Consider the following 66,398-nt stretch of genomic DNA (forward strand, 5'->3'; position numbering starts at 1 on the left):
CTACAATACGGACAGATTATTTTATTACCTCTTCTAGCATGAAATATAGTGGGTTAAATAAGTATTTCGTAGATAACAGATGTTTTCTGTAAACGAAAAGCAGAAACCGAAACAGAAACTGTTTGTCTCATTAAGGGAGTGTTTCTTCGTTAACTAACACTGACATTGTCTGGACCTGTATAGCTTATCAGAAATACCTGTTTGTTTAAATGAATCAACACTGATACTACATCTAAACGCCTCTTTATCTTTATGCAGTTGAAATGAAGCATCGGTTTTTATATTTGTAATTGATACATATTCTGACATTATAACTTGATATCTTAAACATTTTTTTTTTTTAAATAACGGACTGACTACTGATCTTAGATTCATATGATCTGATATCTTGACGTTTTGGTATTGTAAGCAGACTAGGTTTAAGACGAGGTCATATGACAACATTAAATGGCGAAGACCGAAAAATAGCCAAGGATATATGGTTTAATCCTGTTTGTCCAAAACTGAAAATTTATACATCCTGTTTGTCCCGAAATCCTGTGTGTTGTTATAACAGTAAGGTACTGCAGTGTTGTTTTAACAGGTAAGGGAAGTTGTCCCAAAATTCATACAGGTAAATTAGTATGTGGTATTTTGTAAAAATGTGTACATATATGTGTGTGTATTTCAGTTTGAAAAAAAAAATAAACAAATAGATATATAATATTATTTTAAGCATTTTGTTTTCTCTTAAACATTTCATCTGAAATTATCGTACTATTAAATGGGTTTGTGATCATTATTTTATACAAACTTATTCTGAACTCAAACTCATAATTAATTTTAATGATTAATTAAGAAAATACATATCATGGATCTCATAAAAACCAATTAGACAATTAAGGTTTTTAAATGAGTAATTAAGAGAACAACTGTGATAGATTTGAATGTGAACAGTTAATACCAAACTGAGTTTGAGATGAATACCCAAGCTACATGTCATCATGCTGAGTGGAAATAGTGAATACCCAAGCTTAACGGAAGTACATATATATCACAAGAGTTGGAAATGGACATTATCGTTGCAACTATGGCAAACTACCAAGTTCAAGTTGAATTCACAACCAACAAGCGTGGTGGTCGGACTCTACATCAAGCCGGATTTAGCTATATGGTGAAGAACAACAACCGAGATACAACCTATTGGAGATGCTGCATTAGAGACTGTCCAGCAACCATCAACACCAGAGATGACATTCCAGTGAAGATGGGCCACCAGCACAACCACCAACCGATTTCAAGTAGAAGTAAAGAATGTCATGAATAGTATAAAGAAGAGATGCAGAGAAGAACTTAAAGCCGTACCCGCCATCTACGACGAAGAAATCGCCCACTTACAGACATTAGATTGGACAGATGACAAACGACGAATGGTGGAACAGATACCAACTTATCCCTCCTGCAAGACATCCCTCTACCACAGCAGAGCGAAGCTATTACCCAAACTACCGACTTCAGTGGCAAATATCACACTAGAGAACGAATGGACGCTCACCAACACAGGGGACCAGTTTGTACTATTCGATGACAACAGAGACAACTCGAGGATTTTAGCCTTTGCCACTACCAGTAACCTAGAGATCCTGTCAACAGCTACCACTCTGTATTGCGAAGGAACATTCTACACTTGTCCGAGGTTCTCCAGTCAACTATACACCATCCATGCCATGATAGACAACCAGATGTACCCACTTGTATTTACACTCTTACCAGGGAAGTCACAGCTCATCTACACCAGGTTCTTGGAGAAAGGGTGCTTCTTCCACTTCACGCAGTGCATTTGGAGAAAGACGCAACAACTCGGACTCCAGACCTACTATAGAGACAACGAGGATATCCACAGACTTGTTAGACGTGCAGCTGTTCTCCCACTTATACCTCCACAACGCATTGAGAACTACTGGTTCAACGCAATGGATGACCTTGAAGATGTCGACCTACCAGTGGATACAACACCATTCACCGACTATGTCACAACCCAATGGATAGAAAGAGACCGACATGTTTGGAACCACTTCGACAACGACGGGCCGAGGACTACCAACAATCTTGAAGGATGGCACAGCAAACTCAAGAAGAGGATTCCACATGCGCACCCAAACATCTATCTGTTCATCCGTGTACTGAAAGACATCCAAGCTGCCAATGACATCAACCGGATTCAACGTGCAGCTGGAGGTTTACCTGTGCCAAAGAGACGACGCTATCGGAACCTGGCTGACCGCCTGATCCAATTGAAGACTCTCCTACAGAACGACGAGATCAACTTCATCAATTATGGAGACAGAGCCACATATCTATTGCATATGGAGTGATAAAACTGAATATATCCAACAGTGTTATTCTTAGAACTATCTTAAAGTGTTTAATGGACCATCTTACAGTTTTTAATGTGTCTTCGTGCTAAATGGAATTATCTTCTAGTGTTCAAGTGTGAGACAAAATGGAATCACCTTATAGTGTACAAAGAGAACAGTGCTTATTGGAACCATTTTACAGTAACAAAAAATAGTGTATTAGTGTTTATAAAAGCTGCCTCTTCTTAAAGTGACATTAGTGCTAAGATATTTTATTAATTGGAAACAATATGGAACAGAAATACTATTTGTATATATCTTGTTATTGTCAATATTATATAACTTATATAAGCTATTATATAACTTATATAGGCTAAAAATGTACATGCTATTTGATTTAGAACAAATATCTTTCAGTGCTTATTTTGACCATTTTAAAGTAACAAATAGTGCAATGGATGTGTAAGTGTTGAGTAATGGAGACTATCTAATTTGTGCTATACTTGTAATGACTTATTCACCTGGATTTACCTGTATTTCACCTGGATTTACCTGTATTTCACCTGGTACCTGTATTTCACCTGGTACCTGTATTTCAAATAAAATGTCTAATGATCATAATTACCTGTTGTTTTCTTTGCCATTACTGGCTTATATACACAATTCCTGTTTGTCCCAACTTATTTTTTACCTGTTTTACCACTTTTGGGACAAACAGGACTACACAGGATATATAAATGCTCAGTGTGGCGGATGTCGTCGATGAAGCAGGGTCTCCATATCAGTTTTTCTTTTTTTTCATATTTTGTCCTAGTTTTATTGAATTTAAGTTTGGATTATGATAACGTTGCCACCTTATTACCTTCTAACTAAAGTGATATTACTGTTTTGGCGCTTCAGTTTTTTTCAATATATTTGATTTGATGCCAAAGTAGTTCAGAATAAAAGGTATGTTGTTTGTAACGGTACGTGCAACCTTGAACGTTTCATAGAACAATTGGACCTTTGTTCGCCTATATCTATTTTGTATAGATGTTTAAGCTATATTGTTAAGTACCTGTCATGTATCGAACCTTATCATTGAAGTGATATGTTTACATATTAGAACATAGCACCAGAAATATGTTTGTAAATAATTTAGCGTAAACTTTTACTAAAACGAAGTGAATTGTGTGGAGAAATGGGAACGACATTATGAAATTTCACAGCGCCAAGGACAAAGTTTATACATCAATTAAAACTCAAATAAATTTATTATAGCTGTGACTTATAAGATTAAAGTATTCGAGAGCGGCTCTAGAGCAGAACAAAATGAACCTCTGTGATGCTTGATTTCCTTGTTCAATATTATGTCAAATTTACTACAGTGCACAACACACTGAAAATCCATCACAGTAAAAACTTCTGCGGATTACAAGGACAAATTCAAAACAGAAATTGTTAATTGTTCATATTGTTCAAAATAACGTCAAACTACAGCGACACATTACGTCAGATAAACAACACCAGCACATTACGTCAGATAAACAACACCAGCACTTTACGTCAGATAAACAACACCAGCACTTTACGTCAGATAAACAACACCAGCACTTTACGTCAGATAAACAACACCAGCACATTACGTCAGATAAACAACACCAGCACTTTACGTCAGATAAACAACACCAGCACTTTACGTCAGATAAACCACACCAGCACATTACGTCAGATAAACAACACCAGCACATTACGTCAGATAAACAACACCAGCACATTACGCGAATACATTTGAGAACAGTAACAACCAACTCACTCAAATTACGTACACTGAACTGCAGCGGCACATTACACGGGAATAAATTTACCACAGTGATAATATCCTAATTCAGAGTTATAACAGATAAACAGAACCGGCACTTTTCAATGATAACGTTTACTACAGTGAAAATATCCTAGTTCAGAATTATGTCAAACAACACCGGCACATTACAAGAAAAAATGTACCACGTGATATTATCCTAGTTCAGAATTATGTCAAACAACACCGGCACATTACAAGGACAAAATGTACCACGTGATAATATCCTAGTTCAGAATTATGTCAAACAACACCGGCACATTACCAGGACAAAATGTACAAATCAAAGGTAATAAAATGCTACGATATAGATCGGGTGTTGTACAAGCACAACATTTCAATAAATGCCATTACTTGCAACTCTCAATGGGTTCAAAAGGGCGTCAAGTACATGGATATATTCTGTGCCGTGCCAAAAAAAACATGGAGATAATGGGGAACGTCAGGGACTAAAAGCCTACTTGTAGTGTCTACCCCCTACAAACCAGAAGGATCATACAAAAGCATTTATAAAAGTGTACAGCACCTTCCGATACAAATTTAACATGAGGTACAGTAGAGCTGTGCAATATTTAAACTACATTATACCACTGTTGCCTTTTTATATATAAAGGGTCATATTTTGCCATAAAACAGAGCTTGAGATGTCTACTCTCACTCTACTGTTGCTCGGAATTCAATGAGTAAAATTTGAAATTTTGAGAGACATCTTGTTTATAACGATTGTCCTGGTTTATCGTTTCACTAATATAAATGTCCATGTTAGTTGTTACTGTACATTCCTGGATCAGAAAGGCCTTTTCACGTTATATAATGCTTTACAGATTTAGTTTGCGTAAAATTTTCGGACATCATAAATTGCTCAGTTTAAGATATATGAATACTGACGGATTAGGGTAATGAAAATATCGGTTCAGTGTAGATCTAGTACCACTCACGTCATGAATGTCAGAATTCGATCGTGGAAAGTTCCGCCCATTAAATACTTCCCTTTACACCTCCGTACGTTTTCAAATTACATTTTGTCGATTTGAAATAGAAAGTGGACATGCATGTTTACTGTATTCAGAATTAATTTTTTGTAAAATTATCCATTAAAAGCGTCAAGGTTATGAAAAACTAGATCATTTTATTCATTTACGTTATACACATCAACGAAAAGCATTAATTCGTATGTATTTATCATTTCAGTTAGCACTTCGTAAGTTCTGTTTCATACCTGAAATCCGCTATAAAAAAGGAAGAAAATAAGGTTTTAAATATACTCTGAATCCAAGCTCAAAATCTAAGAAAATCTGTCAAATTATGATCAAATGAAATATTTAAACACAGACTTGTGAAAAAATGTAAAACCTAATAATATGAGGTGTTACGGAAGGATAAGCGTCTTCTGTCCGCACTCGCCATGTAAAAGTTGATTAATTCAATTGATTAAAGTCGTGTTTAATATGAGTGCAAGGTGAACATCAACGAAACCACAAAGCATACAATTTTTTTTATATGCTTCTGCTGATGTTACACGGAGAATCCCGAAAAGTAGGCGACAAAGGAATGTAAACATTTGACGTAATAGTCATCGACTTATAGATAGGAGGTGCACGTGCACCATTAATACTGATTATTCTAACGTTCTATCGATTTTTATGTATCGATCTTCAGTCAACTACAGACCGATATAAAAAATCTGTCGATACAACGTCCAAACAATCCGAACTAAAACACCATATGTCAATAAACTTCATCGTATTCAACTATGAAAGCGTTGTAAACGATGCCAAATATATGGAGATCGCCATCATTAAAATGAATTAGAATGCGGTACAGCACTGTTGCCTCATATCGATGTAAAGAGTCCTACTTTTACCACAACACTCAGGCTAACGTTGCTGGGTTCCCAATAGACAAGATATTTTATTGACTCACTGTAGTGTACGTTCCTATGTTTTCTAGTTGATCTTTTAATTATCATTAATGTCCATAGTGCTTGCTGTTTTACACACCTGGATCAGCGAAACCTTTCTCTCGCTCTAATCAAGGTTTTCCAGATTTTGCTATAATATAACGCCGTTTCGAGATAAAGGAGCTTGGCGTGGCTCAAGTAACGTTCGCATTAAGAATGTCAGATTACTATCGTGGAAAGTTAAACTCACTAAATACTGTTAAAAATATGTTTGAAATAATGTTTCAGTCAATTCACGTGCAACAAGGATGTGTATGTAAGCTACATTGTATAAATAAAACGAACGACGCTTAAAATGTAAGAAAGAAGATAGAATCGATATATAAAGATCCAACTCTCTGTCTATCGATTGTTTACGTAAATATGTCGTGTTGAGGAAGTTCAAATACACATAATTCAATACAGAACGTCTTTGGAATAACTACATCCCCAAAATTGAAATCACATCCCCTGTTAAAAGCATCTGTTTCTTAGCCAGTTCACAAGTTTCAGTGCAACCTTTAAACGTTGGCATGTCAAAATCAATAGACTAGTTAAGTGGTTATAACATCACTAGGTCGAGGCAGTTTTACTCCAGATAAAGCGTTGATGGGAGTTGGAAATTCGCATAGTTTAACAGGTCAGATTAGGGTCAGTTATCGAGCTGAAGTGACCTAACGTGACATCTTAAGGGTGCAGTTATATTTGATATAGTGGCCTCCGGATTAAACTTAACAGCGAGGACAATTTTTTAAACTTGTGTGTGCACTAATCGACCAACACTGCTGAAATTTAAGTAAAGTAAATTTTAGTTTGGATTATGAATACGTTGACATATTTATTGTGCTCTTGTGTATGATATACATCTCTGCCCCACATTACAAGCTTGTTATGTTGATTCAAATGAATCTTTAATTTTGTCTACGACAATTGCACAATGTAGTACAATATTTTCATATTCATATTAATTTAATCTGAAATGGAGAATATCGCAGAATATAAATTAAGATCAGAAAGCGAACGTAAAAATATTTATCCAAGTATTTCAGTTTTTGTACAGTCGAGAACGATGTCATATCATGATCTTTATGTAGAACACAAAAATGACACAACTAAGTCACATTAGAAAGTCTTAAATTTACACATAATCAACTATACCGTTTTTTAACGTTTAGGAAACTTCCAAGTAATCCAGACAAAACACATCACGTATAAGCCAAGAGTTTGGAAAAATCTTAATAATTAGGTATTTTATCATTTCCTCTAAATAATGTACATCTTAATATTCGTAATCCTGTTAAATACAAACCGGTAAGCCAGTGGTCCCGGGTTAGAGTTCTACTGGAGAAATAACTGGTGACCTGTGTAACATATATCATAGGTTTCACTAGTTAGGAAAAATAATAAATTTTATTTATTTTACAACAATTTCGAAACAAGTTATGTCAACTTATACTAATCACTCTTGTTGGCCCGGATGTAAGCGCGCGAGGGGTCTTATTGTGGGAGGAAACCGGAGTACCCGGAGAAAACCCACGTGGTCGGGCAGGTGACCACCTTTTCACGTCCGTTGCGGTAATCGAACCCTAGGTGAAAGGCGAGTGCGTTACCACTGCGCCACCCGACCACCCAGTTCGGAAATACTGCATCTGGTACACTAAATATTGTCATACTTTCAATTTAGGAAATAAAAATGATTTCTTTGAAATTGTTATCCGACATAATACAACTAGGACACAAAACGAAAGATTGGAAGAAGTACAGAGAGGTGTTCGTCTTTTACCCTTTTCCTAAGTTTTAATAGATAACATCTATCAGTTCATCATACTCCAGTGAAAAGATACGACAATAGTAGGCTGAGAGTAACCTACCTTTCTCGAAAGTATAGCCAGATACAAGTGTCCTCAACCTTTAACCTTTAAACACCGATATATTATCTATTCTCACAAGTCTCTTTATTTTGTTATCTTTACAAACTTAGATAAATATTGTGTAATGTTTCATATGTACCTGGCACTGCGACTACGATAATCGGTTTGACGTCTGGTTCTAAAGTACCTGTCTAACATTCAGTGTTTCTGACGCTAGTGATGGGTATTTGTCACGGTGGTATTTTGCTGGTTGATTGTGATGTCCATGTATCTATTTCCATTCGTGATAGTGGTAATATAACAGTTAGCTCCCCTTAACGTAAAATGCACATTAACAATACATGTACATCAAGTTTGAAGCTATCTCTAAGATTGTGTTAATGACGTGTTAATACATAGTTTTTAATGCAAATCAATGCAATATGCCAAAAAATAGTATTACGTCTGAATTTTTGTATGGTAAAATTTTCAGTGTGTTTGAATTCAACGTAGTCACACGAATTTTTTAAATGCTAAATGTCAGTCTGGTGCTCAGTACAGGAAAACATTCAAAAACAAAACTTCTCGAACTTCTATATTCTTCAAACTTCTTTATGACAAAAAAATACATAATATAAGAAACCAAATATCCGGAAAAAGTCAATTATGATTAAATGAAAAAGGATACGGAATGAAATATCCGGAATTAACATGGTAAGGGAAATAACTCTTAAGGTACAATTAAACAATTAAAGTATTTCAATATATATTCAGCAAATTCATCATCTCATGTAGTTTGTATATAACACTGGAATTCAAACCGACTATTCAACAATTAATCAAATATTGAATTTAACTAATTATTTGAGAAGGGCAGTTAACCCGGGGAGGTAAATACTATTGTGTTTTGTGATATAAGTAAGGCGTTTGATCGCGTTTGGCATAAAGTCATTAAACACAAACTTATTAACATTGGTTTAGATGGTGACATGATTAAATGGTTTAAAACACTCAGATATAAAACTATAAGTTATTACTAATGGGATAGAATACTATTTGGCGGAAATTAACAGAAGCATCCTTCAATCCGACGACCTCTACTGTTTATATATATATATAAATGGCCTTGGTTAAATACGATTTACATGCAAGCTCTTTGCCGATGATGTTTTTTTTTTATGGAAATACCCTCTTTAGCAACAGAATGTCTGAATGATGAAAAGAATATATTATGGTGTTAAACAAGTTTAGTCGATTTATATAAATAAAAAAGAAGATTGTATCTAGAAAAAGAAATCCTAGTAACCATCTCGACGTCCTTTATTGTTAAAGCCGCACAGAAAATGTGAACTCTCATAAATTTCTACGTGCTATCTCATATCACCATCGGATTTGAATCAGTCTGTTGATATCATCATTATACAGGTAACAACAAAACTCAGCATGCTATGGAAAATACGATTTATTGCCGACAGAAATAATTTCAGGTGTTATGCTGACTTTAACCAGATCTACATTGGTGCACGCTGATGTCGTGTGGACCAATTTTAGAACGAACATGCTAATAACATGTAGAAAATTAACGAGGGAGCCGTCAGAATTGTTAGTGGTGCGTCAAAATTCATATAGATAAACTGCATAAAGAAACTGGTAAGCAAAAACAGAAACTACAAATTAATACATTTTTTAATTGCTTCATCATCGTACTCCTAATTAGTTGTCCAAACTAGTACCTCAGAGTACATTTGATCTTCACAATTACAATATTAGACAGGGTAATGACTTCGGAGGCATCAGATATACGAGAGTTCTATCGTTAGTCTTTTCTACCTTCAGCTGTAACAATCAGGAATAATATTCCTAAAGAAATTAGAAACAATCTTTCCCTATATACATTCAAATTGTCAACCCCCCTCCTATCCCCTCAACCCAACCCAACCCCCAACCCACCCCCATCCTCCACTTTCCCCTCGCAAATTATTATGTAGGTCAAATATATCACGTAACAATTCGTCTTTAATGCGAATCCCTCCAAATGTCACCTTTTCAAGAGAAACCTTGTTCATAGCTCTTCAAGTTCTCTCTTCTTGTTACACTTTGCAAAGCGTATTGACTTACAACGAAGGTACATAACTTCCTTGATGTATTAACTTAGTGTAGATTTGTTGTTGTTAAATGACACATCTTTCATTCATTTATGATCAAAATGTTGAAATATTTATAGCTATTCAAATGTTAATTAAATCCAGTGGAAAATTCCTGAGTAATTAGTGTCAAAATACAGGACAGCATCAAGGCTCAAGCAGAATAAGACCATATGTTCCGGAAGTGTAAGCGTCTTGTGATTCATTGACGACACCCGTAAAATCGATAAGACTATGATTATAAAACTACCCGTCCAAACGGGCTGACTCAATCACAAATATTAATTTTCCCTCTATTTCTCTATGTTCCTTTATTCTCGATTCCTATTTTACTCTCCAAATATATATACACCATTTTGATTTTTCAATGTTCATTTATTTTATTCCAAAAGTCGCCAATTTAAAGGTTACACATGCATATAGGTCAGATTATCATTTTTTATGAGAAGGATTAAGTACATAAATGTTTAAGCATGATTTAAATTGTACAGTTCCTATTTACCTGAATGAAATACAGTTTACACTAATCCTCCACAATAGAGTGTAAGAAACAACCTGCCATACGAATTAGTAACAAAAATGTTGCTGCTGTCTACAAACAAATGGATTTGATCTTTTTTATCATCTTTTCATGTTGGTAATATTAATAGAATAGAATTTCTTATAACACAACCTGTAGAAGATTAGTGTGTGACGTTTCGATGACTACAAACTGTTACTTCATCAGACAAATGACCAGTGTGGAGCGTACTAGCACTGATGTACGAGGTGGTATGGAATCGACCAACTTTTTCGGTTGTATTATGATCCTATACGCACTAAGATCGAAAATAGTGAAACGAGCCGGTAAACAGTTTAGAGACAAAAACACGCAATATGGTAAAAATGTACTGTAGTCAATTCGGCTACGCTCTGTTTAGACTTGGTCATAGGTGTGCGGGAGTCTGTGGTCTCCCTCGTCCCTGTTTAGTACTGGCCCGCTGGGACGTATCCAGATGACTTCCTAAACCAATTGCCTGATAAGGTTGTTTTCCTTTTCGACTATTTTGTAATTTTCCCAGTCAATGATATGAATTTGCCGTATGGAATGACCTGTAAGTGCAGATTTAGTGATTAGGGACTGAGAATGGTTTCCATCTGGTCTGGTGATTCTTTGCCTTCTTGGGATTCCGCGTCTCTCTGACGTTCATCGAGTCAGACCCCGAATCTCCTACCTGTTTCTCCGAAATGTGATGAATCGTAGTTCTTGAATCTTTAAAAAAACTTTCAAAAAAGGTATGTTCAGGATACAGAATTTTTTCTGGTCGCTGATTGCTTTTTTTTTTTTTTTTTTGATTCTTATAAAAAGATTTCAAAATTTTCTGCCAATTTCATTAACCATTTACTGGAATAAAATGAGTGATTACTAGTAATTAAGCTGATCCCCCAACCTCGACCCCCAAATATTCTTAAAGACAATACAAGATCAGATGCCTTATAGAACTACATTGAAGTATATGCAGCTGTCTCTCATAATTTAATTCCGCAAAACCACATTGAATTTTTGGCTAAAAAGTTTTATTTGCCAATTTGTGTTCTGATTTGCTTTATTTTGAATTTGCCAGTATTGATTGTGTTCGGATTTGCTTTATTTTAATTTTTTCCAGTATTGATTGTGCTCGGATTTGCTTTATTTTGAATTTGCCAGTATTGATTGTGTTTGGATTTGCTTTATTTTCAATTTGCCAGTATTGATTGTGTTTGGATTTGCTTTATTTTAAATTTGCCAGTATTGATTGTGTTTGGATTTGCTTTATTTTAAATTTGCCAGTATTGATTGTGTTTGGATTTGCTTTATTTTAAATTTGCCAGTATTGATTGTGCTCGGATTTGCTTTATTTTGAATTTGCCAGTATTGATTGTGCTCGGATTTGCTTTATTTTGAATTTGCCAGTATTAATTGTGTTCGGATTTGCTTTATTTTGAATTTGCCAGTATTAATTGTGTTCGGATTTGCTTTATTTTAAATTTGCCAGTATTGATTGTGTTTGGATTTGCTTTATTTTAAATTTGCCAGTATTGATTGTGTTCGGATTTGCTTTATTTTAATTTTTTCCAGTATTGATTGTGCTCGGATTTGCTTTATTTTAAATTTGCCAGCATTGATTGTGCTCGGATTTGCTTTATTTTGAATTTGCCAGTATTGATTGTGTTTGGATTTGCTTTATTTTAAATTTGCCAGTATTAATTGTGTTCGGATTTGCTTTATTTTGAATTTGCCAGTATTGATTGTGTTCGGATTTGCTTTATTTTAATTTTTTCCAGTATTGATTGTGCTCGGATTTGCTTTATTTTGAATTTGCCAGTATTGATTGTGTTTGGACTTGCTTTATTTTAAATTTGCCAGTATTGATTGTGTTCGGATTTGCTTTATTTTAATTTTTTCCAGTATTAATTGTGTTCGGATTTGCTTTATTTTAAATTTGCCAGTATTGATTGTGCTCGGATTTGCTTTATTTTGAATTTGCCAGTATTGATTGTGTTCGGATTTGCTTTATTTTAATTTTTTCCAGTATTGATTGTGCTCGGATTTGCTTTATTTTGAATTTGCCAGTATTGATTGTGTTTGGATTTGCTTTATTTTAAATTTGCCAGTATTGATTGTGTTCGGATTTGCTTTATTTTAAATTTGCCAGTATTGATTGTGCTCGGATTTGCTTTATTTTGAATTTGCCAGTATTAATTGTGTTCGGATTTGCTTTATTTTGAATTTGCCAGTATTAATTGTGTTCGGATTTGCTTTATTTTAAATTTGCCAGTATTGATTGTGTTTGGATTTGCTTTATTTTAAATTTGCCAGTATTGATTGTGTTCGGATTTGCTTTATTTTAATTTTTTCCAGTATTGATTGTGCTCGGATTTGCTTTATTTTAAATTTGCCAGTATTGATTGTGCTCGGATTTGCTTTATTTTGAATTTGCCAGTATTGATTGTGTTTGGATTTGCTTTATTTTAAATTTGCCAGTATTGATTGTGTTCGGATTTGCTTTATTTTGAATTTGCCAGTATTGATTGTGTTCGGATTTGCTTTATTTTAATTTTTTCCAGTATTGATTGTGCTCGGATTTGCTTTATTTTGAATTTGCCAGTATTGATTGTGTTTGGATTTGCTTTATTTTAAATTTGCCAGTATTGATTGTGTTCGGATTTGCTTTATTTTAAATTTGCCAGTATTGATTGTGTTCGGATTTGCTTTATTTTAATTTTTTCCAGTATTAATTGTGTTCGGATTTGCTTTATTTTAAATTTGCCAGTATTGATTGTGCTCGGATTTGCTTTATTTTGAATTTGCCAGTATTGATTGTGTTCGGATTTGCTTTATTTTAATTTTTTCCAGTATTGATTGTGCTCGGATTTGCTTTATTTTGAATTTGCCAGTATTGATTGTGTTTGGATTTGCTTTATTTTAAATTTGCCAGTATTGATTGTGTTCGGATTTGCTTTATTTTAAATTTGCCAGTATTGATTGTGCTCGGATTTGCTTTATTTTGAATTTGCCAGTATTAATTGTGTTCGGATTTGCTTTATTTTGAATTTGCCAGTATTAATTGTGTTCGGATTTGCTTTATTTTAAATTTGCCAGTATTGATTGTGTTTGGATTTGCTTTATTTTAAATTTGCCAGTATTGATTGTGTTCGGATTTGCTTTATTTTAATTTTTTCCAGTATTGATTGTGCTCGGATTTGCTTTATTTTAAATTTGCCAGTATTGATTGTGCTCGGATTTGCTTTATTTTGAATTTGCCAGTATTGATTGTGTTTGGATTTGCTTTATTTTAAATTTGCCAGTATTGATTGTGTTCGGATTTGCTTTATTTTGAATTTGCCAGTATTGATTGTGTTCGGATTTGCTTTATTTTAATTTTTTCCAGTATTGATTGTGCTCGGATTTGCTTTATTTTGAATTTGCCAGTATTGATTGTGTTTGGATTTGCTTTATTTTAAATTTGCCAGTATTGATTGTGTTCGGATTTGCTTTATTTTAAATTTGCCAGTATTGATTGTGCTCGGATTTGCTTTATTTTGAATTTGCCAGTATTAATTGTGTTCGGATTTGCTTTATTTTAAATTTGCCAGTATTGATTGTATACGGATTTGCTTTATCTAAAGCCTAACTATAAAATGTAGGGGTTCAGCAATGTCTTGTCAGTTTTCCCTGCCCTACTTTGTATAACACATTTTGATTGTTCAGCTGTACTTATCATTATCACTCGTTTAAGTATTGTTCACTTATGCAGTCAATTGTACATACTGTCGGATTTCTGGTAAATTTGTTTGTTTTATCATCATTTTCTTGAACATGTGGTGATATTTTTACCGAGAAAATCCATTTAATGTAAGTAAATAAATATTGACACAAATTTCCTCAAACTATTTTTTTTATTTCTGAAAAAGAAAACAGCACACATATAAATTAAGAAACACATTACATATAAAATGAGAGAGGACTGTGATTAAGTACCCATATTTAAACACCAGGAAGTATACATAGCACATGTACAGTGTAAATTCCTGATGAACTGTACAACAATTTAATTTCATGTAAATTCCAGACAGCACAACGTGTCGGTACAAACTACAGACAGACCCTATTCCCAGGTATAGTCCACATACAGGTAAAATCCCGTAACAGGTAAACTCATGGTTAGTCTTCAATCAACAATATGACCACTAATAGTTATCATTGCTACTATATCCTATATCTGATCATAAGATTGAGTATTTCATTTTTAAAAATTCTAAAATGTTCACATGGTAAGACAAACATTGTAAAATAGAATAAAGATCCAGTCATAGGTCAGCCATAAAGTGTGTCCATTTTTTTTCATGTCACCAGAACACCGACATTCCTGGGTGAGATGACATGGAACACAGGAGGAGTCACGGAGACAGAAAACCTGTCCCTCAATCAATGTATCCTTTTAACTTTCTCGTCTTGTTGTTTGACCAAATATATTACAGTTGGATGGGCATCTTAACACAGAACCTCAAGGAGTAGTTCTCCCATAGAAAAACCACATTAAAAAAAGTTCAACCATTTAGTGTTGAACGGTCTATATGTAAAGTCTTCAGCATTTGATGATTTTTATTGCACCATATCTGCTTGACAATACATTTTTTCTCATCGGTTTTGTAACATAACACCACAAATGTTAACTTGTCAAATTTCAGAATTATATCATTATTTCTTTGTTATGTTTGCTAAAGTTTTATATATAACAAAACACTATGATTTATCCAAGTAAAACATACTGTATCATCATGCTTTTTTTTTTTAATATCTGATTGACTGCAAGTATGCATCTACACACATTGTACCTTATACAACAATAATGAAATTGTTATCAAAATCTGAAAGGTGTTATTTATTTAAAGGCACAGATTTTGCTGAATAACTTGGAATATTCAAACCGAACATGAAACATTATCATTATCAACATACCTATGATATATATTAATGAAGTTTTGTTACAAGAGATTAAAAACTGTATCTATTCATTATATATGGATATTTAGTATCAATCATTAATATCTATCTAAGCACACGATTAAAATGTGTTTAAAACAGTAGAATATTGCTAATAAAATTTGTATCACAATTTATGGTTTATTTCACTAAGGCCTCAGAAGCATACAGAAGATGCTATACCTGTAAATATTGAAATGTTAAAGGGGAGACAATCCAATTGTAACATCACACAAGATACATAATTCTAAATCTTAAGATTTTTCTCAAAATTAGCTCTGGACTGCAATTATTTCACAGAATAGATTGTAAAATTATCCAAACTTGGACATTTTAATATTTACAGGATGAAAGTAGATGAAAGACTTCTTAAGTTATATATAAATGTAAATGACCTATAAATATTTCAAAAGCAGTTGACATATATAAATAATAGTATATTATTATTACATTAGTAGGTTTTATAATTTTTGAATCAATACCATAATAAATATGTAAATTAAATACTCCATGGCATATTGTTTTCCATGTTTAGTTATCACTACTTTTTATACAACATTACTCAATTAAAAACGAAAATGTCCATGTTTCTATTATAGTTAAATTTGAATATTTAAATAACACATCATCTATAATTATAAAATTATGGAAGATACAATATGGCTGAAGTTTTGTACCTATACAAAGGTTATCGAGAACAACATCATGAATTTCCTCAATTCGATAATTTACAGCAAATCCACATTCAACAGAATACAGTAAAACTCAACATATTAACTTAAAGCTCATCAAAAAAGCAAATAAATAATTGTTACACTTCCGTTGTAGAAAAAAACGGAATTCCCCGCGAAAAAATTGGAACACCAAGTTTCTGTTTTCAGCACCCTCAGATTGGCGATGACATGATAAACAGCTTCTCATTGTTATTTCTACTAACTTAAGCTTGACATCACACCAATATTGCTCAATCACTAAGAAAGATATCTTAAAATTGAGCGATGATATTTCCATCAGTAGGATATACACAGGTATGACGTAAATGTTTTACTGCTAAGCCAATGCTGAATCACATCTCCATTAAAAACACAGGTTATATGTTCAAGCATCACTAGTTGCGTCACCAGAATTTGATTCAGGAGTTTGTAGAGCTGCATCCATGGCAGAAGCAACAATATCATCAGCTAATTGTTTAATTCCTTCTGTTGTCTTTTCTTCCTGCGAGTCTTCTGGTACTGATAATGTTACTTCAGTTTCCACAGACTCCTCAGATTCAGGAATAACATCATTTTCTATAGGTTCATCCAAATCATCAGTTGTTACCTCATTGGTGATTGGTTGCTCCACAGAGTCACTTGTTTCTTTTATCTGTTGTTCCTCTGCAGTTTCCTTATAAAAAAAGAGAGACAAATAAGCATAATTTCCTTATAAATGTGCCAATAAGCCAATGCTAGGAATAAGCTTTAGATCATCATGTATACTGTATTTATTCAGTAAAATTACAGATACAAAAAGGCGACAGAGCCACAATTGGTCAGGTTGCAGGCTGAGTGCAATGTTATATGGTATTTGTAAGACAGTTTGACATTTGTTGGGTATGTAGAATATTTGTTATAAGAGAGAAAGTTTGGTTATATTTAACGAATTGGTGCAGAAGAAGGGCATTTGAACAAAAAAATTGCAGCCATTTTTGATTCAGAGATGTTTCGAAAAATAGACAATGGACATCTAGGGCCCCAAGGTGATTTATATGTGGAATTTCGGAAAGATTCTTGTAGTAATTTCTGTGAAACTGTGATAAGTTTCAGAAATTGACTAAGTTCCAAAGCCCAGAAAATCTAGAAAAATGTCCAGAATGAATCCATAATACGAAGTGCATCATCTACAACATGTATATAAACATCCTGCTAAGTTTCAAGCACTATGCACTATGTGCAACCCGGCCAAAAAAACGATAAAAATGATTGATATTGAACACTTCTTTCATAAAACCACTACTGACATTGACCAGAAGTCTTTGTTGTCACCATGCAGACTAATATACCTATCATTTACAATTATCAAGATGAAGACCACTTTTTGTAATTTTCCAGGGCCATTTATACTGGAACAGAAGTGACATAATGTAGTGTATAACGCTCTGCTGATTACACTCATATTGTGTAATAGAGTAAAAGAAATAGAACCCATTCTTTGACATCTTTAATATGTATCTAAAAAAAGTGAAGTTTGAAGTAAAAGATTGTATGTTCACATAATGGAGACAAAGGTTGATGTTCTTGTAAAAAAAATAACCAGAATTCAAATCTAAACAAGGGCTGTAATCAGAGACGAGTTATATTTTTGGACAATATTTATGTATGAAAAATAACAAAGGGCAATAACTCCGAAATTATGGAAAAGAAAGTGATGGTATTTGTGCATTGCACTTCTCCTTGTTGAGATCTACCTACCTATGAAGTCTAATGCTGATACCTCTTATCGTTTTTGTGTTATGCTGCAGACAAAATTATGATGGATGGACAGATGGACAAAAAATGATAACTGTATGCTCTCCCTTCGGGGAACTTAATTTAAACTATGGCAAAATATGAACAAAAGGAATATTTAGATGAAGACTTCTGAAAATGTACAAGAGTTGTACCAGTAGAACAAGTTTGGTAAGAAAACATTGGACTGGAGACTCATTAAGACCTCCTGTCCCTAGTATAACTATATAAAGAGGTCCATTCATTCTGTGTAAAACTTACATCTAAGACAACATGGCTGGTTGTTTCCTCTTCTTCTTCATCTTCATCAAATTCTGGATCCTCTGCTGTGTCTGATGGTGTTTCCTCATGAATCATGGGATACATATCCAAGACCCGGTTTGCAAGGTATCGTCGGGAGAACGTGCGTAATTTGGAGGTCGAGAAGACAACTTCCTTACGACACTTTGTCATGACATCGGTCACTTGAAGCCATTTATCCTCCAAACATCCGGTAGCAGTCAGACGATTTCTACAGGAAAGATTATCAAAATTCTGAGAAGTCACACAACAAATCTGACGAAGATTTCTATATTTAAATCAATTCAGCGGGGGGACTTACTGATCTTGCTAGTCATTTACACATAACAAAAGGAGAATGCTTTAAACAATGTTAAGTTTAGGAATTTTTTTCATCTGAAAGCAATCAATTTTAAGATATTTGCTGAATATGAATTTTGCATGACATTCTAAACACAATGTCAAAAATTTAAATCTTATTTAGATTACTTTTTGTTGTTTTCTTTCTTAATTTCATTTTCTATCATGTACACATTGAGAAAAACCATACATAGAACCATTCTTAATAAAAAAGAAGACAGTTATCAAATAGATACACTACAAGATCAATAGCCCCATTGTGGACAGACGTATCCACCATTCTATCAGAGAGAGATTCTATTGGGTTGAGTCATAAAATTCCACTTTCATGTCATCATTTTGAAATATTTGGTAAATAACAATGTATGCCTGACAAGGTCAGCAGGGTAAGAGAAACCTAATTACTTGCCCCTTTGATGGTAAAATAAGGGGATCTCAATCATGGGTCTTAATCCTCGGAGAATGACGCTGCAAAGACCTGACAACTGAACAATCTTCCGTCTCAAGCTGAGATCCTCCTATCTCACTCCTATGAGGGTAAAACATGATCTTCTATATATCTCCCAATTTTTTTTCAGTATTGATTTCTTCACATAATTTAATAAACATACCTTGGTGTTCGCTTGAGGATTTGGAACACAAACTTGAGAGCCTCCCTTGTAGCATTCTCGTACAACCCGTGGGCATCGTAGCGATTATACACAATATTGGAGTATACATCCTTCTTTGTGGGTGCCACAAATGGGGATTCACCACTCAGTCTGAAAATAAAAGCGTAAATCTACTTATATCTTGTAATATTTTTGGGAATGAAAATCATGGAGATTTATATGAAAATGTCTTCCTCAGGCATGTACCACCAATAATTAACTTAGTTGTAAGGATATGCTTAAGTATCTGGCATTTGGCCCTCATCTATTTGTTTTGCCCACTAATATTCCTTCAGTTATGCAATAAGTCAACAAATCTGTTGTCCTGTAATTCGTCCACTTTGTCATTTTAAGGGCAAGTTCACATAAGATAACTTCGAAGTTAACGATTACAATCTACCAGGAAGTAAACATTATTGTGAGTATCTTGTACTTTGTGTCAAGTTACAATTATTTAACAGGACTAAAGTATAAATTGCCTCCATTTTTTTCCGTCAATATATCTATATGATTTGTAAGACTTATTCATCTTGTAATAGTTACTGATGTTGTCTCAAAAGATCAAATCATTTGCTAGTTACAGAATGAGAGTAGGCTGGGGTAGTGCCTTACTGATGATCTTGTTTGTATAAATACCATTAATAGTTAATACATTTTAGTGTTTTACTCAGTAACAATCATAAATGCTAGGGGAGGTAATCCAAAGTTTGAAAATACACAAGAAAGACTGTCTATTAGTTAACACAGAGTGAGAGTAGGCTGGGGTAGAGTCTTACTGATGATCTTGTTTGTATAAATACCATTAATACTTAATACATTTTAGTGTTTTACTCAATAACAATCATAAATGCTAGGGGAGGTAATCCAAAGTTTACTTACAGAAGAAAGGCCAAAGTTCCAACTGTCCAGATATCTGCTGGGAATGAGGTTAGTTCCTTGGCAAGAACTTCTGGGGCTGTGAATATATAGTGTCAAAATAGTATTTCTAAACTGTTGCAACAAATAGACTGTCTGGTCCTCAAAGTGACATGTTGTATACTGTAAAACCAGATGTTTTGGGGAGCCTCAATTTTGGTGTTTTTTCAAAAAAGTGATATTTCATGGACACCTGATTTTGTGGATGAATATAGCTCAATATATGATTTTTTATTCAAAAAGAGTACTCATTAAGTGAACAAAAATAAAACTACCATGAAATTTAATGATTTCACAGTATATTGTAGTGAGCTTTAAGGTCTTAAGATCACACTGATAATAATAATCAGACGCCAATAAATTTCTAACATTTTCAAATCATTAAACTTTGTTTTCAAATTGAAATAAACAAAAACTGAAATCTTTATAACATATTGTACTTTCAATTTCTTCCAAATGATTTTACCAGCTTAAATACTTAGGTATATGAATTTCGGAAGTTGATAAGTATATCAGTCATCAGTATCAGCACCTACCAATGAATTCTGGGAAGCCTTCTATAGTCATCAACTCTCCCTCTTGGCCGACCTTTCTGGCCAAAGCAAAATCGACAAGTTTGATGTCCAAGTGTCTGCGACTGACCATGACAATGCTGCTGGGTTGGAGGTTAAGATGGACAATGCCCTGATGTTGTAAATACTCAACACCATCCAGGACTTGTCGCATCACCTTTGCAACCATATCCTCAGTGTATTTTGTTTTGAAGGACAGATGCTGAATGACATTTAGTCCGTAAAGGAACTCAAGCATCATATAAAGACTGTCCTTGTAAAGATGGCATCCATAAAGGGAGACTACTCTTTCATGACAGAGAGTCTTTAAAATTTCATATTCATGTTTGGCTGTCTCCATATCGTCAGACTGAACATGGACAATCTTTCCAAGGTACAGAACATTGGTATCGGACTTTCTACAGCATACGAGGTCAGAGAAACCACCACTGAAATAGTAATTACATGAATTAAGACTTAATTTTGTGATAAATTAAAACAGGCACATAAAATGCATCTTGAAGTAAAAAGGAAAAAAGTGTGAAATTTCTTTTCAAATAAGTGTCAACATTAGGACATGGAAAAACACAGAAATCAAACTCGAGTTTTTAGCATGATAATCAATGGTTCAACCACCAGAGCCAACAAACCATATCCTCAACCAGCAGAGTAATTGTAAATGTCAAATCCAAACTGATAAATACCACAACACCTGGATTTTAATGTGTGCCAACAGAACGGGGAAAAACACATTCCCGACAGGAAGTTATCAACTCTTGTCTAAGTGACAATTCATATTATGTATACTTTTTCATCTTTTTTAATAAAAGACAAAAATTCATAGCAAACAATTGAATTCCAACCAGCTTTTCATTATTGTTTTGTGCATTATACATTTAGCCATTATGATACTTATGCCAATAAACTGATGGTGTTATCTTGTCACAGATGATGTGACCGATTCCATCCAGAATATTTTCAAGGAATTACATTGTAAATATCTAAATGGAGAGAGTTCAGGTTGCCTGACTAGCCTCAACTAGCATGAATTTCCCTTCAGTCAAGGAGTAGAGTGATCAGTTTGAAACTACACAGTCACTTATATGAATCCCAGCGGTGGTAGGTTTTTTTAATTACTCCTTCCTATTACAAATTTGGTGCCATTGACTTCTCCACAGGAAGAAGTATTGGAGATTGAGAGGTTTTCCTGGAACAAAAGAACCTGGGTTCTGGGTGTTTCAGAGGCAGATTTTAAAGGAAAAAGTAAGTAAATGGAGAGAGTACAGGTCACCTTACTAACATCAGCTAGTGGAAATTTCCCTTTATTAATGAGGAAGAGTGTCCAGCTAGAGACCAAACGATCACTAGTTCCAACCCAAGCAGGCTGTTTTTTTTCCTATTGAAAATGTCATATAGTAATAACAAATACTAGTCCATCAACACCATATGACTATCATATCATACCTATACAGAGTGTTTAAGAAGCTATAGGTATCTTCAGGGGAGCCCTCCATCAGTGAAAGTTCCGTGGAGTTGACCTCTGACCCCTTCCTGCTTGAGGTTGGGGAGGGGCGTGTCTCCACTTCCTTTTGTCTAGCAAGGATGGCAGCCATATATTTGTCAACTGTGATCTTGGCATCTGTAGTAAAAAGATATACATGTAATTTCAATTTCTAAAGCACACCTTTATTGGGATAGGGTGTCTGCCAGAAAAGCAAAAGGTTGCTATGAAGTCGAAGCTTTTGCAGAAAAATTTTCATTACTCATTCTTATTACTTGTGTCATAGGAGAGTGAGAAACTTTGTTAAAACAAAAGTACCTGCATAGACAGTATTAATTTGAAATACGTTGTGCACAAGGCAGTAGTATAAATGAAAGTAGTTCATTGTCAAAATCGTTGTAAAATTGAGCTTCCTGTATATGTTAACTTTAACAAAATAAAATTTTCTAATTACCTGGGTCAGATCTTGTCTTGACCTCTGTTGAAGCTACACTGTAGGGACTAATGCCAAATTTGTTTACACATGCCACACGGAACCTGTAGCTCCGACCCTGAAGTAGACCGGCTACTAGGCAACACTCATCAATGACGTTGGCTCCAACAGTCCATGTTTCGTCTCCTGTTTCACAAAATGAGGAAATTGGCATACTTTCAGCAGAAGTTTTCCCACATAATGAAAAAATTTAAACATTAAATGAAACAAGTTTCTGTCAGTGAGATCTCTTCTTGTATTGATGTTTATTGAAATTGAGATATTTTTTTATCAAATACACTCTTCTTTTAAAATGTTGTATTCAACACTTTGACAAAATCATCATCTACAATGTTCCAAGTTTAAAAGAAATCTGACATGTTCTGTAATGTCCGTAATGTCAAGTATAAAATGTTTTTACCAGATTTCCTATAGTCTATCCTGTAGCCAGTGACGTGAGTATTAGAATCAGCCATGGGGGGCTCCCAAACCAGTAAGGCCTCCGAGCTAGAAACCTGGGCCACAACTGGTCGTCCAGGCGCCTCTGTCACACCTGTAACAGAACAAAATTTCTTAACACTGAAACATTTCAACAAGAAAATATCTATCTGAACTTGGAAAAAAAAGTTGTGCTTCAATTTTTTACCTACTGTAAGTTACTCACCTCCAACTAAGACTCTTGCCCAGCTAGTAGACTTTCCTGTCTGGTTCCTCGCCACACACTTGTACACACCCTCATCAAACGGCTTGGACAGTTCAATTGTTAAGGTTGCTGTGCCGTCTTCTGAGAGGGAAGTCCGAAGGCGATTACCTTCAGATACCTGTTCTTCATTACGGAACCAGTTGACAGAAGGTGTAGCCTCACTCTGGATTTGACAGGTCAAGGTCACAGTCTCACCTGGCATGAAGGCATGGTCTCGGAGCTTTGTCACAAACAATGGCAACTTTGCTGAAAATTCAGAAAAAGAAATCAGATTGTTACAAAATGTATTTCAGGATGATGTTCCGTTATGAAAAAAACGAGAAATAATGACATGTTCATTAAATCTTACTTTCAACTCAATATTGATAGAATAAGGCCTAAATATGAAGGGAAGAAAGATTTACATGGAAGCCTTTGAATATCGTGTATATGTCCGTGTATCCTGCAAAGGCAAGCATCTTTTGCTTTTACCATAGAAACCAGCCATGTAATCTGGGTCTATCCAAACCAGTACATGTAAATGCACCATTCTCAAATAGAAGCAAACTTTACAACAAGGCAACCACCAGGAATACTTATAAGCATTTAACATATCTAACTTAATATCATATAATATTATATTAATATAATCACAATCAAAGATAGTCCTATTTTAAAGATTTCTATAGTGCCCTGGGCACTTAATGGGTTAAATATAGTAATTTATTTACCAGGATCAATCTGTTCCTTGTCGAAGAGTTCCTCGGGTGTTTGTTGTTGCTGTTTGAATTCCTCTGCTACAAGAGCCCACTCTAGTTCTTTTTGTAGACAAGGGTTGCTGCTAGAAACATATTCTTGCTCAACATCCTTCACTGACCTCCGTTCCTTCATCGTTCCATCTGACGATCCCTCCTCAGAATAGTCACTCTCTCCAGCAGCCTCCTTGTACTCACGTACGCGAGCCGTGTAGTCAGGCTCAGCTAGAGGCACAAGTAAGGTGTTGCCCCCTTGATGGTAGCGGACTTGCCAATCCGCCCAAGACTCTTGGTCGAGGAATTTACCATAGGGTTGCGAGTCTGGGTAGATCATTTCGCCAGAGTTCTTGTCCTTCATAGGGTATAAACCTGTATCCTCTTCCTCAAGGTCATCATTGATGATGGCCTTTAGGCTCTGGACACGAGCACATGTCTGAAGGGCGCTCAAAAGCCTCTGTAACAATGGAGATCTACAGGTTATATGGCTGTATATCACCAACAGAAAATCCCACGGCAATCTTTATGCACATTAACAGTGTAGACTATTGCATCTACTGTGCACAAAGACATTTTTGCTGTAGTTTTAACTGTTGCCCATTTCACCCTCTTGCCAAACAGGACAAAAATGATACACTGATAGAAGTTAAAGGTTGAATTTGCAATAGGTTCTCCATATTGTACCAAGGGCAGATTTACAACTGGGCAAAACAGAAAAGTTTCACGAGGATAAGAAAATTCTTGGGCAAATATTGTCATATTGTCATACAAAGAACTTCAAATATATTCTTTAGAGATATCAATATCAATGATCTATATGTTTTTTAACAATTATGTAACTTTGAAAAAAACTTTAAGCAAGTAACTTTGTTCCTATAAAAGGAAAGTGATTAATGAATATGTAAAATCTGGCACATTAGTTCAAAATATAGCTACTCTGATGGGACAGAAATCATTGAAAGAACTTATCAATTGGCTGTCTGTTCACTAAAATGAGTCTTGCAGTAAAATGGTTGCAATTTTCATGGGGATTTGTTTAAACTATTATAAGGTGGAGGATAAATTAGCCATTTCAAGACTATTATGTAAAATATTTTCCAATTTCGATTTGCTTAAATCTTTTGGTAAACCCGTAAATATTTGAAACATCAAAAAAAAACTTGAGTTATGGGTGCATGACCATGTGGCATCTGACCTCTTTCTTGTTCTGTTTGTGGAATGTAGTTAGGTGCTCGATGTTCAGTCTCGGTCCTTGACCACGGTTTGTTGCATTCTTGATCCAGGCGTGGTCCATACACTCTTCCAGTGATAGACGCTCACTGATGAAATAGGGAATTTTTCAAAATTGTAAAAAAAAAATCCCCAGAAATTAACAAAATCATCACTCCTTTTTAATTGTGAAACAAATGTGATTGCGTCAGTGACAACTACTCTTTCACATTGTAACCATCATTTTTCCTCTTTATCATAAACAATTATGAACCATATGTCTTCTGTTAACTTCTATATCCATAAAACTTTAGAAGAAAACTTTTTTGTAATGCTCAGTTTCCATAAACCCAAAAAAAACACTTGCTTTTACATAAAGACTCCACAAATTTATTCATTCAATGATTAATCAAATATTCTGAAAGTCTCCAAGAATAAAACTGATTGATATCTTCTAATCACCTCGGTTCAAGAACCAACAGTTTGTTGATGAAATCTTTGGCCTCTTTGGATACCAGTTCAAATCCCTCATCGTCAAACTCCCAGTCGCAGGTCTCTACCCATGATAGAATATCTTTGTCTGTACGGTCCTGGAAGGCTGATATCCCAGACACACTAAAAACAAAGATGTAAAGTGTGAGGGCTACAAATGATAGTAAAATATCCATCTTATAAGAAAACAACATTGTTTACAGACAGGCGGGCAGGCGGACCACGGATGCAGAGCGTTTTGAATAGCCCACAATCTGATAATCGTGGGCTGAAAAAACAGAAAGATGACTTAGCATTTGATGGTAGTTCTATCGATGGAACTAGAACAACTGTGTGCAGCCTTATAACAAAGCAATGGACATTTTAATGTTTTGTTAAAAAGAAATTCCGTGGATGTTGATTCTGGAAAAAATGCAGATTTGAATTACACATGTTACTGTTTGAATTTTGTGATTATTTTGCTCTTAGTTTAATCCCAGTGAAATGAAACAGGGTGGACATTTACTGAAGTAGATCCACAGATAACTTTCATGCATATACGTGCCCATTTGTACAGCTACATGTAAAGTAGATAAATTTATAGGGTATAACATTGTTGTCAACCTTTCTGAACAAATATCTTATCATGACTAGGTAAAACAAGAGTGAAGAGGTCTGACCATTTGTATAATTTTGTATAAAGTTTAAGTGATAATGTTTCTAAAAGAAGTATGCATCTTTTCAAATAAATGCGAATATTAGAACACTAGCTAATGAATGATGTGCAATTTAATTGACATGATTCAGAAATTAAATTTTACTTTTACACTATAAATAAGTAATATGAATATGATAGCTGCAATATCACTGTATATTTGCTTGATTTAAGCCGATATTTCACAGCTTTCTTGGTTTGAGCTAGATCACAGGAATTCATCATTTTCATGCACGTCTATGAACTGAGGTCTAAGAATACCGGCATAACAGATATTTCATGAGATTTTCATTTACTGTAAAAATCTGCAGAGTATTTAATTCATTGACTGCTGATGTATGAAAATTAAATCCTGAAATATTACCAACAATACAGTATACACACACACATCACATCAATATCACAATGCACTAGCTACACTTAATAAACTTACAGGAGGTATGCAAGTGCACCCACACTCCAGAGGTCTGAGGCAGATGACAGAACTTCATTACAGACTTGTTCAGGGGAAGTGAACTCTGGGGTACCGTAGTTACAACGAACAGACTGATTAGGCAGAATGCGGCGAGACAGACCAAAGTCGATCAGTTTGATCTCATCTGAGTCAGCAGCACCCAGCAATATATTGGCAGGCTGAAACCGACAAAGATACAAATGTAAAGGTGTTGAAGTGAGGTAACTTTCAGAATAAACTGAAACTGGTATATCTGGACTAAATTAAAGGGACTTAAAACATCTGAAATAGAATTTTTTTTCTGATGATTTAAGTCTATACATAATACTCAAAATATTCTAATATTCTGAACTTACACAAGTATATATAATACCTACCTCTTCCATACAGTTATTTCTGGTGTATCTTTACTCATTTTCCCCGCAAGTACCTGTAGATTTTAGTTTTTTTATACGAATCTTATTTACTCAAATTAATTGATGAGTGTAACAATTATACCAACAATGGTTTACCTGTAAACACATACATAACTTTTTACCTGTAAACAAATAAATTACTGTTTACCTTTAAACACATAAACCATTGTTTACCTGTAAACACAAACATCACTGTTTACCTGTAAACATATAAACCACTGTTTACCTGTAAACAAATAAATCACTATTTACCTGTAAACATTAACACCACTGTTTACCTGTAAACACATAAACCACTGTTTACCTGTAAACACAAACATCACTGTTTACCTGTAAACATTAACACCACTGTTTACATGTAAACACGTAAACCATTGTTTACCTGTAAACATATAAACCACTGTTTACATGTAAACACAAACATCACTGTTTACCTGTAAACATTAACATCACTGTTTACCTGTAAACACATAAACCACTGTTTACCTGTAAACACATAAACCACTGTTTACGTGTAAACATTAAAACCATTGTTTACCTGTAAACATATAAACCACTGTTTATCTGTTAACATTTAAACCACTGTTTACGTGTAAACATTAAAACCATTGTTTACCTGTAAACATATAAACCACTGTTTACTTGTTAACATTTACACCACTGTTTACCTGTAAACATATAAACCACTGTTTACCTGTAAACATTTACACCACTGTAAACACATAAACCACTGTTTACCTGTAAACATTTACACCACTGTAAACACATAAACCACTGTTTACCTGTAAACATTTACACCACTGTAAACACATAAACCACTGTTTACCTGTAAACATTAACAGCACTGTTTACCTTGATATCCAAATGGTAGACCTGTTGATGGTGAAGATGCTTGATGACCTCTAGAAGCTGTCGGATGTAGAAGGCTGCATCACTCTCTGTCCAGTTTTCTAGTGACAGGACACGGTCAAGAAGTTCACCTCCGCTAGCACTAATATACAGTCAAGGTCAACTTTTACTTATTTTTGATCAGATTTAAAAATAAAAAACACCGAGTGCCCACAACTACAAACTCTTAACTCTCCAGACTATTCCTACACCATGAAGAGCATGACTCTATCGGATTCTAAGGTTCCTTACTATCAAATCAATGAGATACTATGTAGGATTAAAAACTGGAAATTTGATTACTAGGTAATCATACTTTTTATGCATAGTTAAAGTTATAGTATAATTGACCTTCTTATAGAATTGTACTTAAAATTTTTTAAAATCTTATAGGTACTTTTGTTTGCAAGATATTGTTTCCCTGTTTTAATTGATTCCTTAATTATCTTAAGCTAGATTTTGATTGGATACAGTTCTGTGATGATCACTAAGCTTCTGTTTGATTGGAAGGCATCAACCACATCAACCACATTTTTGTGAGAGGCAGTTCGGAGGTTGTAAAGTTCCTGTCTGAAGAAATGTTTCATCTCTGGATCAGCCACAGGGATAAACTTGGCTGCATACTGTTTCCCTGTTGACTTGTCAAGCACTCTTCTTACTACACCATGGCGTCCCCTAAATCAAACAATAAAAATACACTGGTCTTACAGATGATATTTTGAAAGGTATGTCATGCGTACATGCTGTGCATTACTGAAAATGTGGACGATATTAAAAAAGAAATTCAAAGATTAAGAAAATGGAGAAAGTTCTTTTATTGCAGAGGCAACAAATACTTCACATGACATAAAATAGTTACTTATTAGCAATAAGCACAAGAAATTCAATATATTCTCCATGTTATGTTTTTTGGGAGGAACAAGGGAAATAACTCTGAGATCATACCTGCCAAGCTCCTCCAGTATGTAATAGAAGTCCTCAACAGGAGCCTCACGATAATGTAGACCCTGGGAATGTGGCACTCGTTCTGTGGAAGGAAAGAAAATAAATGATGGCATTTCAATGTCAATTCTACATTATTATATCATATAATAACAGTAATCAATAATAAATAATAAAACAAATAAACTGCAAGGGTTTTATTTTATATCTTATGTCATTTCCATTGTATATATCAAAACTAATTATTGTTTGTAATTTATTATAAATAAATTGATACATCATTTTTGTTTAATTCTTTGTAAGTTTGAGAAGGAAGGAAGGTTTCCTTGATATATGACACTAAGAATTTTTTAAATATAATGAAATTACCAGGTATATAATGCACTTTTATGACAAACTTTTGACAATAAGCTATAATACTAATATTAAAGCTATGAAAGGTATTTGATGTCTTAAATACAACAGGGCCGGCTCTAATTATATATTTGTCAGTTTAGACAAGATTGTTGATTAAATTTTCAGTTGAACTGCTAGTTTAAACAGATACATGAGAATCTAGTGGAAGTTCTGCTTTGTAATCGTTACACAATACACAGGATTATACTAGACATATATATGAGGACTGGGAATTATTTCATACAGGTTAAACACAACAAGGACTTCAATTTAGACAGGTTTTGAGGACCGAAATTTCATTTCAGACAAGGTACACAGTACACAGGGTTAAGTCTACATAGGCATATGGCAGAGAACCTTGAAGAATATGAATATAAAATAGGTTGTGTATTATATGGACAGGAACAAGCGTCCTTAAACTAAATTCTGGTTTAAATACAAGTTGTATAATATACAGTGTTTAGTTTGATTAGGCACATGAGCAAACCTGACAATTTCTCCTTTATACAAAATACTATATTGTACATTGCATAAACATCTTAAATTGTACAGGTACATAATCTTTGTAACATCAATTCTTAAACAAAGACCCAAAACACTCTTTACAGTTCAATAACCTTGAATGCAGCTGCTGGCAAACTTATGACATATTGAGATGACAAAAACTGACATTACCAAGGTTAACTCTTTACATGACGTACTGTTAACAAATATCATAGCCATGTTGAAATCAAACTTCTATTGTGATCTCCATCAAAGAAGCTCTTGTAGAGCAAAGTCATGATGAAATCAAATTTCTGTTGTGATCTAGGTCAAAGAACCTCTTGTAGGGCAATGATGAAGTCTGGATGTTACAAACATTAAATAGAGCATAAAAGACAAAAGATGAGAATCAGATAGACAGAACAGTAAACTGACATGCAGATATATATAAAAGAGTTATAGGACTTGACTATTACCTTCACTAGACACCTCTGAAAAGGAAACAACATTACAACAGCATTAATATATCATTAATACTCAATGTGGGGGTCTGATCATAATTGAAGGGTGACTATCAATATTGGACAAAACTTGTACCTCATAAAATCTTGGCTGCTTTAGTAAAGACAACCATTCAAGCAAATTGTTGGAACACTGCTATAGCTATATTTGGAAACAAAAGTCAGGGAGTAATTAAAATTTGTGCTGTATGTATTAAGATAAAAACGCTATGTTATTCTTCGGACAGATTACTAAAACATTCCAAAAATATCTTTTGAAACGTTCAATAGAAGCATAAATAATTATAGGTTCTGGAGAACTACATAAATGGAAGGCTAAAAGTTTTGTGTAAAGTTGAAATATTTCGAGCCAGCTACCTGCTTAATAGCAGACTCTCAGCATTCACACAGGCACTACTTCCTTCTAAAATCCAAACTTAAATCTTTATAGAACATTCATATTTACCTTCCACTGTGATTTTGGCCGAGCTGACTGCTTTACCAGACACATTTTCCGCAACACACTGATATTGACCGCAGTCACTGCTCATGACATTTTCGATAGTAAGTGACCAGTAGTCTGGTGCTTCGTTGACAATCCTGACACGCGAGGATTCAGTCACGGGACGCCAGTCTTTCATGAACTTGACAGTCGGTGAGGGAATTCCATCAACACGACATTCCAATTTGCCACTTCCACGATGGTCAACCACTATGTTTCTCAGTGGCTCCAGGAATGTTGGAGCATCTACAGACATAGAAGTACTACATGATACATATCGGAGTAAAAATACACAGTTTTTACAGTAATAGTCAGTACCATATTACAACTTCTTCAGTAAATGAAGCATCATTTCACATGCAATGGGAAGTTTCGGATAGAACCAAATATCTAAACCTCAAAGCCAGTTAATTAGCACGTCTTCCCAGTTTACATATCAAATATTGTTATTAAATACATTGTTGTTCTAGAAATTAAATTTTTTTTTTTTTCAAATTCACTCAATAGGTTAGAGTTGATAGCGCTCTGACCACTCCTGGAATTTACTTTTGTTGACTTCTCGTAATCCATGAATTTTACAGTACTCCAAGGTTGCTATTTGTTCTTCCAGATTTAAATATTTCACCAACTGTGAACCCTATGTAAACACATTCCTTCTTACACATACCTGACATTTCCAGGTTGAATATCCTGACGCTCATTCCTTGGTCATTCTCTGCACGACATTTGTATTCTCCAACATCCTTCTCACTCATTCGTGAAAATTCCAATGTGGCGATGCCATTAGGAGTGATAAATGATTTGTATCTGTTTCCAAGCTTGAGTTTTCTCCCTTGGAAATACCATCTCAGTTTAGGTAAGGGAAAGCCTTTCACCTGTAAAGATACTGTGACTGGTCTGGCCTCTGCCCCGTAGAATGTGTCCTCTTGTAGCTTGAATTCAGGTTTGCAGGCTAAAACAGTTGTTATTTATACGGAATCATATATACATAGTAAGAGGTTGATTGGTTTTACTGTTGCCCAGTTGTAACGTATAATAAAGGTCATACTTCTGATCAATAGGCGCTCAGAAAACAAAAAACACAATTAAAGAGGCCCAGAAAACGATGACATGTTGTGTTCAAGTGAATGTTTAATTTTTTTTGCAAGCAAGACAGGAAACTTGGAAATACATTTTGTACAAACCTTTGGTGGGCACAGATTCCAACAGACTGTCAACTGAAGAAGCTCTAGACCTTGTCCAGGGGCTGTCCAAACTTCCTCGTGACCCAGATCTACTAAGTACAGCTGTACCAATGTAGTCATCTAGAAGGGAAACAGTGGTATGCTAAACCAATGATTTTTCTTGTCTCTTTCCGCTGATCTTTGTTTTATTGTAAAGCAAAATTTCTGAACTCCATAATACGAAATGTCAATTTTAACATCACCATTCATGTCAGGAGTTTCATTTCGTGAAAAAGAAGTTCTTTACATCTATTCATTTACTTGGAGTATGAAACAAAACTCTTAAAATCTGAAGATTTTTAATAAGACCCTCTGAACTTGAAGCACTTTAACACTTTATTTACCTCAATTATCACCAAAAGAAGAGGTCAGTACCTTTGTTCCTTATAATGGAGAGAGGCATAGTTGGTTCACTACAGCCAAACTCATTTTTGGCTTTGACTCGGAACATATAGTCCTGATCTTCTTGAAGGTCATATACATCAAACTCTGTCTCTTCAACATTGTCTATCAATTTCAGCCACAAGTTGCTCGGTGGCTTTTTCATCTCCACTAGGTATGTCATGTTGGAACCCTTCACATAGGATGGTACACGTCCAGGCAGCCAGGCCAAGGTCAAAAGGTTACCTGCCTGGTTCGTGATCATTGGACGAGATGATGGCATTCTTGGTGGCACTATATTAAAGGATAAAATCTTACATACCAATATCAATATTACCACCATCTGCTATTTATTCAAAATTTCATATTTTCCAAATTTGTCTCTTTTTTTTTCCTTCATTATGGGATGGATTTTTTTCAAAATAATTTGGATAAATCATCTAGAGATTTATTACTGACTGAACACACTGTAAATGTTATTTGTTAATTGGATAAATCATCCAAAAAAGTTTCATTTGTTTGATAATTAAGAATTAGAAAACGTAAACTTTACCTCCTGTAAGTACAGAGTCTAGATACACAGCCTGGGGAAGGTCATCTGGGTCATTACGGCGCTTGTCACGACTCGCAAGTCGAGATTTTTCTGAGGACAAACAAAATATTTTTTTTGTCAAAAAGAGCAATATGCACCTTAACAAACAGATGCTAATAAAAAATATACAAATATGAGATTTAGTATTACACAATGCAGAACTATTATAAAAATCTAGCCATGCAAAGCGATGAGAATTTTGTTACAAGCAGAAATAATCATATAAATTGAAACATTGTATACAGGAAGTAAATATATCAACGACCTAAAACATATTTGTTTGAAAAGCCTTTAAATATCTCAAAAATTACACATACAGATTATAGCCATGTCTTTATCCATGAATTAAAGCCCACAAACAAATGATTTCTCCATCATTCTGAGATTTAGCTTTTTAGTACATGTGACTCTCATTAGAAATCTTTATTTTCAGCCACAATCATGACACAAACATCTCATAGCTGTTTCTCAAGCCATTGGCTCAAACTGTACAGCAGAGTATCTATACAAATCAAAAAACATATTAGCTTGGTCTTTCCGACAACTGCTATATGCATCAAACAAGAAGATGTATACTATTTTCACAGATTTGAGCTGAGCACTTAATGTATCGGTTTTAAGCTAAAGGTCAGATGTAGTAATGTAATACCTTCATGCATGTCTATATAAGGCCACTTGTTTAATTGACAAACTTTTACATAAAGAGCACCTGTCTAAAAGGACCAATTATTTTGGTCCTGATGTCATACAATTCATCATGATTGAATTGAACCTTTACATAAAGACCACTTGTTTATAAAGCCCACTTATTTTGATCATTATGTCATATGATTCATTGTTATAGACTTGAACCTTATTATGACTACCTGTTCAAAAAGGTCACTTATTTTGGTTGTTATATCATACAATTCGTTGTAATTGACTTGAACGTTTACATAAAGAGCACCTGTTAATAAAGGCCTCTTATATTGATCCTGAAGTCATATATTTCATTGTAATTCAACCTTTATAGATAGACACCTCTTAATAACGGTCCCTTGTTTATATAAGAACACTCTTCTCTGATCCGTTTATTGGCCATTATAGACAGGTTTGAAGGCTTATACAGTATATCAAACACATTCTACATGCAGTGAAAACATGCTTCATCATCAAAATAAACACTTTACATAAAATGTTAATTGAAGGATGATACTGTAATTGAAGATTCAATCAAATGCATGCATCAGTGACAGCTATAGATACACAAAGTATTTCTGTCGGATTGAGGATATATACAATGTATTATCAGGAATAATAAAGTTAATTAAGGGCAGAAATTTTAATCTGTACCTCGTTTCATGTTCATAAATGATCAAAGGATCATTTATTGGTGATATGTTTCTTCACCGAAAACAGTAATTATAAAACATTTGGCATGATTTTTTTCTGTACTTTAGTGACAATTATTGTGGTCACAAATCAGCTAACCTCGCTAAAATGTCTATTTTTGAACAAGACAAATTTTTGTATATTTTTTTTTTCAGATGTAATCACCAAATGATCAGCCAGAGTCATTTGGAGGCAGGGTCTCCTTGTCGTAGCTGGTGGCTACCCCACTTAACAACATAAAAGAGGCTCATTGCATGCTGTCCATGCCAGTACAGACAGGTACGTTTCTCAGTTCCCCACGAAACACAAACTGGCACAGGTACGGAGCACTGAATTACATACCTCAGATCTTCATGTGAGGTTACGAAGGCCAATGCTCACAGCGAATGAGCCTTCGTGGCCCCCTTGTTTATGATAATTTTACAGGTATTAGGTTATGCTGGTCAGAGTTTTAATCAGGAATTAGTTGACAACTGGAGAGATACAATATATAGTTCTTAGGTGTTTGTTTGAATGGTCAAAAGGAATTTGACATCTGGGTACAGATATTGAGTTGCAAAAACAAATTTGACCTGGTACATAGGACATGGATCTATGTAACTCTTCATTAGAGAGCATTCAGCAAAACCAAGCCACCAAACATTATCACTCTGAGCACAAACAACAAAATGGTACCATAAGTATAATACCCTTGGGGAGATTAGAAGATGATTCCTGTTGCCACGGTGATGGTTTATCTGCGGGTTTGTAGGAGGCAGACCCATCTGGAGAGTATGTTGTTTGCTTTTTATCTTTTTTATCCATAGAGCCCTTCAGAATCTCCAAAAATTCCCTGGTGAAAGGAAGATCTAGAGTCCTTGGAGGGCTCGTTCTTGTCCACAAACCACGAGATAATGAATCGGCAGATAAAGGTGCATCGTCATGGCGTCGGCGTGAACGTAGTTCTGCTGCCTCCATTGACAAAGGAGACAGATCTGTTGTGTGTCGCCGTGAACGGAATTTAGCTGATACAGCAGATTCGTAAGAATCATCACCAAATGATGATCGATACTTATGTGATTTATACCTATTGCTATAAGGCTCATCATCATAGAAATCAGGGTTGTCCCGTTTACTGCGGGATGAATATCTAGGCCGGAAAGGTTCGTATTCCTCGTCAGATAGATCCTCGTCCAAAATGTACTTCTTTTTTGGCATACGTTTAGATCTTGGTCTTGGTTGATAGTCCTCTTCGTCTGAGAAATCGTCCTCAAATGAATACTTCTTTGGTCGCGCATATTTAGAATACCTGGTAAATGGTACATAATCCTCTTCCTCAGATGAGTAATTGGTTGATAAAGGTTTCTTTGCACGAGAAGAATATTTAGAGTACTTTGAGTTTGCTGAAAAATCTTCCTCATCAAAGGAATAGTCTCTAAGTCCTGTCGACTTTTTATTACGGGAAGAATATTTAGAGAATCGAGACTTGGATGGCATTTCCTCCTCTTCATCAGAAAACAAATTGTCATTTTGTGTTGCTGGTTTTGTTGGTCTCTTTTTCGGCCTACTGTACATATCTTCATCAATAGATGTTGACTTCAAAGACTGTCTGTCATAGGAGCTTTTCGATGACAAATATTTGGACGACGTTTGCCTTTTTTTCGGGGTATATGCATCATCGTCATCAGACAAATGATCTATACTTGAAGCCTCTTGCAGGCGTGATGCATATTTAGACAACCTTTGCCTTGGTCTAAAATCATTGATAGGAGACAATGGAGATGATGGATCAGATGGTCTTTGTTTTTTAACTGAAGGTTTTTTTCTTGGTTTGTAATTCTCCAAATCATCCTCATCCTCTATGGAATCCTGGATTTGAGCTGAAATGTCAAGCAACTCTAAACGATAAAAAGAAACTCTCAGTCATCTCAAAGTATGTTGCCTTGATACAATGTACCTCTTCTGTATTCATCCTATATTCTCACGTGAAAGGTAATATATCTATACATTAGGTTTCCAATAGCTTTCCAGTCTTTCATTGTGCTAGAAATGTGACCATGACTTGGAAAAAATTTCATATCAGGTGATATCTAAGTTGAGTAAAGGATATTTCAAATCTCAAAAATAATTAAATTTATTCACAAATTTTAAAAAAACCTTTGGAAAAAAGTCTATCTAAAATAATGAGTTAATTTTTATCCAATACTATACAATAAAATTAAACTTATTAAACTTCCATGTTTATGAAATGATAAATTGATCTGAATGATATTATTTCAAAAACTTTAGTCTTGATGTAAAGAAAATATTTTTTCTTATTTTTGAAGACAACAATTATAAATAGAACTAATTCAGATTCTTTTAAACAAATTTTCATCATAAATTTTAAAATAGAGAGCAAAAATCAAATAATTTTTATGTGCGGATGATGGTCAAGGTCAATTGACATTATAATCAAATATCTGGAAAAAAGTATTCTATAATGTTGATTATATTTAGTAAATATGCATACACTATGTAAATATTTTCTAAAATTTTAAGAAGTGATTTTTAATAATATAATACTGATGCATAGTGCTATTAATGTTAAAAGGATAATAAAGTATATTTTCACTAGAAATATATTTTTCTACAATGATCTGCTGTATAATATGATGAGATGTAATACCAGGATGCATAGAGTGAATGATGTGTTACATTATGTTAATAATTCCATGAACACTCTACTCACTACAAACCTAAAATGACATGCTGTCATTTATTAATTGAAAACATTGAAAAAAAAACATTGTTAAAGTTTAAACACTAATTCTATTACAAACCACAGATTGAACTTAATGAATATCAACACTTTTGGTAACATTATTTTATATTGTAAATGATCTTGTCTGACAAAAGCTTTTACTTTCAGGTTTAATGAAACATAGTAAATGGTCAGCAATTTACATGAGATGCTTCTTCTGATTACAATGAAGAAAAAATAGCTATTTGATGTCCTATCTTTTATAAATTGCATAAAAATAATTTCCTTTTTAAAATTTTTTTAAGTGTCATTGACACCAAAAATTTTCTCCGAGTATTTTCTTACGTGTCTGCACATATGTTTATGCTAACCTACCATGCAATTATAGAGCTGTCTTACCTTTGGTCCTGTCCAGCACTGCAGAAAGTGTTGGGTCACTGGTACCAAATTGTGTCTCGGCCCTAATACGGAATTGATAGTCCCTATTGGGCAGAATTCCTTCTACCATAAAGCTGGTATCCACAATACCGCTTGCAGTTCTTGCCCATCCCTGGACTGGAGGTTCTTTTACCTCTACTATATACGTAATCGGAGTTTTCTTTGCATATGCTGGAATTCTAGCTGGGAGCCAACTGAGCAGAGCTGATTCTCCATGATCTGTGATCCTTGGGGTTTCCATTGGTAGCTTTGGTGGAGCTGTAAAAACAGTGGTCAAAAATTCTCATAAAATTATTCTCAAATAAGAATATTTGGAATGACTTAAAAGTTTCCCGCCTCAAAATATTTATTGAAGTTGAAAATCTGTCTAATCAGTTTCTGTATCCTTCTTTCAAGTAATTATGAAAAACGACTTTCATTTATATACACTTTACAGAAAGTATATCTTGTGTTATCATTATAAAAAATGTACTGGTAAATGTAAACACAATTAAATGCATAGATCTTGATAAGATCTTTCAATGGCATCCATGTCATTTTTATTTCAGTTTTAGATAAACTTACAGAAGTAATTCTTTAAAAAAAACTGAAAATATCTTAAAAAGCTAAAATACAGTTACAATCTGGAAGAAAAGAATATTTATTAATCAAATCATTACACCAACACCTTGAACACACCATGCAGAAAACAGGTAACATCAAAAGAGAAGTTGAGAAAATAAGTTTTAAATATTCAAACCCAGTATATATTTTCAAAATTGATAGTTTAAAAAAATCAATGTTTAGAAATTAAAAAAAAAATCAAATCTAGTATATCTTTTTAATTGATTAGTTGAACATTGTAACAAATTAATAATGCTGACAAAAATAGAAAAATATCAAACATCCTTTATCTTTTTAAACAGATTAAAATAAATTGTAAGTAAATGATAGTGTAACAATAGGTAAGAAATATTCAAACCTGATGTTTTTTTAAGTGGTTAGTTGAACATCTATTATCTTCAATAGTATCATGTTAAAGAATTGTCTTGTTAGTTTTAAAATTTGAATTCGATTGTCAGAATACATAAACATTTTTACAAAAGGGCACGGCTAATTGATGTTGGTTATCAAAAGTTATTGCACATTTTCCAAAACATTTTACAATTATTTACTTTCTTGATTTCATTATCATTGTTTATTAAACAACTGATATTTCATTCAAACTTCAGTTTCATATAAGCAGCGAAATCTATCAAAAATACTTTGATTTTAAAAATACGAAGTATTATCATAATTTTCTGACATACTGAATTGAGAAACTTTCAACCTTAGTAAACTGAAAAAAAGTTTCAAAATCTACTTCATGATACAAATGTACTGATATTCTCATCTTTAATTTTTACAGAAATTAAAGAAAACAGGAAGTATTTCTGTGAAGGATTTTTAATATACATTGTATATAGTTGTGAAAAAAGGATCTAAGGAAAGAATTACTATTCATTTTAATAAATACTAAAAGAGTATGTGTTCTAAAATCATCCTACAATATATGGTTATTTTGTTATATATATATGTTTTCACACATATCAGTAATCTATATACTAAATTAATTGATTTCTACTCAATCTATAAAATAAATGTCATCTTGTTGAAATTTTGTGTAAAAATATTATTAAAATCATAAAAAATGTCTCATTTAAGATAAAAAATAAAGCTGTAAACGACACAAATGCATCAACTGTAATATATTTAATGAAAATTAATTATTATACTCTAAATAATTAAAACATGACAAGATAGCTGTTAATTTTTAACACTGTTTACAATAATTTTTCATTTCTTATTTGCTTATTTTCAGACTTGCTTTGAAAAAAACCCAATAAACTGTTTTTATTTCAGTATTTTTCTTGTCCTAAAATATCACACATCAGAATTTTTTTTTGGAGAATGAAAAAATCTAATATATCAAATACTTCTTGAAAATGAATATATCTATATGAATATATATGGTTTGCTTTGTGATTGAAACAGAAATATTTTTAATTAAATTAATTAAATATTTTGAAAGTAAATTAAAAATTAATACCTTTTCATTCATTTTGCTTATTTTCCAAAAAATTTAGACATCAATATTTTTCTAGGAAATGGAAGTTTATGATAGTTTGCTATATAATGTGTATGACAATATTACTGTTTCTATAAACAGATCTCGTCTTTAAATTTTGAAGTCATTTAAACATTATTTTTTTTCATTAATTTTAACCTAATTTTTTATATGTTTCACAGATATCAAATAACTTTTGATAATGGATATCTATGTAGACTTGCTCTGTCATGGAAATGTTGTTTGTATTTTCCAATAATGCAGTTGTTAATACTGGATGTCGTTACTGAATGAACAAACGTAAATTACATGAGTGTATTGGAGCCATTGTTTTATATAACAACAAATTAGACAACAATATCACAAGCAGAATCAGAGATAAAATGACAAAATCAAAACTGGAAATATTAAATATCAAAAATAAGATATTTGATGATTAATTATACAATGGCTAAACACACACAAGGGTTTCAAGTTCACACAAAAGTATGAAATTTGTACCTTCTTCGATTTTCATTGGAGCTTCGTCTGAAATAGTATACATAAAACATATAGACTAAAATCTACAAGCATTGCCACAAATACATTTGTGTTGTAGGTGAAGGACAAGAGAACAAAGGACAGGGCAGTGGAACAATGTGCAAAGGAAGACAAAGTTATAATGATGTAAAAAGGCTGTGACAATAGGCTGAAAATGTAACTGTGTTACACTTCTTTTTTGTGAGGGGGGGTGGAGGTGCGGGGAGTGTTTGACACCAAAGAAAAGGAGGTGGTGGGGGGCAGGTTGAGGTACAGGCAGATTTTTAAAGGAAAGTTTATCAGTAAGTGGAAGGGAGAAAGGGAGACATTAATTTGTAGACAATCGACAGGTACTTGTTATTTGATGATTAAAACTCTGAGATTTATATCTAAACATCAGAAATAAGATTTCTTTTCAAAATATACCTTTTAGAGCTTTATCTTATTGTTTTAATCACTGAATCACAAGTACCTGCGTGCAGACATTCTATCTACAGACAGAAATCAAAACAAATCATAATAGGCAACAATTTTTCAGGTTATTTTAAATATAGATACAGTAAATCAATATATCCTAATATGAATGATTTCTTTCTATATATAGCTATACAATATAATTTCTTGACTTAGAAACATTTGTACTGTATATGATTTTTACTTTGAGAATTTTTTTTGAGTACCTGGATGAAATTAACATTTTCTGAAACTTTCACAGACTTCCTATCATTTTGAAATGGAGCTTTATATGCTTTATTTTAACATCGATGAAATTTCTTTAAATCAAATCTGCTTGTGTAGAAGTTGATGATCACAATTATGTACAACTCAAGACTTAATTGACAATATTATCCATGGCAAAACTAATTTAAATGTGGTTATTACATTAAGAACTTCAAACTGAATGACAAAATAATAGACACCCACAGAAAGCTTTACAAAAGCCTGACCACATATATATTCAAAATATCACAAGTGCTTTATTTGTGCAGCTCATTCAAAATTAAAAACTGCCAGACATCTTATCATATTTTCAACAAGGTTTTAAGTGTAAGTATATCTTCATTACACTGAAAATACACTATCTATGTACAATATAATATTCAAAGAACAAAAAATTTTAAAAATGACTAACATTTGTGTTATATTTTGAGAAATAAGTTCAAAATGAAAAAAATTATGTGCTTATTTTTTTTCATTATAATTATCAAATTCAACTTTTTATGCGAGAAGCATTAGAAAACTAAACCAACATATCCTCCATAATTTAAACTTTAAATCTATGACTTGTTCCATAGTCTCATGGTAGGTTCAACATTTATGTAAAATGCGTGCTTGAAACACACAGAATAGAAATGACTACATCTGATATTAATCGCTATGTAGTAAGTAAGAAAATGCTTGAAATTCATACTTTTATATAGACAATACATTAATTTATAATTGAGAATATCGCAGGACTCTGTTGTATTTACCAGCAGTGGATATGACCCCAAATAAATTTTACTGAATCGTGATTGGCACAGATTAAGCGCAGCACACACAAAAGCCATTGACAGGCTTCTTAAAAGTGACCAACAATTTTCCTTCACACATGTACGTAAATATGAGAGCAGTACAAAGCAACTATTTGATGACGGCAGCAGCTATTACATTGTATATCATACTGACTGTGTGATTTAATTAGTAGAAGCATTTTACACAGACAAGTACCTGTTCGCCTCTGCAATCTAGAATGAGGGACTAAAAACAGAAATCACAATTTTACAATCTTGATTAAAATGAATGAACTTATTACTTCTGAAAAGATCCTGTCAGCATATATTATACATTGTTTGGAAAGTTAAGTTTTTTTCACTTTTAGAATGCTTCTTTTTTCATTGTCAACCTGTCGCCAAAACAAATTAACTTTTCTATAGTTCCAATAAGATCTAAAGATCCCATAATCATAATAAACTGCCTATAACAACTGCCTGTTACATTGTTGCATTGCAAAAAAACGTGAACATGTGCTTAAATGAACTTAATACAGGAACCTGTAATAAAATCAAAGCATATTACAAGAGTGTATTCTTCATTAAATAAAGCATGCCATATTTGGTTACAAGAATTATTTTTCCAGAAAATTTTTATCAATTTACCTGTGTCATTGTATGTATTTCTATATTCATCATCATAGTCATCATATTCCACATCATCATCATCAAGTTCTGTAAGTCAAAAACAAAAAGTTGTAAACAAAATTTATGAGACATTTTTGAAGAAATGATTGATTCTATCATTTGTTTAATCACTTCTAATATCCAAGAAAAGGAAAGATAGAAATTTCTTAGGCACTTTTTCCGGGTTAAAACTTACAATAAAAAGTCCTTCTGGCAATAAAACTGACATAGATATATTCTTACTATTATAATGATTATAAAGGCATCTATAAAAACATTCAATTTCAAACAAGCTGACAACATGATCAAAATTTTAAAAAGAAAATAGTCAAATTGTAAGCAAATTTAATGGCTGGAGTGAAAAACCTCTTACCAATCGGCCTGAAAAGTGAGATTGGGAGACTGGCCTCACTGAAACCATACTGGTTATGAGCTCGGACTCTGAACATATAATCCATACGTGGGTGAAGGTTGTTGAGAGTGAATGATGTTGAGGTGAGCCCTGACTTCAATTCCCGCCATTCATAGTTTGGTGGAGTGCGACATTCTATGACATATGTCAAGTTAGAAGAGCTCCTTATCTTCTCTGGAACTTTAGCTGGTTTCCATGACAATGATACAGTGTCTTGACTTATCTCTCGAAGCTCTGGTTTGTCAATGGGTAGTCTAGGTGGAACTAAAAGTATCACATAATTAGAGACATGTAATGGTCTTTTTAACTGTATTGTACATGTACTACAATAATATTCTACATCAGTTTTTTTTATCAAGACTTGAATATTTAGAGTATTATTTCTATCTACATAAAATATTCTGACAATTTCATATTTGACGAGTATAATTTTGGTGGGATCTTTAATATGATTAATATATTTACTCAATTAAATCTAAACAGATTTATTAGAAAATTTGGGATGAGACAGGCATTTGTATGCATATGCACCAGTATAAACTGACAAGGCCATATAAAACAAGAGACCCAAAGGGCCTTAATAGTCATGCGAGTTACAATGCTGTCGTAATTGTTCTTGTAACATGTAAAAGAGATATTCTTATAAACATAATGCAAATGTAAACTACAGCTGTAAATATAAAATTTGATCCCAGTTGTTAACGATTCTAACAATATTTAAATCAAAACCAATTTTTTCAAAAACATATCCTATACAAAATATGGTAAAAGTGACGGGGGGTCATGAAATACTTTTTTACTTTGGTGGAGATCCTTATGACCCTTCCATCCATGAAGAGCATCTGTTTCTACCATATCTGGGTGTCAAGAAGAAGATGTTGAAATTTCAGTCAATTTGACCCCCTTATGACCCTTCATATTTTGTCATTGAAGGTGACTGTAAAATGTCAATGAAACTGGTTCAGGGATTTCCAGAAGTGGGAAAAGCTAAAAGTTTACAACATATGACAAATTAAGACAAAAAGAGATCACAATATCTCACCATGAGACTTTGTCTCACTTGACTGAAAAAAAATCATAGCATAAATTTTTTTTTCTTCTTTGCTGAAATTCTCACAGCATATCCACATATAAACTTCTTTCCGAATTTCAACACAAAACAATACTACAGCAGCGATTCCATGACATCCTGTGATGAAATGTATTTAACGTACAACTTCCCTATGTCAGGGTTTTCCATAATTTTGTTAGTAGTAGGCTGTGTAGTGAAAGAAGGAGGCTGGCCTACCGTGTACATGTAGTCGTGTACGGAACATTATTACGGAACTGGATTGGTGTAGGCGGCCAAATGATCAAAGTAACCTGTCAAATTGGCCGGCAACCGGCTCTTATGGAAAACCCTGCTATGTGTTAAGGTACAAGGTATGAAATCTGCATCATCTTAGGACTGTATGTTGAATGTAATACAGATGACTTACTGTACGTGGTAAGGTGTTCAACGTAAGATCTGTTCGGTACGGAGAACTCCTCCTTAAGAACTGTAAGGTCAGCTTGTCGGCGTGGTTCATGCTCCTTATGTTCTACAATCACACATTAAACATTCGTAAGAGTAAGAACAACAGAGAAGGATCTAGACAGACATATTCATAAAGATCTTAACAGCAATCTTATTTCAGTGTCTTTTAATGGTGAGATATACTTTAAATATACTGTAAATATGCTCTATCTAACTTGGTGCAATAATTTTTATCACATTATCACTCTTTGGCAAATTAAGGCAATAATGAATCTACGTTAATTGATATATATATATAAGCAGTGTACAGAATCTGTAATAAGGATAATCATAATTTATCACAGTACTAAAAAGCACTAAAATACAATTACTACAAAAATATTTACGTTATCAGTAATTGTTGCTTCTAATAAGTGATTCTCAAACATAGTTATATATATATAGCATTGTTTAAGGTGAGTGAATCAGAATTACAGTGATCTGTCAGAATTTCATGAGACTATTGGCATTACAGTGATCTGTCAGAATTTCATGAGACTATTGGCATTACAGTGATCTGTCAGAATTTCATGAGACTATTGGCATTACAGTGATCTGTCAGAATTTCATGAGACTATTGGCATTACAGTGATCTGTCAGAATTTCATGAGACTATTGGCATTACAGTGATCTGTCAGAATTTCATGAGACTATTGGCATTACAGTGATCTGTCAGAATTTCATGAGACTATTGGCATTACAGTGATCTGTCAGAATTTCATGAGACTATTGGCATTACAGTGATCTGTCAGAATTTCATGAGACTATTGGCATTAACTCTCGGCAGGCTAAAACAAGTGTATTAAATAATCTCTAAGTGAAAATTAACTTTTCCTGACATATTTCTGTTTATATGTATCCTCAGTGTAGGAACAACAACTGCAGAGTGAAAATGTAAATTAAATAATAAAACCACTGGAGGTACATTACACAAACAATTTATTGGCACTGTCTGCGAAAAAATATTTTGTCAGTGATTATCCACTATTTATCTGGCAACAAGACCTACATCTATATGTTATTGAGTAATTGTGCTAATTGATGCTATTTCCTTGTCCTGCAATATGCCAACCCCTTCTTCGAGTTTTTATATCTCAGCCCCCCCCCCCCTCCTCCGGCTTACTATAAGATATACAGTAAACAGGAAACAAAATAAGGATGCCTTAGAAACTAGTGGGATCACATATATATTGTATTAGTCAGCTGTAGATCGGCATAATAACTGCAAAATCTCTAAGAAATTACTACATATATAAGAAAAAAATTACCATGAGTTCTGTAGTATGGAATAGGTGGTGTGGGTTCACTGAGGTCACCATCTGGAGTTTCTGCCCGGATTCTAAACATGTAGTCCTTATCAGGGGACATGTCCTTGACCTCATATTCCTCCATCCTGATACCCCGGGCCAGGGGGCGCCACCGTCTGTGGGGCAGGTCTTGGACCTCTACCTGGTAGCTGATTGGACGATCAGGTTGGTCATAGGGAGGTAGGTAAACACGGTTCCAGCGAAGATGGGCTGAACTTGGGGTCAGCGACGAAAGTTCTGGTCTTGCAATGGGTACTCCAGCACGAACTAATAATTACGAATAAACTAAATAAATCAAAGCTGCTCATATTTATATATAAATTATTTGTATTTTATATGTGAACATGTATAAGTCAGCTTGATCACATTCCTGCAAGAAATTTGGGCCAGAAATACCAACCGTCTAATGATAGATGTAGATACATTATTTATGTATTTTGATGAGGAACTTCTTGAATACATTGTATATCTATTTAAAATCAATTGAATTACAAAATAATTCTGAAATGTAATTATTCACAGATTTAGAAAGTAAGAAAAAGAAGATTTAACAAATGATGAATGGAAATAACGTTTACAACTGCTCCAACAGAAAGGATCAAAGTTGCAAGTTTTAGCTCAATATGAATTAAAAGATTCCTGTTAACTTACATATTTTAGCACTTTTCACACATGATACAATTCTGTGCTAAAATATGATTGCAGAAAATGCAGTTTCTATTAACTGATTAAAAAGCAATTGATGAGGATGCATAATTCATGATTGCACTGATTTGTCAAGATACTGATAACAAACACACTGAAATTTGATTGCTCCGAAGTGTATATATGATTACAGTATGTCCATCTAGGATAATTAAGCTGTAATGTAGTTATTTCTCACTTCAAAAGAAAGTAGTAATATTTCATTAATATTCTGAAACCATCAACCAAGCAAAGAGCTGATTAACTGCCTTAAAAAAAAGTTCAAGCATTATGATGAATGAATACAAATGAAAAGAAATGTAAAAGGGTTTAGCTCTTTTTTATTTTAGAACTCTTTTCATCCTGGATTAGCTATTATCTCCCCTTACTTGGACCCTATAATGTTTTCAAATCATGATCATCCCTATGGTGGTGTACTCATACACATATGTATACATACAACAGCACCATCTGGAACACTAGTCAGTTATCTACATATGCTACTGCTGTGTACCTGTAGGTGACTATAAATTAATATATCTTCTGCTGTTGTAGAGCCTCTTACTACCCCACCACCATACTGTGTTGGCTTTACCCCCTCCTTGATATCCTCCCTCACAGTACTAGATCATAGAGCCTCCCAACTGGGCTGGCATATGTGCCAGCATGTCATATAACCCCTGAAGGACCCACAGGGTCATTATGATACTTTCATATGGCCAGCTGGTCAAGCATGTCAAGGGCATTCAAGGTCATACAAGGTCACTGCAGCTGTAGTGCCTCAAAGAATAGTTACTGTGACTACATAATAAGCAGTTTGGGACTGACAGACATGCATTGGTAACAGGAGTGAAAAATAATCCAATTCCATGTGTACAATATACTTTCTTATCACATTCACTAATTTTCTTCCCAAAAGATGCAACAACATCCATCTTAAACCAGTGAAAAGCCCTGAAATCTCTTTGCATAATCCATCATTTATGTAAATATATGATGTATATAAACTGGATGCTTTCTCAGCTTTAAAGTACATTTGTGTACTTTCAGATGTAAACAAAATCAACATACTTAACACATCTCAAAGTCTGTTATTACACTGCTGACCCAGGATGTTAGAATGTTTTTCTTCCCAAACATATACACACAGAAGCCAAAAACATGACTGCCTCAGACATAGATACATGTAAATATATAACATACCCAGATAATGAGTATGAAATCACATGTAGAAGGTATTTTGGGGCCATTAATGGGCCCCATTCCCAATTAGAATTATTTCATATTTACATATGATATTCAATATTTGGAATTTACTCCTGAAAATTCACCAATTTTCTTCCCAAATCAGTGAAAATCCCTGAAATTTCTTTTTGCATGTAATTCATAAATAAATCTAAATCATATTTCATAAAAACATTTTCCCCAACTCTTTGAAAATTAATTCTCATTGCACTGAATGGAAGTGAAGATGAAGTATTTTTTTTTATCTTTAAAAACTGAGGATCAATAATGCAGAGAAATTTACAAACAGAAGAACCTAAACAAATGACCACATCTCTCCTGTAATAAGTCTAGGGGGCCAAGACACTGGTAAATCTTACACAAATCAAATCAGGTGGAGGACTTATTGAATGAAAAACGCTTATAATTGTAAACAGTGATAGAACAATAATAAAGAGGAACAGAAAATTAATTGATTTCAGAAAAGAAACCAAATTGATTTCAGAAAAGAAACCAAATTAATGTAAAACTTGCAAAGACAAATATTTTAGAACATTTCTTCAGGTTAATTATACCAATAGATTAAAATTTCATATAATTAAACTTTTTATAATAGTCAGTAAAATTCAGGAATGATAAAAAGTGATTTGAAATTGTTAAGGGATAAGTTATAACCAGCAGCCTAAAATCAGTAGATAATAGCAAAAAATACAATTATACTGATTTAAACCATTAAATTTCTGTTGTAAACTGACTGAGTTGATAATTTATGTTGTCAATAAAAGAAACAAACAGTTAGGTGTTAACAAGTGACCAATAATGCATATTTTATTACTACTACCGATTCCCGTCAATCTTTTGTCAAATTGGGGGTGGAGATCTTCATGATATGATGGTAAGTATCATAAAGTGAACACCTAATAGGGTACCATGTTTATCCTGAAAGAAGCCAAAGGTCAACGCATTGTCTCTGACCCCAAAGTAAGTAAGTGGGCTTATTTGGTTACAATTCAAATACACAATGATGAAAATGGGTTTGCTTATTTCCAGACATGGGCTTATTAATGAATAATTACAGGGCAAAAACTCGGCCATGGATAAACTCTCATACAAATTGAAGAGGGGTGGGCGGGCAATTGATGAGACATCTTGAAACATCTACAATTTATGATGTTGATAGGTTTATAATAGAGCTGAGTGTAGTACTGATAATGAAGCTGATTCCAGAGATATGTAAAAATGGCTTTAGAGCAACAAGGGAAGATAATCACAATCCAACACAATATCCACATGACAGAAATGTGTCAGATTTATCTTCTATCTCTTGGGTTGTATACACACATGCAGTGGTACACTAACACACATGGAAGGGACATATGTTCCTCATTTCTCCTCCTCCTTCAGCTTTACACATTGTTGCCTTAACACTTGGCACCAGTCACTCTAGACACAGGTCAAGGCCATACCGTCAGGTACCAATAACACAACTATATCACACATACTATGTCACCTCATAAAACACAGCTCAACGCTCCTATTCCACACCTTAATAGTGTGCCTGGAGTCATCATAGATAACTATATACTTAGAGGTAGTGATACAGAAAGTATTGAAGAGGCATATAGGGCTCTTGATCTGCCAGATTTGGGGCCGAATATCCCATTCCCAATGCAAAATAGTATCTTTTTTTCCCAATTTAGACCCCAAGATTTCCCAATTCTAAGGAAAACGCTGCTACTTTTCCCTGTTTTAAGGGCCCCGGGCCAGTCCCAAAATGGGGTGTGAGAGCCCTGGCATATAGCATGGAATATTTACTAATATATAATCCTTGTATATATTCTGTGCCCAAATTTGACAATAGCCTGTACAAGTGCTAGTATAATTTTTCTTTTAATTTATTTGAAATATCAAATGCATTTTTATTTTCAATCAAGATTGTTTGAAAAATGTTTGAAAAATAGAATTTTTAGTTAAGGCTAAATGTATATTGTGTATCAACCAAGTTATCGAAAAATGTCCAATGAATTTTCTTTGCCATAGCTACTTCAAGTTCTAACCCTGACTTGAGAGGGAAAACAAATTAAGGGAATTTCTTTTTTAAAGATTGAGCCATTGACAATTTATGTAGTGGAGTCTATAAACTTGAGTTAACTATCTAAAAGTTAAGTCATGAATGATGAATAAGACTTATTTTACTGTATCGAAAAGAAACAAGTGTTCAAATTGTTTTTCAAAGGATAATAGTCATTATGTATTCATTAATAAAAATCAAGCCAAACTTTTCATAATCAATGGTGTCCCATACTTTTTGTCAAAATTGATTATCTCCCTTGTTAACGTACCGATCACTGAAATTCTTCGTAATAGGAACTCAATATAAAATCAAAACAGGTACAGTTTTGTAACCTTTCCAAGATTTTCATTATATGGATATTCAAATGTAATTTCTTCACAGCACATTATATTGCTGGGTTTTTTAAAAACATACCGAATTTTTAATCGACAACATGTTCTGAATTTCGTAAAATTTTGACGGGGAAATTAAGAATTCTTTAAATTTTGAGAATAAGTATTCTGAGAACTTGACAATGGATTAGGTGGGTAGTCATTGACTTTCTTTTTACCTTGATTGCGGCCAAGATGAAAATAAATTGCAGAAAGATTAGTCTGAACCCTTCTGATTAGTGGGTAGGTAGAGCTCCTAGTGGACCCAAATCCCTCCTCCTACCCACTACCCCCAGAAAATATAAACAGACAAAAACGAGAAATTTAGACATTACAAAGTGCTATACCCCTTAAATTATCAATTCTACATCAAATTTACCAGTAAAATTTGAAGTATTTTGTATTTGAGTGATTTTCAACTAAAATTTCAGCTAAAATAACCAAACAGTTCTGTAAAAGCTCCAATATATGTCTATGTGATTGATCTAAATTATTTAATAGTTACCATAAAAATTATTATTATAATCTAGCCAAGCATATAAATAGCAGGTCTGTGTACCGCATGTAAATCACACCCCACGGGATGGCAGGTAGACAAATATGGATACGACCACGACATGAGCAAATTATTTTTAAATGTATCCTCTGCGAAAAAAAAATATGAACCGATGTTACAAAATACTGTACCGAAACTTCACGATGAATAAGTCCTCACGAATCACACACTAAACCTTCGATATCCATGTTTTCTCTCCGAAGTGAACAGACGACATATTCCCCGACCACGTGGTTTGGCTTTCCAGCATCACCCGCTTGCAGGAGGCTCACCACGGGGGATGTATCATGCGCACGAATATCTTACTTGTGTGAGAAAGAATATCAATTTCCCTTCGACATGGGAGCTGGTTAAATGTCTCATTGCTGTTTACATTAAATTAGTAATTACTTGAAGTCACTTGGATGACTCATGCAATTACGATTACTTTCTACACTTGAAAGCGTTACCTTGGGAAAATATTTAACTTAATAATTAGTTCTATTGCTATAATTGAAAAAAATAGATACAAAAATTTCGGGAAGTCCGTCTGAATTAATGACATTCATTCATTATAGTTATATCCCTGAATAGCTTTCCTTCTCCAGGGACACATATATCCAGAGACGTATATGTGTTATATACGTCTCTGATATATCATACATCGATCCCCGCTCCTCCCAATGTAATGGCTTCTCATGGCTTTTACCCATTCTCATATAATATACATATATTTCTTTTCATATTTAAACTCTTTCTTCTTTTAACATCAATGACATGACATCAAATTTCTACGAAGATTCCTGAAACGCAACGTCTGATATTTTCACTCTGTGCCATGTGTATGATTGCAACTGGGCTTACTACTGTCGATAGAAGAATAAATTTAACACGGATTTTTTTTATATATCAGTGCCTAAATTGTTGTTATTGCTTCTTTCACTTTTCTCGCAGGTTAAAGAGCGATATCCCCCACTTTTTAATTTTTTTTTCAAAGATTTTTCAGTATTTCAAAAGTGTTTACTTTTTCGTAAATCCCCTTTTGGAACCCCACATTTCCTCTTTACTGTCCACATCAATTAGCGAATTGTGTACGCCGATCCGACATTAATCCCACGCTCCAGGGTTACCCATCACCAACTAATCGTATCATATTTCCTTGACCCCTCCATCGCTAGGACCCCATGAACTCCACTGTAAACCCCCCTCCCCCTAACTCCAGCCCCAATCCCCATCCCCTTCAAAACTCCCAGAGTTCCAAATCCTCGTCCCGCTCAATAAATGCAAATAGATACATGTATATAATCGACTCTAATTTTCATTTATTCTATAGTCCACACCCATCCCACCGAATGGTGGCCTATTCCCTCTTCCTTTTACCAGGGACGTTTAATACGTATCTTTTATATACGTCCTTGCTTTAACTCAACCCTCCTAGTCTGACACATGTAAATCCCTCACTAGCCCCTGTTTTCCATCGCTAGGTCATGAACTCCCTGTAAACCCCCCTCCCCCTAACTCCAGCCCCAATCCCCATCCCCTTCAAAACTCCTTCCAATGCAAATAGAGAACCTATTCTATAGTCCACACCCCACACCCATCCCACCGAAGCCTATTCCCTCTTCCTTTTACCAGACACGTATCCCTTGCTTTAACTCAACCCTCCTAGTCTGACACATGTAAATCCCTCACTAGCCCCTGTTTTAGTCCCTATCCTTCCAATTGAGAACCTTTCGTTCCGAGAGACACCCCTCTACCCCCACTCGACCTCCCCACTCTATCACCTCAATGCAGACCCATGTGGCATGTACATTATTATCACTGTTATATATTACAGACAAAATTATCACTGCATGTGTGCGTCTATAAAAAGCATTCGTGCGTAACTTTGTTATGTAAATATTTCTTTATCAGTCGTGCTCATTATCATGATAATAAAATATTGTATATTAGGTACCTGATGCCAAACAGGCATTTTTGTTGCAAGTTGAAGAGTTTTGTGCTTGAGGTGTTGGGGGGGGGGAGGAATTCGTTTTTCGGCGATAGATACTTAAACATACTAAATTTATCCTTCATTTTGTTATCGAAATACACTATAGATCCATTGTGCGTTTAAAATATCATTCTTTTAACTTTGAATGTCTGTAGAAAATTGAATTTGTTCTTCTAGCAAACGACGACATTGGCGATTTGTGGTTCACAGACTTTCCCTGTAAACCGTTAAACAGCTACACATAATGTGGAAGCTGAGATCGTTTTCAAATCCACAAGGAACACATGGAAGTTGTTTTAATTAGATTAGTGTTACAGTATAATTACAAACTGACTCTTATGCACATATTTTGAATTTATTTTCTCTGTAGTTCAGAAAATGCTGTCTGGAACAACTCGTCTTAAAGGGAAATAACTCCTGTCGGTGCAATATAAGCAAGTTACTGTAAACGTGTTTATTTCCGCGGGAGGTAAATTTTGGTGATACAACTGGCAAACCACACTAGAACGTTATTTTCTCAATCATTTCAAATTTTTCATACATAATAGTTGTTTCCCTTGATCGCTAACGTTTCTTTGGCTGCCTACCACATCATGACATTGTCTTAGTGACAGGGATCGTGAGATTGTTTTATGGTAGATGTGCAATGTAGTAAAATGATGAGTATACGGCCTGTTTGGTTTTTTTTACATTAGTAACAGTCAATCTGTTTGGTCAAATTTAGTCTGTTTACCAGTTAGTGACAAAATAACCAAGTAACTAGCATGCATTGTTATAACTGTGATACAACAATTTACAGTAAACGTGTAACACATCAAAACACCAAGTTGGGCTTTAGTGCTTAGATTGCCATTTTCATTATTATGACGTCATAGCTTCAAGACATCCTATACATTTTATGATATATAAGATAGGCTGTATTACCATTGCGAAAGCCCGTGACATTATATATCAGACTGGTAAACTGCTCTTTGATTTACCATTTACCATGGATGTTTGGGGAAAACTACAGCGTAGCATGATATCAGGGGCGTAGCTTCCATAGAAAGAAAAATCCCGGGCTTACACATAAAAATTCCGTGTATAGAGTATGTCGGACAAAATTACAAAACTAAGGTTGAAAATAAATATCTTATTTGCTTGATAAATAAAAAAATATGAAATAGAAAATTGTTGAATAACTAGGCCTAGAGCATTGCTTTCCGAAACTTTATACAAGTCATACTATTCTTCTTCTTACTATCATTTCAACGTTTCCGATTATAATGTTGGTAAAGTGCAAATTTTCAAAATGAAGAAGGCTTCTAGATTACATACGTCGATCGACAAGTTTTCCAAACAAAAAGCCTTTTTATTTAGTCAGGGGTTGAAGCTTGTTGTTAAATAAATAAAAAAAAAACTGTCTCAGAAAACGATTCAAAACATCTTTGAAATCATGCAATTCATTTTCCGTCGGGGGGCTTCGCCAACCTAATCCCCCCACCAGGGCCCTGCCCTGGATCCACTGAGGGCCTAGGCGGCCCCAGACCCCTCGCCTGGGCTTACACATTTCTGCTGGGCCAGCTACGCCCCTGGATACATAAACCAGAAATTTCTCTATATTTGTGTCCCGTCATCTACATCTACCTGAATAAATTTCTTACTTTTAGATAGAGACAATGTATCCACACACTTTCTTTTTTTTCAAAAATATTAACAAGAGACTTAACGTATGTGTATGGGGGGTCTACTGAACATTTCCGTCTCCACTCCTCAGATTTGACGTGTAACAGTGCACGTGACCTGTCTCTGTTGATAAATATATCGGATTAGTTTATCCCGTTTGTCGGACGGCGTAATGGACTACGTCAGCAATCTACCACGTATGTACCGTAGCTAGTTCCACCTGTCACATCGACCTGGATCTAAGCCAGGCTTAAAAGCTACTGCATCATATAATCAATATGTATTCATCCATATGTATCGATAATTTCTATAACGATAATTAATATCAAAACATAGTCCTTTTTTCTACTTCTCAAATTTTTTTTTTAACTAAAAATGTTCAGTATTAATTCAAATAGGAGAAAATGGCAAAATAATGTATCTTCTCTCATTAATATCACCATATTTTATGTATTAATATCCCCACCTTCATGGTCCTGACTGTTAACACCCTATAAGAAAATGCAGACGGATGTGATTTATTAGTTGCTTTTCATGCTGTCATCGCCTTTATAAGAAACCGGATGTGGAAAAGTGATCATCGGAAGTTAAGAAATGTAGTTACAAATTCTTCATGGACGAACTGAATATGTACTTGTCAGAACTGTTGACGAGGATTCAGGATCTGATTACACTGCATGTATATCCACTATAACTGCATATAGACAACCTAAACACGAAATTTTATCAAAGGACCGTTAATGAAGCAATACTTACATGGCCATGAATTGTAACTCCGTGCATCCCAATATGGCTTTAGATATGCCAAATAGAATCGACAAATAGCCACCATTATGGATGGGTTTTTTTTTCGAAAACAAAAATCGGATGTTCAACCGATTCCGCTTCAATGGCGGCTCAGCTGTAGTAGTTTTAACAATGAAGACCTCATGAAATAGAAGGGCTCGAGATATGAAAATGGAGGGCAACAGAAAGTGTAACTGTTATCTCCATCAATTTGCGTGTAGTTCTAAAAGCTAACGAGTGAGGTGATGTTTGTTTATTGGCAGTTAGGACGAATGGGTACCATTTCGTTAGTTATTGTTAGCCGGAAGCTATGTTTTAACATCATCTAGCAGTTTTCATAGAAGTCAAGTACAGGAGTAGGTACCACGCCGTCCAAAAGAAAACCGTTATTCATCGACAAAGAGTAAGGTTTGGCACAAGGCCCTGAGAGTTTAACACATTGTGCTCTTTTAGTACTATCGTGATTCAAAGAGAAAAGTAGTAGATATTTAAACGACTTCAATCAAATCTTTTCAATCGGCAGTCTCCGTGTTGATACTTGGTATATATATATAACATAAATGTAAACCAGAATAGGTTAGATCTTACAGACAGAACTGAATCCGAGTCTCTGTGATAAAGAGGGCAAAGATTTACACCGGTACTGTTGAAAACGTACAAGAAGAATAAGAACAGGTGTTCCGGAATGGTAAGCGTCTTCTCCTTCATCGAATATATATATTAGAACAGGTAAAACTCATGTACATATATATGTTAAATTAGCTGTCCTCCCTCAAGTCATATTCCATTTCGAATACTAACCGTGAAGATATGAACTCGTTAAGAATATCGGAACTGCAGAACTTACGTTATAACCTGTAGGTATATATGTTCCTAGTCATACATACGTATGTACTATTTGCTTGCAGAGACAATGCATTACATAATCTTTATTTGTTTGGAGTATTGTTCTCTATTATGTGTATAGTACTAAGACCGTGGCACGTGATGGTCGTTATCCCGGAAATGCCTAGTCTTGTCAAAGAAGGAACCAGAAATGGCTCTCGGTGCGTTAATGTCAACACAGACGTTCCTTTTCGATGACAATGCGCAGCAGGTACTTGACAGTACCGTACAACTGATATATCTGCAGGTTTCGTAGGTATTATATACTTGCGACCTGTGTCCTGGTTTTTATGTCGATTTCAGATAAAAATGGATCTTTTTGTTTCGGTTTGTTCACTTGTATTTTTTTTTATAGTTTTTTGTTGATGTTTTTGTTAAAAAAAATTAATTGTTATATTTCTATGAGACATGTTAGCATCTTTATATCGGATTTAAGCAAATCATTTTTTATTAACAAGAAATTTATGGAAAAATTAAATTATTTTTTTAAAACTCAGCACGGTATTATTTTGCATTCGTTCCGTGCAGAATTTGTCGTGTTGTCAAAATTTCCAGGAGATAATATTTACTTTTATGACTACTAGATCGATTGTACTGAATACATGTTCACATCTAAGGCGGGCTACATATTTCGTTCATACTGTCATCCATAGATGATAATTAAAACCTAATCACAAAGACATGGAGTTTTCCTGTACTGCAACGTGTACATGTAGAACACTACCAGCTCCCCCTTGTGTCTGTACACGAAACATACAACACTTCAGTCTGGTAAGGAATCTCCCCATCTACTGACGAACATGACTTTGTTTTTTACTCCAGACACTACTGAAACACTTATGTACCACAGACACCTGAGGAGAGGCATGCAGTGGGTACCACTCTGTGATCGTGTTTGGAGAAGCTGTTTACTACCAATATTCACATACCTTCCTATTATTATTCACAGGTCGTATAAATGTGCAGGTTATTTAGCGTTTGGGAACGAGATACAGCGTTATAACGATACACAGTGTAAATAACTATTTTCCCGGTAATACATGTTCTTGTGGCTTTCAGAATACGACCTTTTCTGAAGACATACAGGCCAAGTTAAGCCTTTCTATCTATCTGTCTGTTGTACTATCATGATATTGTAGTTGATCGTCATCTCAGAAAAGACAGTATTTATAAAATTCCGAAATAGAATAACAGAACATGAGAACAATAGTTCAAGACAAAAACAGAAACCGAATGAATATTGAAGTAAAATGAACATCAACATAAAAAACATATCCGGCACCACGTGATAGCCACGAGCTTTTTGATATGATAATTATTAATTTCACTTTCTGAACGGTCCGTCAACACATAAAAAGTCAATCGGGCTATCAACCAGTGAAAGACACAGCGATCAAAATGGAAATAGCATCAAACGAACTAAAACGTAGAAGACAGATGCTGTTATATTATCACAAAAGATTAAAATGGTACATCATAGTCTTTCAGAAAACCTATTTTTTTTTTGTAAATCTCAACAGTTTCAAAAACGGTCTTCAGACTTGTAACGTTACGATATAAAACATTCTCGAGTAGACAGATGGTCAATACAGTCCAATACAAAATGTTTAACGGTGAATGGCTCATCACATCCTATGCACCGCCTTTCAACATTTATGGATTTGATGACGGACAAGGTCAACTTTGTCTCGGTGGTTTTCTCTATAACATAGAGACCATTCACCGATGCTTGTTTTTTATACGAATCTAAGATTGACAATGGTCAACATAAAACAGGTTATACAACATACGCCAAAACTGATGGTACAGTAAAGCCGAATAATGAATACAGCTACATCCGACAAACGTTTCGTCCTTCTAGGACTCGACAGGGATGCTGCATCATACAGCTGTTTCGTCCTTCTAGGAATCGACAGGGATGCTGCATCATACAGCTATTTCGTCCTTCTAGGACTCGACAGGGATGCTGCATCATACAGCTGTTTCGTCCTTCTAGGACTCGTCAGTGATGCTTCATCAAACAGCTGTTTCGTCCTTCTAGGACTCGACAGGGATGCTGCATCATACAGCTGTTTCGTCCTTCTAGGACTCGACAGGGATGCTAGGGTTTAGATTTTGAAACCTAGGAGGCCGCTGGAAAAATAATACAATGTGACCGAAAAAAGTGTCTACGGCTAGAATGGAAGGTGCCCTAGCCCCATAATTCAATAAGCTTCGTAAATTTCGTATATCTGATAATGTCCGGAGAACGCAATTCACTATAAGATTTAATTGAAACTTAGCATGCAGGTTACGGCAAACCTCGAGAACTACAGTTAGAACACAGTAAATAGGGGATATTATATATTATGATTTACTCTTGAATTTGTACGATAAATCCAGTCTATATACACTAACCAGTTGAAGTATGATTTAAGCTACTGTAAATGACTTATCGCGCGTAACCATTATAACGTCATTATTGTTGCTTAGAAACGGCGTAAGATCTTCTGACCTGTAGTATGTGAAGGGAGTGTAAATTAACGTACAGAACCGTCATATACTACACTAGTAATGTAACAACCGGTAAATATCTGACATAACCAAACCAGCTCAACACTCACGTAAGTATCAGATTCAAACACCAGACAGTCACTAGTATTCCAAAAAATCTAACTGGAACCCTCTTTCAGTTCACTTTTTTCTGCCGGAGAAAAAAACTCTTCATAACAAAAATAAAAATAAAATATTATTGAAAATAATGCGGACCTTGACATGTTGTTTTTATTTATCGCCGATGCCCATTTTTACATCTCGTGGGTAGTGGTATTTTAGTCTCCTGAGACAAATTGGTATACATGTAAAGGTATCAGTAACAGACATCAATTTGTGAAAAAAAATACGGCAAGTTTACTAGGGTTTGTTTCTGTTATATAGTTCTTAAAATACAAATCTCGATCATAGTTATCCACTGAAACAATAGTAGTTACTGTTCGAATGATCTTCAATGAAACCGAACACCAGCTGTTTCTACAGGTGTCCTATGTTTAATTTACAAATGGTACACACGTAGCGTACCTTACTGTCTCACGGCATATTGTTGTGGTGTTACGTCATTTTGTGTAATCAAACCTTTTAATGTTTACAACGAGAGTGGTCCAGGTGCACTCAATGAATACATTCTTTAGTTAGGCATGTAGCATATTTTGTCGACTACCTCTCTGTTTTAATTTGTTATATTACATAACAGTTTTGTCTTGAATAATGTTGTGTACTCGAGTTAAAAGCAAAAATGTCCTGAAATCTATATACATTTCTTTTATGTTCAAATATATATTGCTAGAGTGAACGTATAGATTTCCTACATGATATTTATATAATCTCCCGATCTAAGGAACACATATATACAACTTGTGATATGAACTAACAGCTTCAGTAAAAATAGAAAAAATACCCCTCCACCCCCCACTAAATAACAACCGATGTCTAATGTTCGATAATTTTATCAGCTGGTTTAGTATTTGTACGTTGTTCAGAAATCATAATGTAATTTTGAGGGCACATAATGAAGCTTAATTCAAACAAAAAATCTATAAAACTGTCCACACCCGTACACAAAATCGATAAAACTATCCACACCCGTACACAAAATCGATAAAACTATCCACACCCGTACACAAAATCAATAAAACTATCCACACCCGTACACAAAATCGATAAAACTATCCACACCCGTACTAAAAATCGATAAAACTCTCCACACCCGTACACAAAATCGATACAACTGTCCACACCCGTACACAAAATCGATAAAACTGTCCACATCCGTACACAACATCGATAAAACTATGCACATCCGTACACAAAATCGATAAAACTATCCACACCCGTACACAAAATCGATAAAACTATCCACATCCGTACACAACATCGATAAAACTATACACACCCGTACACAAAATCGATAAAACTATCCACATCCGTACACAAAATCGATAAAACTATCCACACCCGTACACAAAATCGATAAAGCTATCCACACCCGTACTAAAAATCGATAAAACTATCCACATCCGTACACAAAATCGATAAAACTGTCCACACCCGTACACAAAATCGATAAAACTATCCACACCCGTACACAAAATCGATACAACTGTCCACACCCGTACACAAAATCGATAAAACTATCCACACCCGTACACAAAATCGATAAAACTATCCACACCCGTACACAAAATCGATAAAACTATCCACACCCGTACACAAAATCGATAAAACTATCCACACCCGTACACAAAATCGATACAACTGTCCACACCCGTACACAACATCGATAAAACTGTCCACACCCGTACACAACATCGATAAAACTGTCCACATCCGTACACAACATCGATAAAACTATGCACATCCGTACACAGAATCGATAAAACTATCCACACCCGTACACAAAATCGATAAAACTATCCACATCCGTACACAACATCGATAAAATTATACACACCCGTACACAAAATCGATAAAACTATGCACATCCGTACACAAAATCGATAAAACTATCCACACCCGTACACAAAATCGATAAAACTATCCACACCCGTACACAAAATCGATAAAACTATCCACAATCGTACACAAAATCGATGAAACTGTCCACACCCGTACACAACATCGATAAAAATATCCACACCCGTACACAACATCGATAAAACTATCCACATCCGTACACAAAATCGATAAAACTATCCACACCCGCACACAAAATCGATAAAACTGTCCACAATCGTACACAAAATCGATGAAACTGTCCACACCCGTACACAACATCGATAAAACTATCCACACCCGTACACAAAATCGATAAAACTATCCACATCCGTGCACAAAATCGATAAAACTATCCACATCCGTACACAACATCGATAAAACTATGCACATCCGTACACAAAATCGATAAAACTATCCACATCCGTACACAAAATCGATAAAACTATCCACACCCGTACACAACATCGATAAAACTGTCCACATCCGTACACAACATCGATAAAACTATGCACATCCGTACACAAAATCGATAAAACTATCCACACCCGTACACAAAATCGATAAAACTATCCACACTCGTACACAACATCGATAAAACTATACACACCCGTACACAAAATCGATAAAACTATCCTCACCCGTACACAAAATCCATGAAACTATCCACACCCGTACACAAAATCGATAACACTATCCACACCCGTACACAAAATCGATAAAACTGTCCACACCCGTACACAAAATCGATAAAACTATCCACATCCGTACACAAAATCGATAAAACTATCCACACCCGTACACAAAATCGATAACACTATCTACACCCGTACACAAAATCGATAAAACTGTCCACACCCGTACACAAAATCGATAAAGCTATACATACTCGTACATAAAATTAATGAATCGGTTCACATTGAAAATTTTGATAAATTACAAGGCAAAGAAAACCAGGTGTTCCAGAAGGACACGCGTTGGTCGCGACAATTTATATGAGTGATTGCTTCCAGATGGTATTGTCTTTTGTAATTTTGGTTTGAATTTTGAATAAAATTTGAGTTTTATGATAATAACGCAATCAGGTATTGTTTTGAATATTTAGAGCTAAAATACAGGCATCCTCCGTTTAAAAACAAAAAAAGCGCTTCGCTCGAAACCTCTACCAGTCACACTTCAATAAAAAAAACCCCTCCTAACAGCGTTTTACATGTGTTTTCAATATTTAGGAGAGTCTTGGTACGATGCAATGATTAATGTTTACATGTGGTACATTAATGTTCAGTTGCACTTTTGTTATCAGGCGATATATTACATATACAATTAGAAAACATATGCTAGCCTGATACATGTGTAGAGAAATAATGCCCGACTGTTGTATCATCAATTAATGGTCACAGATCCAACCGCTTATTTTTTGCTTGTATTTACTTTTGTATTTGATTTTCAGCGACGACAATCGAACAATATCTCTCGAGAAGAATCCATGTATTAATATAGATCAAAGCACCTGTCTTACGATATTGATTAAGAAATCGCACTTTGTTCAGTTTTTGGTTTTTGCTCCTATTCGCTCTAACTAATTTTACAATTCAGTATTTTCATGTTTCATTTCCCTAATCATACACAACATCATAATTTTATAAGAAAACTATTTAAAATCTTGAAACATTTGTAAACAATCCTTTAATATACTAATTTCTTGACATGTATGAAATTGACCCCCGCCATCTGGTACAAGACGTATGTATTTTGTAACATGTATTACTGTTTACCTATATGCTGTATTGCAGGGTCGATGACACGTTTTTTTTAGCTAAATCATATATATTTCTATCAATATATACTATTATTTTTCAGTGAAAATCTTAAATATGACTAGTATTGACAGAAACTTACATTGACTAGGAGCCAAGTGTTTCTAATCTTATTCAATATTAACTAAATTTTTAAACACCTTGAAATCTGTACTGTCGTGCGTTTTACAGAAAATTTTAACTAACATTACAGAAATACTGTATTAAAGTGATAACAATTAGATATCATATTTATCAAATTTGATATATATCTATATAAATATACACGAGACAATAGGATTTTTGATGTAGTCACAAATCAGCGTTAGATGTACTTTTCTGTGTACAAGGTAGCCCTCCCCCACAGCCCTACTAATGGCCTATTATACCACGACCTTGACGTCAAACGAGCATTGAGGTATATCTATATATAGCTGCTTCTGGAAGTAATTATCCATGGGTAGGGTTTTCCTCTGGAGGTAATGCTTTATGTAAACACAAACAAAATAAGAAATAGATTTACAATTGTTGTGCCAGATTACCGACTGTAAAGAATTTATGACGGAACACTTCTTATACCAAAGCGTGATTCTGCAAAGGTCGATTCTTAACAGAACACACTCTATGCACATCTTTCAAACACATTACATCAGAAACGCGTCTGACGCCCTATAGCAAAACAACTGTATAATAGGAAAGGTAAACAGTGAGTAAAGATACCTCATGCAAAAGTCATTTTGACACTCGTGTGGAATAGTCCCTAGTCTTCTGAAAAAGTAGCATTGTAAGGTAATACTTTATCAAAGACACCTCCGAATGGCATTCAAAGCCTCGGCAGATCGGTGTATTGGCAAACATGCAGAGGGTAATAAACAGGTCGTTAGTGCGGGTGTCGACACGGAGATTTGTACCTACAATAGAATATCAAGGATGGAAAATAAGTAAAGAGGCAGAGAGGCGACTGATGTGTAAGCTCACCCCTCCCGTACAGAATCTAAGATTTGTTTTAGTATAACGTTATGATCTTAGTATGTATTATTACCTCACGCGGGGCCTTACAGTTGAGCGTCCCCTAAGGCGAGGTAGATGACGGATTACCTACATAGGATCTGATACCTGGACGAAATATTCAATTATCTGATATGTGGACGAAATATTCGAATATCTTCTGATATATGAACTAAAATACTCATAAAATCTGCTACATGGACGAAATATTGTAATAAAATATGAAATATGGACGAAATATTGTAACAAAATTTGATACCTGGACGAAATATTCGAATATTATCTGATATGTGGACTTAATATTCATACAATCTGATGCCTGGACGTAGTATTCTCATATAACCTAACGTTTGTATTTAGACATAATTTGACACCTGGACTTAAGTTTTAGGTATAATATAATACGTTTGTTTTATTATCAGAGGGTAGAACTTTACTTCGATGCTTCCAGCTCTTGGCTATTCTATTTTTCAAGGAGCCTAAGAAACGGAAAGTGCAGTTGTGTCCTTGGGCAAGGCATTTTAACCTCAAGGGTTCTGGATGCCAGGCGACTGGTTTTCTATTTCTTGTTCAGGAGAGAGACCACCAGCCGCTACAAGAACTCGCCTTAAAACGATTCTCGATATCAATGAAGCGATGAACCCAGCAAACATATTTTGTAAATGACATGTACACTAACTAGTTAACATCATGTTGATATTTTCTGTTACATGTAAATTGTTTTTCATCTGCTGACCTCCACCCGCCCCCACTCCCCCTGTTCCCGATGTCATCGAAACGTGCTTAGTACAAGTGTTTGATACTGATTTCTGAATATCTCTGGTGCAATGTACATTTACAATAGAAATTCTGAATATTGAATCATTATTGTCAATGTAAATGATATATCACCAATTAAATATCTGCTTTTCCAGTCTATAATTGAATTTCTTACAACATTATTAGTCCATGAAGCTTGTTCTATATATACAATGCATATAACGTTTCATCTATTTCAACACTGACACAGCTCAGAATACACATACATGTGATATCATCCATAATTAAAAAAATGGAATTGATTCCAGTATGGGGTTATTGCATATTCCTATCTATATACTGACGTTTATTTTGACCATTAAAAACAATTTTCCTCAGTGTTGATCAGGACATTATGCTCCAAGCATCCCGGACAACTCACAGTAGTAGAAAAATAACTGTCTGATTTAATTTATTTTGTGTTGTATCAGATCTTAATTTGAATCAAAGGTGCTACTCGTTTGTGTCTTTAGCACTATCTGTACGACATCGTGGTATATATTGCTTTTCTACACCTGAACAATGATACTACTTGTAACTTATCCTACTAATTAATAGTGCTCGCCATTTTAGACCATATTAACCTCACAGGTTTAAAATATAGGCCCTTAGCATCACAGTCTTAGGACGAAACAGCTGTATGGTATAAATTAAATCTTAATTTGGTTCTGCTGTATATGATTCAAGGACGAAACAGCTGTATGGTATAGTTTAAATCTGAATTTGGTTCTGCTGTGTATGATTCTAGGACAAAACAGCTGTATGGTATAGAAAAAATCTTAATTTGACTCTACTGTATATGATTCTAGGACGAAACAGCTGTATGGTATAGTTTCAATCTCCATTTGACTCTACTGTATATGATTCTAGGACGAAACAGCTGTATGGTATAGTTTCAATCTTCATTTGGTTCTGCTGTGTATGATTCTAGGACGAAACAGCTGTATGGTATAGTTTCAATCTTCATTTGGTTCTGCTGTATATGATTCTAGGATGAAACAGCTGTATGGTATAGTTTCAATCTCCATTTGACTCTACTGTATATGATTCTAGGATGAAACAGCTGTATGGTATAGTTTCAATCTCCATTTGACTCTACTGTATATGATTCTAGGACGAAACAGCTGTATGGTATAGTTTCAATCTTCATTTGGTTCTGCTGTATATGATTCTAGGACGAAACAGCTGTATGGTATAGTTTCAATCTCCATTTGACTCTACTGTATATGATTCTAGGATGAAACAGCTGTATGGTATAGTTTCAATCTCCATTTGACTCTACTGTATATGATTCTAGGACGAAACAGCTGTATGGTATAGTTTCAATCTTCATTTGGTTCTGCTGTATATGATTCTAGGACGAAACAGCTGTATGGTATAGTTTCAATCTCCATTTGACTCTACTGTATATGATTCTAGGATGAAACAGCTGTATGGTATAGTTTCAATCTCCATTTGACTCTACTGTATATGATTCTAGGACGAAACAGCTGTATGGTATAGTTAAAATCTTCATTTGACTCTACTGTATATGATTCTAAATTTGTATTAAAATGTGTGTCTCACTTGCATGTTGTTTGTTAAATATTTATCAGCTGTTTATGAGTCAATACTCATTTCATTATTATTGATAATTTCTTTATATTTTTTTCAGGCTTCCTTCAAGTTGTTGATGCACATTTGAGTACAACATCGAATGTCAACAGAATTTGTCCCTGATTATCAAAATGTATCATCAGGTTGGTAAATTCTGTGAAATTTTTGTAACACTCATTCCACCAAATTCTGCCGAAGTACAAAATAATGGCATTTTGTCATAAAGACATTGATAGGATGAAGAAGTTATGAGGGTAAATGGTGGTTGGATGTTTAACTCCACACCTCTTCAATGACATTAGAGAATACTGAATGTCAAAAGTCTAGTATACAGCCGATATTAATAAAATGTTAGTTTTGACAACATCGCGATCATCCAGGATGAAGAAATGAGTTTATTTTGAACACGACCTTATGAAAGGTAAGTTGAATTAGAATATTTTATAATCCAT

General features: G+C 34.4%; 2 protein-coding genes across 2 annotated transcripts; one reads left to right on the forward strand and one right to left on the reverse strand.

Moving 5' to 3' along the window:
- The first annotated feature begins 1,298 nt into the window (after nt 1-1,298).
- On the forward strand, nt 1,299-2,354 carry LOC132558855 (uncharacterized). Its single transcript, XM_060223473.1, has one exon. The coding sequence runs from the start codon at nt 1,299-1,301 to the stop codon at nt 2,352-2,354; it is 1,056 nt and encodes a 351-aa protein (XP_060079456.1).
- A 12,155-nt stretch (nt 2,355-14,509) lies between these two features.
- On the reverse strand, nt 14,510-51,146 carry LOC132558846 (obscurin-like). Its single transcript, XM_060223460.1, has 30 exons — nt 51,045-51,146; nt 45,966-46,271; nt 44,621-44,722; nt 43,104-43,406; nt 42,710-42,778; nt 40,554-40,580; nt 37,928-38,224; nt 35,496-36,665; nt 33,397-33,486; nt 32,838-33,137; nt 32,424-32,543; nt 31,907-32,191; nt 31,204-31,485; nt 30,714-30,728; nt 29,362-29,443; nt 28,888-29,091; nt 28,381-28,519; nt 27,092-27,291; nt 25,935-26,087; nt 25,459-25,582; nt 24,243-24,720; nt 23,494-23,778; nt 23,251-23,382; nt 22,812-22,976; nt 22,321-22,495; nt 20,842-21,305; nt 20,270-20,345; nt 19,352-19,501; nt 18,363-18,612; nt 14,510-17,001 (listed from the first exon to the last, which is right to left on the reverse strand). The coding sequence occupies exons 2-30, from the start codon at nt 46,087-46,089 to the stop codon at nt 16,714-16,716; spliced, it is 6,549 nt and encodes a 2,182-aa protein (XP_060079443.1). The 5' UTR covers nt 46,090-46,271; nt 51,045-51,146; the 3' UTR covers nt 14,510-16,713.
- Nucleotides 51,147-66,398: the final 15,252 nt, after the last annotated feature.

This window comes from Ylistrum balloti, unplaced genomic scaffold (assembly GCF_031769215.1).
Source record: "Ylistrum balloti isolate Yb309-2 unplaced genomic scaffold, AGI_CSIRO_Ybal_v1 Utg370830, whole genome shotgun sequence".
NCBI classification, from domain to species: Eukaryota; Metazoa; Mollusca; class Bivalvia; order Pectinida; family Pectinidae; genus Ylistrum; species Ylistrum balloti.

Bases quoted from the DNA above. Each gene is read 5' to 3' on its own strand.
- LOC132558855 (XM_060223473.1), top strand. From the start codon at position 1,299: ATGAATAGTATAAAGAAGAGATGCAGAGAAGAACTTAAAGCCGTACCC.
- LOC132558846 (XM_060223460.1), bottom strand. From the start codon at position 46,089: ATGGAGGAATATGAGGTCAAGGACATGTCCCCTGATAAGGACTACATG. The intron at 40,581-42,709 runs GTAAATTGATAA...ATACTATTTCAG, and splicing joins AAATACATACAATGACACAG to ACGAAGCTCCAATGAAAATC. The intron at 33,138-33,396 runs GTAAAGTTTACG...CCTTTAATATAG, and splicing joins AGACTCTGTACTTACAGGAG to TGCCACCAAGAATGCCATCA.